The 59,282-nt window shown below is 43.2% G+C and overlaps 1 protein-coding gene and 2 long non-coding RNA genes across 4 annotated transcripts; 1 reads left to right on the forward strand and 2 right to left on the reverse strand.

The window, feature by feature from the left end:
- Positions 1–7,161: 7,161 nt before the first annotated feature.
- On the reverse strand, positions 7,162–29,572 carry LOC120733291 (protein NLRC3-like; the record flags this gene model as incomplete). Its single annotated transcript, XM_040031384.1, has 6 exons — positions 29,207–29,572; positions 26,496–26,597; positions 15,609–15,713; positions 15,472–15,539; positions 13,528–15,355; positions 7,162–7,231 (listed from the first exon to the last, which is right to left on the reverse strand). Coding segments are annotated over exons 1-6 (2,283 nt in total), but the record flags the coding sequence as incomplete, so codon positions are not given.
- A 2,584-nt stretch (positions 29,573–32,156) lies between these two features.
- On the forward strand, positions 32,157–36,125 carry LOC120733287. Of its 2 annotated transcripts, XR_005695777.1 has the most exons (3): positions 32,157–32,341; positions 32,418–32,476; positions 35,834–36,125. It is a non-coding gene; the product is annotated as an uncharacterized LOC120733287 (long non-coding RNA). The 2 variants fall into 2 exon arrangements; XR_005695776.1 differs by lacking the exons at positions 32,157–32,341; positions 32,418–32,476 and adding an exon at positions 33,503–33,822.
- A 19,915-nt stretch (positions 36,126–56,040) lies between these two features.
- On the reverse strand, positions 56,041–56,497 carry LOC120733290. Its single transcript, XR_005695780.1, has 3 exons — positions 56,414–56,497; positions 56,250–56,310; positions 56,041–56,129 (listed from the first exon to the last, which is right to left on the reverse strand). It is a non-coding gene; the product is annotated as an uncharacterized LOC120733290 (long non-coding RNA).
- Between the last annotated feature and the right edge of the window lie 2,785 nt (positions 56,498–59,282).

The raw sequence follows: 59,282 nt of genomic DNA on the forward strand, positions 1-59,282 counted from the left end.
GAATCCTGCAGCTTGTTGTTCCAGCTCAGGTCCAGCTGTCTCAGATGGGAGGGGTTGGACTTCAGTGCTGCTGCCAGATAATCACAGCTGATCTCTGACAAACCACAGCTCTCCAATCTGTATAAAGAATGAAAGATGTAAGTTTATTAGACAAAGTGTGAGCTTGAAATCATTCAGTGTTTCATCATCTGTTCAGAGCTGAAGAAGGTTCAGAATGTAGAAGTTTAGAAAATGGAAACTCCAAACAGCTGAAGCCAACAGGAAGCAGCTTCAAACAAACACAACAAGAGAAAAAACTCTGAATGTTTCACATTAAAGTCGTACATTTATCATAAAAACAGGACAAAGACTTGAAAAAGTCGTGTTTTTCCTTCCAGGAACCACAAGGCTTCACTTTTAAAGGTGAAGTGTGAAAGAAATGGACATATTTGAAGTCCAACACCTTTTTCCAGTCACATTATTAAAGCAGACAAACTACAAGCTCATTTTCATTCCAACAAGTCATCTTCTGACCTGGACTAACAACACTGGTCTCTATGTGCAGCTGGCTGTGAGACCAGTGCTCAGGGAGCGTCTACAAAGTGCAACACTGAAAGAACATCACACACTCATTTGCTTCCAGCACTTTCACACAAACATCTACTGTCATTATTGTCACCAAACTCTGTGGATCCTTTATTGCAAATTCAAATGGGATCAAATGGTCAGACAAAAGAGGCTTATGAGGAAATATGATGAAATGTTGTGTATTAGTAGCAAGTTATTGAATCATTTTCCTCAGAAACCAAACAAAATGATTGACAAACATGTTTTTACAAACTCAGTGTTGGACTTGGATCAGCAGGATAAGCTGATGTTTAAAGGCATTTGAGTCTCGCTGTATGAGAGTCCAGTTATTACTCAGTATTTATGGATGATGTTCTTTCAGTGTTGCACTTTGTAGACGCTCCCTGAGCCTCACAGCCAGCTGCACATGGACCAGCTGACATTACCCAGCATTAGAGGCGGCTGTAAAAAAATGGATTTTCCTATTTAAATGGTTTCAATTTGAATAAAACGATGTTGATTCATTCAATCCTGAATCGATTTTTAATATAAATGTATTTTGCCAGAATCTCAGGTTAAAGCTCCCAAAAGTATTTCAACAACAAGCAAACAGATAAAACAGTAAATGAGAGCAGCTAAACACACAAAGATGGAAACACAGAGCGTGGATCGTTCACTCGACGGCACGTACACGGACACGCCGTCGGGGCTGAAAGTGGACAGCTCACAGATCCTGAAGCTGCAGGTTTCATCTGTCTCCAACCAAAACTGACTGAACCAGCAGCAGAAGAAGATCCAAACTACGCTTTACGTTTGATGAACATCGTCATGAATTCTCTCTGACTTTGACGTTTACTTCCTGCACAGCTCTCTCTCTCTCAGTGTACTTCAAGAACAGTTTACCTTCAAAAATCTGTTTCCTGCATTATTCACTGCTTATTACGCACCAGTCTGCTGTTGTGTTCACTGCTGTCGGCCTCCGAAAACAAAGCCTCATTTCTGCTGTTCAATACTGAAGAAATGTAAACCTTTTAAAATGATGACAGATTACAAACTCTCAGCTGTGTCTGTAATCAAACCTCTGTAACTTTGCTTCCCTTCAGCAGCATCAGCTCATGTTCACATGTTGATTCATGGTTTGCTTCAGTTTTTGATCGACTGCAGAATATTTTGAAGGTTATCTGCTATAAAAAGCCAGAACAGGAAAATCTGCTTCATGTGTTTCTGTTTGATCCTCAGTGACTTTGACACAAAGGCCACAAAGAACACTACACAGTTAATCAGGGTCCCCTCTCTCTGAATCAGGAAAGGTGGGCAGGCCGCGTGTGGGCCGCGGGCCATACGTTGAGTCTCACTGTTTGAAATGTGAACATTGTTCTGCTGCAGTCAATGGACTAAACCAGAGAAGAAGAAAACAGACTTTACCATGAAGATCCTCAGTGTGGATCAGTATAATATCAGCCTGATGTCTGCAGTTTAGTGTCAGCACAACTTTCACATCATATTTATCTCAGCACAACTAAAACATGCTGACTGACCCCAGAGTTTCAAGTCCACATCCTGGACTCTCCAGAAAACCACACAGATGCTTCACTCCTGAATCCTGCAGCTTGTTGTTGGAGCTCAGCTCCAGCTCTCTCAGATGGGAGGGGTTGGACTTCAGTGCTGCTGCCAGATAATCACAGCTGATCTTTGACAAACCACAGTTCCTCAATCTGTATAAAGAATGAAAGATGTAAGTTAATTAGACAAAGTGTGAGCTTGAAATCATTCAGTGTTTCATCATCTGTTCAGAGCTGAAGAAGGTTCAGAATGTAGAAGTTTAGAAAATGGAAACTCCAAACAGCTGAAGCCAACAGGAAGCAGCTTCAAACAAACACAACAAGAGAAAAAACTCTGAATGTTTCACATTAAAGTCGTACATTTATCATAAAAACAGGACAAAGACTTGAAAAAGTCGTGTTTTTCCTTCCAGGAACCACAAATGGTTGATGGTTCTTTAGCCATCAGAATTGTTGTCTGAAGACCAACAAGGATACCCAATGGATTTACTTTGCCAAATGGATCATCGTGGCATTGCCGTATTGGTCCATTTGGTCGATCTTTGCTTTTATTATTTATTATATTTTATTTTCAGATGTTACAGACAGGACAGACATGAGTGAGAGATAGGAAAGGGAGAAAGGGAGAAAGAAAGAGGAAGGAAAGGAAAAACAGAAGGGGAGAGGGACAGTGAGAAAGGGGGGGGAGAAAAAAAATAAAAATCTCCTGGATCACCTGTTGAGAGAAGAATAGAAAACAAGCAAAAAAAGACAAAAAAAAAAAAAGAAACAAAGCAACATACTAAACACAACACCATCGCATTAATCTAGCTAAGTGTAAACAGCAGTAAATACTAAATATTCAATGTTGTTGTGCAGCACGCAGGACAGATGTGTTTTGAAGTAGCAGCCAAGAAAGGTGTAATTTGGGTCTACGAGCAGTGAACACCTGTGTGCATACCTGTGTGGATCAGCGCGCTTGTATTCCAAAGGTTTCTCCATGTAACGATCTGCTGTGTGGGGGGGCCACAGCCCCGTCCTCCAGGGTGTGAAGCAGGTATGGAGGAGATCAAAACTCCAGACATCCAGAGGCCCCCAGAACACAAGAGACCAAGGAAGACCAACAGAGGGGCAGCCGCGCCACTGTTCCAGTAAGAGCTGAGGAGAGTCCCAGATGAGGGCTCACTCAGCAACCGCGGAGCAGAAGCCAGGGGGAGTTGCAGTGACGCGCCCGTGAGCTCCGCCGGCCGCCAGCTGTGCCTGAGTGCCTCAGCCCCAGGCCGAGAGGCCGGGGGCACCCCACCTCCCGAAGGGGCCCGAGCGAGCCCCAGGCTCCAGGCCCCGATAAGCGGCTGCCAAGGAGTGAGCCAGTGTGTACCTGGACGCCCACCCCCAGACACAAAGAACCACCAACGCACCGACACCTGAGGGAGTCCGCCACCGGCAGGGGAAGTGGTGGTGGGTGGAGATAGGCCTCCAAACCTTGGAGGGCCTGAGGTGTCCCCAGAGAGGTGGCGTCTGATACCCAACCTGACATATAGACACAGACATACAGGCACACACAGATACAAACATCCATTCCCACCCTCATGCTCTCATATGCACTTACTCCACACTCAACCAACGTGGAAACAGACATAAAGAGACGCTGTACACACGATCACACTCCCCAAGCGTACTCTACAAACCGGGTCTAGGTACCCTTGCCCCTGGAGGGGGGAACTGCACCCAGACCCAGGTGGTGTTACCCTTTTCCCTGCGGTGGGGAGAGGCAGACCGCCCCGACTCCGTAGCAGCAGGGAGGCCCCACACTCCAGACCGCAGTCGGACGGCCAACTCCACCTAGCCCTCCCGCTCCAGCAGGCCGCAGAGAACGGGGGTGAGAGAAGACTCCAAACCTCCCTCCACCCGCTCATTGTAGTGTTGATGCATGTGTGTTCTAAGGTGCAATTAAAACTTCACTTTTAAAGGTGAAGTGTGAAAGAAATGGACATATTTGAAGTCCAACACCTTTTTCCAGTCACATTATTAAAGCAGACAAACTACAAGCTCATTTTCATTCCAACAAGTCATCTTCTGACCTGGACTAACAACACTGGTCTCTATGTGCAGCTGGCTGTGAGACCAGTGCTGAGGGAGCGTCTACAAAGTGCAACACTGAAAGAACATCACACACTCATTTGCTTCCAGCACTTTCACACAAACATCTACTGTCATTATTGTCACCAAACTCTGTGGATCCTTTAGTGCAAATTCAAATGGGATCAAATGGTCAGACAAAAGAGGATTATGAGGAAATATGATGAAATGTTGTGTATTAGCAGCAAGTTATTGAATCATTTTCCTCAGAAACCAAACAAAATGATTGACAAACATGTTTTTACAAACTCAGTGTTGGACTTGGATCAGCAGGATAAGCTGATGTTTAAAGGCATTTGAGTCTCGCTGTATGAGAGTCCAGTTATTACTCATATTTATGGATGATGTTCTTTCAGTGTTGCACTTTGTAGACGCTCCCTGAGCCTCACAGCCAGCTGCACATGGACCAGCTGACATTACCCAGCATTAGAGGCGGCTGTAAAAAAATGGATTTTCCTATTTAAATGGTTTTAATTTGAATAAAGCGATGTTGATTCATTCAATCCTGAATCGATTTTTAATATAAATGTATTTTGCCAGAATCTCAGGTTAAAGCTCCCAAAAGTATTTCAACAACAAGCAAACAGATAAAACAGTAAATGAGAGCAGCTAAACACACAAAGATGGAAACACAGAGCGTGGATCGTTCACTCGACGGCACGTACACGGACACGCCGTCGGGGCTGAAAGTGGACAGCTCACAGATCCTGAAGCTGCAGGTTTCATCTGTCTCCAACCAAAACTGACTGAACCAGCAGCAGAAGAAGATCCAAACTACGCTTTACGTTTGATGAACATCGTCATGAATTCTCTCTGACTTTGACCTTTACTTCCTGCACAGCTCTCTCTCTCTCAGTGTACTTCAAGAACAGTTTACCTTCAAAAATCTGTTTCCTGCATTATTCACTGCTTATTACGCACCAGTCTGCTGTTGTGTTCACTGCTGTCGGCCTCCCAAAACAAAGCCTCATTTCTGCTGTTCAATACTGAAGAAATGTAAACCTTTTAAAATGATGACAGATTACAAACTCTCAGCTGTGTCTGTAATCAAACCTCTGTAACTTTGCTTCCCTTCAGCAGCATCAGCTCATGTTCACATGTTGATTCATGGTTTGCTTCAGTTTTTGATGGACTGCAGAATATTTTGAAGGTTATCTGCTATAAAAAGCCAGAACAGGAAAATCTGCTTCATGTGTTTCTGTTTGATCCTCAGTGACTTTGACACAAAGGCCTCTGCTGTGATGATCACACCTCTGATCAAGTCTCACAGTGTCAGCTTTGTTTTTATACATATGGATATGTGCTGATAAATGATCAGAATTATAATATTTCCACTGTCTGCTCTGTGCCGTTGTCACGGTCTGGCTGGGGCAGCTGTCATCCCTGTTGGACAACGTGTCCCACCCCATGCAGCAGACTGTGACAGCACTGAGCAGCTCCTTCAGTGGGAGACTGCGGCACCCACGGTGTGGGACGGAGAGATTTCGCAGGTCTTTCCTCCCCACTGCTGTCAGACTCCACAACAAAGACTTTAACTGAACAAACACACACATCCACACATGTGCAATAACACTAAGTGCAATAATCTTTTCTGGCATCGTTGTATTTTTACTCAGTTGTATATAGCATTCGTATTCTATTTTTATCTTATTGTATATTTTTATTCTATTTTATTCTACTGTATATAGTATTTTATTTTATTCTATTCTGTACAGCTGTGTACTGTATTTATTCTTATTGTATTCTAATTTTTGCGTCATAACTTTTGCACTGTCCACTTCCTGCTGTGACAAAACAAATTTCCCACGTGTGGGACTAATAAAGGTTATCTTATCTTATCTTATCTTATGTGTTGCAGAGGAGGACTCAAACGCAGACCAAAACGTGATGTGGGTTAATAAAACAAGCCGTTTATTGAGGCCAGCAACGAGGGTACAAAATAATAGGGCATCGGTGAAAACTAAACAATAACTTATACTGGGTGAACTAAAACAAAACATGAAAAACCTTAACCACAGTGAACTGACAGAGAAACCTGGAGATGAGACATGGATGAGCAGACGACCTGACAACGAATGACTGAAAGCACACGGACTAAATAGACACAGGAGGATAATGAGGAATGTGGCAACACCTGGGGAACCAGCTGACACATGAACATAATGACGTCACAGTGGTAGAGTAAAACTGAACACGATGACCACAGAAACACCAGACCTCTTCACAATAAAACAGGAAACATAATGAGACGTAGACATGACAACCCGAACTTGACAAAGTAAGACACAGACACGAAACACATGAAGAGAAGGGGAGATTTAACATAGTTGGAAACACGAGGGGGAAAGAATAAGAACTAGAAACACTTAGGCATGATAACAAATGAACTAGAAAACCTGAAGGGCTTAAACTTAAACTATAAACATCAACATGAACTAAATCTCAAAACACTGGGTCATAAGACCCAGGATCGGGACAGCCGTGACCTTTGACCTGCTAAAGACAGTCAGCTGTGGATTATTCATTGTTGTGTCTGATACTTAGAACTGTGAGGAAGAACACTACACAGTTAATCAGGGTCCCCTCTCTCTGAATCAGGAAAGGTGGGCAGGCCGCGTGTGGGCCGCGGGCCATACGTTGAGTCTCACTGTTTGAAATGTGAACATTGTTCTGCTGCAGTCAATGGACTAAACCAGAGAAGAAGAAAACAGACTTTACCACGAAGATCCTCAGTGTGGATCAGTATAATATCAGCCTGATGTCTGCAGTTTAGTGTCAGCACAACTTTCACATCATATTCATCTCAGCACAACTAAAACATGCTGACTGACCTCAGAGTTTCAAGTCCACATCCTGGACTCTCCAGGAAACCACACAGATGCTTCACTCCTGGATCCTGCAGCTTGTTGGAGCTCAGGTCCAGCTCTCTCAGATGGGAGGGGTTGGACTTCAGCACTGCTGCCAGATAGTCACAGCTGATCTCTGACAAACCACAGTCCCTCAATCTGTATAAAGAATGAAAGATGTAAGTTTATTAGACAAAGTGTGAGCTTGAAATCATTCAGTGTTTCATCATCTGTTCAGAGCTGAAGAAGGTTCAGAATGTAGAAGTTTAGAAAATGGAAACTCCAAACAGCTGAAGCCAACAGGAAGCAGCTTCAAACAAACACAACAAGAGAAAAAAACTCTGAATGTTTCACATTAAAGTCGTACATTTCTCATTAAAACAGGACAAAGACTTGAAAAAGTCGTGTTTTTCCTTCCAGGAACCACAAGGCTTCACTTTTAAAGGTGAAGTGTGAAAGAAATGGACATATTTGAAGTCCAACACCTTTTTCCAGTCACATTATTAAAGCAGACAAACTACAAGCTCATTTTCATTCCAACAAGTCATCTTCTGACCTGGACTAACAACACTGGTCTCTATGTGCAGCTGGCTGTGAGACCAGTGCTCATGGAGCGTCTACAAAGTGCAACACTGAAAGAACATCACACACTCATTTGCTTCCATCATCCAACCTGAAGAGGAAACAGAGACGCCTCCCCTTCAAAGTAAAAGCTGCTCCTTTTGGACACAGTATCAAAGAAAGTCTACAGTATAACACAGAAAAGACAGAACAAAGTTTTGGTCGTTTTTAAATTGTGCAGAAATGAAACTACACTAAGCTCAATTATGTGACAGACATTTCATCCCATGTCAGTTTGGCCTCATCCTGGGCCGGATTATCCAGCACACACTCTGACCACAGGCCCAGGGGCCACGCACAGCTGGCTCCATCCAAGAGACAGGAAACAAACCAACACAATAATAAAAAGCACCATGTGATCTTCTTACATCTTCAAGACAAACATAGTAAAAACATGAGCATATTTGTTTCCTGATAAAATGATGTGACAGGTAGAACAGAGTAAAGTGGTGGTGTTACAGCCTTTCTCCCCTCTGCTGCCGAGGCTGTTAGTCTCTCCCAAACTCAGCTACAGGACTTCCAAATGAATGAAAGCAGCAGAAGTGGCTTTACAAATGAAAGAGGAAGAGGAGAAGAAGAGGAGAGGGAGGCCACCCTGACCATCACTCCAGCTGAAAACATCACACTTCCATTAAAGTTGGTGAGGAAATGTTGAGCAGGATGAGCTGCTGGCTAATCTGGAGGCTGTAGCAGCAGCTCACAGTCACAGTGGATTTCCACTCATGAAAAAGCTCTGGCTGCTTCATTTCTCATCTCATATCAGAGACTTTAATGCTTCACTGAAGCTGTACTGTGATGCTTCCATATCCCAGTGAGGCCTCCATAATGATTTCAGCTGTTCTGTACACACACTGTGTGCCCTGTATGGCTCAAAGTCTCTGCAGTCTGTTTTTATCTGCTATCATCAGATCTTCATCATCCTCACTCACATCCCTCACACACTCTACAGCCTCATCAGCACTGACTTTGGAAAGACAACATTTCTGAAAGCACTCAAACTTCTTCACATTTGTCTTCAGACACATCCTGAACATTTAGGAACTAAAGAAAGGTTCAAACATCAATCAAAGACCTGAAATAGGGGAGACCGGGGATAGTTGTAACGTGGGTCAGTTGTAACACTTCTTTTTTTTCTTTTTTTCTTTTTGGCCTGTCCCGTTTGGCTCTTTTGCCATCAGAATTGTTGTCTAAAGGCAAAGAAAGATGCCCAACGGATTTACTTTACCAAATTGATTGTGCAGCACATAAGATCAACAGAACACAGTGTGCTTTGAGGTAGGAGCCAAAAAGGGTGTAGTTTGTGGGTGTGATCACCCGTGTGTACACCTGTGAGCATGGACGCGCTTGTTTTTTTTAAAAGGTTCCTTCATGTAATGATCTGCTAGAGGGTGTGTGTGTGTGGGGGGGGGGGGGGGGGGGGGCACAGCCCCGTCCTCCAGGGCATGAAGCAGGTATGGAGGAGATCAAGACTCCAGACATCCAGAGGCCCCCAGAACACAAGAGACCAAGGAAGACCAATAGAGGGGCAGACATAAAGAGACGCTGTACACACGATCGCACTCCCCAAGCGTACTCTACAAACCGGGTCTAGGTACCCTTGCCCCTGGAGGGGGGAACTGCACCCAGACCCAGGTGGTATTACCCTTTTCCCTGCGGTGGGGGGAGGCAGACCGCCCCGACTCCGCAGCAGCAGGGAGGCCCCACACTCCAGACCGCAGTCGGACGGCCAACTCCTCGTCCTAGCCCCCCCGCTCCAGCAGGTCGCAGAGAACGGGGGTGAGAGAAGACTCCAAACCTCCCTCCACCCGCTCATTGTAGTGTTGATGCATGTGTGTTCTAAGGTGCATTTAAAACCCAGGAGGGCTTGGAGTTACCTGCCAGAGAGCAGCAGGTAAGCGCATGGTCCCTCCTGCTGGCCCTCAATGTCTACGTGTATTTAAAATTGAGAGGTGGGCAACGACGCCAGGGGTGGGGTGTACACCCTGATGGTACTTTGGATTCCGTGTATCGTGCCCACCCCCAAGATCCTATATGTATGTGTAATGAGAGTGTGAATAATGTGAATGTCTAAGTTGTGGGATAAAATTGAGGCAGAGGCAGCCAGAAGGGGACCGGGGGGGGGGGGGGGGGGGGGGGGGGGGATAGCCTCCTCTGCACCCTGGTGACATACCCCTACTCCAAGGTCCTGCATGTGTGGGTGGTTGTGGTGGAGCGGGAAGACGGAGGCAGCAGGAGATGGGGAGGGAAGGAAGGGAGGGGCAGGTGACCCCTCCCTGGGGCCAGCTCCCCCGCTGACCCCAGTAGGCACCCCCATACTCCGCGACCCGCCAGGGAAAGGGGGCCCAGGCCCATCCAGACCGGGGCCCAGTGCAGCAGCGCCTCCCGGCCCCACAGAGCCCGGGACAGTCCACCCAACCCCACCACAGAGAAAACTACACCCACCCCACCATCCACTCATCTTCCAGACTACATAAGACAATAAACACCCAGGCTGAGATCTTCCTCCACCTCTCCTGTATCTCCCCCTCCTGCAGAGGGAGCTCCTGAGGAGAGGAAAGCTCCTGCAAGATGTGACAATCTCCCCCACCAGTTGAAGAGCCCCCCAGGTGGCTCGATGCACCGGCGGCACCCTGCTCCAGGGGTGGGCCCCCATGCACCCACCCGCCCACAGCCCCGGCAACACACCAACCAGGACCCAAGCCCCCGAGGCCCGACCAGGGCCCCAGCCCAGAGACGGAGCGCCCCCAGAACCTCACGCCCATCCCGGACCCACCCAGGGGCAGCCAGGCTACCAGGTCAGTAACCCACGTCCGTCAGCACAGACCCTCCCCTAGCCCCGCTGCACGCAGCCGCGAGGAAACAGTCACCTGAGAGCCAACAGAGCCCCTAACCGGACATCAGTTGTAACACTTCTAATTTCTCCAATCAGGGCTAAGTTTCAAATGATGTGACTCATCCTGTGCATGCCCAATTCAGTTCTGCTATCACATGTGAAAAATCAGCACATTTTGTCAAACACAGACAATCTAACATGAAAAAAAGTAATTTGTATGCCAAAAAGTAAGTTTTTCTACTTTATTTCAATTTCTACTAGCATTATCTGCTTTGCAGTTAAACTGATAAAACTTAAATTATGTTATTTGTATGTCTATGGGGATATATTCTGTGTAGGTCTTTAGTGATAATGTTTTAGCTGTTGGCTGTAATGTTAGCTAGTTCGTGGCTATAGGAGTCTGGGTCAGTTGTAACAGCAACAGTCTGGGTTAGTTTTAACAATAATGCAGATGATACAACTTAGCACACTATTACTTTAACTTATATTAAACAAGTTTGTGAACGACATCAGCAGAGAGAGGTTCACTGGTCGCTTTTGTATATGCGGTTAATGCCATTGTCAACACAATTCCTCCACTGTTTGTGTTCCCACACATACATATGCAGACCTCTGTGTCAGAGATGGACCAGACCTGAAATATAGAAAAACTACAACAGCCGCAGTCAGTGAACTCACCTCAGAGTCTCCAGTCCACAGTTTGGACTCTCCAGTCCAGCACACAGAAGCTTCACACCTGAATCCTTGAGGTCATTATTTCCACTCATGTCCAGCTGTGTCAGATGGGAGGGGTTGGACTTCAGAGCTGAGGCCACAACTTCACAGTGAGACTCTGAGAGTCCGACACTGAGTCAGTCTGTGATGATAGAAAATATAAAATGTGTTATTATAAAAGCAGAAAATCTGCATTATAAACACAGACTGAATGTATATGAAGACAAAACAGAGTGAGGTCATAATCTGATGAATCTGCTCTTCACATCTGTGCTTCAGCTCCTCTTACTGTGTTTGACATGACACAACGATTGAGTCTCTCTCAGACCTGCAGACTTTTAATGAGAATCTTTGTTTGGCTTTAATCTGCAGATGAAGGAGGAAGATGGTGTCACATTTAGGCTTCCATAATGTCCACAGTCTGTCACTGAGATCTGATCCAGAGTCAGAGTGAAGACACACATTTGGACTGTTTCCTGTTTTGACTCCAGAACATTTTGAATGAGTTCAGCTCAGTGAAGAGTTCCAGCTGGAAAGATGATCTCTGTTTGCTACCTGCCGTCAGGTACGACTGTTCACGTCCACACGCAGGAAAAACCTGCTGACTGTTACCAAACGGAGCAGAAATCTCATCACTGGACAATAATGATGAATGAACTCAGAGCTGCTGATATCAGATCTGATTTCAGGGGAACTAAACACAGAAATGATTGGCTCATTTGAGCTTTCTGAGCCATTATCTGCTGCTGTGTCTGTCATGGCCTGGGTCTAGGGACCCAGGGCTCAGGCATTTTCAGTGTATGTTTATGTTTGTGTTTTCCGTGTGTTGTATTGGTTTGCTCTCCGTCTCTCCATGTGTCTCTGTGTGAGCTTCCGGAGGTGTGGGTTCGCTGAGGAGACTGCGAACCCGGAAGTGGTCTACTCGAGAGACAGCCGCACCTGCCGCTCGTGGTCCTCTGCCAGCTGCAGCAGATTACGCTCGTCTAGGAACGGCATTTAGGACTGCAGCTGAGCTGAGGCCGACGCTGGATCCTTGAGTCAGAACTCGTCAGTACTGCCGTGAGCTTTTACGTAACCTCCGAGGAAACAGATCCCCTGCTAACCCTCTGCCTTTTGTGTTACCAGGAATCGGGAGCGGAGTACGCCTCTAAAGTCACGGTGTGGGAATTTGAGTTTTTTGGAGTCGCCACCTTTCACTTCTCACGGACATCTGCACTGTGTGAGATTCAGGGAGAATCACCACGGGACCACAGTGCTGGGATTTTGTATATAGTTGTGTGTTTTTCACCTCCTGTAAATAAATCCACTGTCCTTCACTTAGAGTCTCGCGTTTGGGCCCTGCTTTCACTGTCACTCCACGGTCTGCCATCGCAGCCCGTGACAGTGTCGCTAGTTGGCAGAAAATGATTTGTATTCCTGTTCAGGGCTTCAGTGTTTATGAGTCCAGATCCAGGTGACAGCAAGTCAAAATGATGTTACCTGTCTGTGTCCAGCAGCAGCCTGTATTCACTTTGAATATTGTTATAACCTGACATGGATCAGTTTGTCTTTGATTGGTTTGTAAATGTCACTGTTTCCATTGGACCTGAGTGACGTACAAAGACAGAGAGGGAGAGAAAGGAGAGAGAGGATGGAGACAGCAAAGAGAGAGCAAACACAAACAGGTGAGAGTGGACAGGTGACCAAGGTCAGCAAACAATCAGAGAGCTTCTGTTTGACCCACAGTCACTGATGATGACTGCACATAACCAAGCAGTGTGTTACTCTGATATCAAATATGGATCCTGCTCTTATAATAATGATCATCAGATGATATTATTGTGTTATTTTGTAGCTGAATACGATGTTTGTGTGATTATCAGTGAAAGAAGCAGTGAGGAGGATGGAGAGAGAGAGAGGACAGAGGGTGAAGTTAGAAACACTAAAAGGATTTTTCATGGATTTCATGGATGATTTGAGTGATTTCCAGCAGGACATTTAAACATGTCAGTGGACGTCCTAAAGAACATATTCACTGATATGAAACGTGTCATTGAACAGGATTAATATCAGTGGAAACATGGTGGAAACAGCTGTGACTGCATGGATGTGACACACTTCAAATCTGTTCTCCACTCTTGGATTTGGGATCCATGGAGCTGCTGCTGAGTCTGTACAATAAAGGAATGGTGTGGAAGGTTGCAGCGTACGGACACAAACACTTTGTGGTTACAATCTGATTTTATTTTCAACATTAAACTACTAACCTACACTGATCAATGATGTTAATGATCACATCTGGACTCACCCAGCCTTTCTGCAGTTCCTCACAGCTGGAATCAGTCTCTGTCGTCCCCGCTCTGATGTTTTGTACTTCTGCAGGTCCAACTCATCCAGAACCTCCTCTGACATCTGCAGCATGAAGGCCAGAGCTGAGCACTGGATCTCAGAGAGTTCCTTCTCTGATCTGTTCTCTGACTTCAGGAACTCTTGGATCTCCTGAAATAATGAGAGGTGGTTCATCTCCATCAGACAGTGGAAGATGTTGATGCTTCTGTCAGGAGAGATTCCATCACTGTTCATCTCCTTCAGGTTGTTGATGACTCTCTGGATGGTTCCTGGACTGATCTCTGTCTGACCCAGCAGACCTACTAAGAGTCTCTGGTTGGACTCCAGACAGAGGCCATGAAGGAAGCGAACAAACAGGTCCAGGTGGCCATTTTTACTCTGGAGGGATTTCTCCATGGCTCTCCTCAGAAATACATCAAGTGATTGGAGATCTTTGTTATCAAAAACACTGGAAATCATCTTGGTCAAAGATTTTGGTTTTAGAAACATCTTCAGCACCTTTGTCTTCCTGTTGGTGTGACAGTGGAACATGTAGACTGCAGCCAGAAACTCCTGAATGCTCAGATGAACAAAGCAGTAGACTGGTTTCTGGAAGATCACACACTCTCTTTTGAAGATCTCTGTACAAACTCCTGAGTACACCGAGGCCTCTGTCACATCCAGACCACACTGCTCCAGGTCTTCTTGGTAGAACATGATGTTTCCTTTCTCCAGATGTTCAAACGCCAGCCTCCCCAGCTTCAGAAGAACTTTCCTGTCAGCCTCCGTCAGCTCCTGTGGACTCGTCTCACGTCCCTCATGGTACTTGTTCTTCTTCCTCTTTGTCTGAACCAGCAGGAAGTGTGAGTACATGTCAGTCAGGGTCTTGGGCAGCTCTCCTCTCTGCTCTGTAGTCAACATGTGCTCCAGAACTGTAGCAGTGATCCAGCAGAAGACTGGGATACTACACATGATGTGGAGGCTCCTGGATGTCTTCATGTGGGAGATGATTCTGCTGGACAGCTCTTCATCACTGAATCTCCTCCTGAAGTACTCCTCCTTCTGGGCGTCAGTGAAGCCTCGTACTTCTGTTAGCCTGTCAACACATGTAGGAGGGATCTGATTGGCTGCTGCGGGTCGGGAAGTTATCCAGACGAGAGCCGAGGGAAGCAGATTCCCCTGGATGAGGTTTGTCAGCAGCTGGCTGACTGATGACTTCTGTGTGACATCAGACAGCAGCTTCCTGTTGGTGAAATCCAATGAAAGTCTGCTTTCATCCAGGCCGTCAAAGATGAACAAAAGCTGAGAGACAGCCAGCTTCTCTGCTGTGACCTTCTGTAATGTTGGATGGAAAACATGGAGCAGCTCCAGAAGACTGTACTGCTCATCTCTGATCAGGTTCAGCTCCCTGAATGAAAGCAGAACCACCACACTGACATGTTGGTTCTCCAAGCCCTCTGCCCAGTCCAGAGTGAACTTCTGCACTGAGAAGGTTTTTCCAACACCAGCCACGCCGTTGGTCAGAACCACTCTGATGGGTCTCTGTTGGTCAGGTAAGGCTTTAAAGATGTCCTGGCACCTGATTGGAGCGTCATGGAGGGCGTCCATCTTGGAAGCTGTCTCCAGCTGCCTCACCTCATGTTGGGTATGAACCTCTTCACTCTGTCCCTCTGTGATGTAGAGCTCAGTGTAGATCCTGTTGAGGAGGGTTCTACTTCCTGTTTCATCACTTCCTTCAGTCACACGTTCACATCTCCTCCTCAGACTGATCTTATGTTCATCTAAAACCTCCTGCAGACCAACATCTGCTGAAAGAAAGAAAAACAATGAGACTAAAGAGAAAGAAAACTCTTCAATGTCTGAACAACACAAGAAGCCCAGTTTTCAGAAATGAGTCCATCAGCAGACAGATGTTCAGTCTTACTTTGTACACAGCTGCTCTGACTGGCTGTCTGCAGTCCAGCTCTGCTTCTGGATCTTTCTCCACACTGGGGACAGGAGGAGTCTCCTGATGAAGCAGACTGGTCCCAGTATGAGGAGATGCATTGTCTGCAGAACCAGTGTCCACAGCTGGTAGAGACTGGATCCTTCAGGACGTCCTGACACAAAGCACAGCAGGACAGCTGCTCCTCCTCACAAACACCACTCCTCTTCCTCCTCTTCTCTCTATGAACACATTTCTTTATCACTAAAACATTTACTGTCAGTGAAAAACATCCAGATGTGACCAAACTGCAGTTCCTCACAGTTCCTTTGATTTCATCAACACTAATGAGCTGCTCTTCCTGTCTGCCTGTCTCATTAAACACTGAGTGATGAATACAAACTCAACACTTCCTGCAGACTTCTGACTTCACAATAAAAGCTTTCCATCAGAGAAAGACAGTTATAACTTTCACTGTTTTACAGCCGCTGTGTGCAGATTATCTGGGTCAGTTCACTCTGAAGCAGCTTAGAAGTGTCCGTGTAGAGCCGTGGTCTGACACACAGAGACTTCTGATTTTCTCTATTTAAACAAACATGATGAAGATGAGCAGGTTTCTCTTCTAGTATAAACTCTGTGTCTCTCTGGCTGGCTCATGATGGCTTTTCAGGTTTTATGTTTTGCTCTCTCCTGCTAGCGTTTTGCCTGCCTGGGTGGAGCTTGTAATGGCCTCTCGCTCTTGGTCCACACAGTTATGATGATTACACCACCTGTTGCTGATTCACCTGGGCTTACCGGTAACCATTTAACGCTGCGGCATGGAGCAGTTTGTCGCTGGGACATTGACCCTCCTGTGTTCATGATCTCAGCTCTTTGCTAAGAAATCTCTCTCTAAATTCACCAGCTGGGTTAACTTTGAGTATATATTTCCCCGGACCTGGTTACAGACGCTTACCTGTGACTCCCGTGTGTGGCTGTGTGAGTGGAGAGCAGGACAAGAGTGACTGAAGAGGAGTGAGTGTGGACTCCCTTCCCTCTTTTCCCTGGAGCCCTGGACCCCCTCCCCAACTCACTGTACATATATAGAGCACTGTGGTTCACCCCTTGGTAAATAAACTGTCACCTTTTTGTTTGTCAGAACTCAGTCTGTGCTTGAGTTCCTCTGTTAGCCATGACATTTTGTTGGTTCTCTCTCTTCAGGTCCCTGTAAGTGTTTGATCTAAAACATTATATTTATTCTGCTTTGATTGTTTTGTGTGCTGAGGGACATTGTTGCATGATCCACTTTTTCTTATCACTCAAATATCCTGATACTTTCAGAAAGTTGGAGAGCTCTCCTGGCTTGCTTAGTCTTTGCTCTGTACTGCAGTACTTGCACTGGTTTCACTGGACAAGTCTGCATGTGAATCTACAACTTAGAGCTGGGCGATATAAGATTTTTTCATATCACGATATGTTTTTTTCATTTCAGGCGATAATGATATCTATCATGATATAAGCCAAATAACTATATTTGTAAGATTTAAATGTGCCGTTGCTCACAAGTAAAATGTGAAATAATCAGCAGCTTGTTTTTATTTAAATATTTATTTCCCATAATAAGTTCATCCATTAAGCAGACGCTAATGGATGGATGAAGTTCAACAGGGTAGATGTACTTAAGGAACATGAGACTTTTTCAGATAAATAAAGGCAAATATTGCAAACTACACAAAAGGCAGCCGCTAAAGCGTTTAAGTTTCAAAATAGAACAAACGAAACAGACTAAATTGTCAATTCCACTTAGAAACAAAATATTAATTCTAAAAATAAATCTTAGTTTGTTTTACAGAAGAACAGACAAAACTGACTAACTTTTGTCAATATCAAATAAACTGAGAACTAAAAGGAAATTCTCAATCTCTCCTTGTTGTATAGCTTAGCTTTTCAAACAGTTTTAACAGTTACTTTAGTCTGACAAAAGCTGAATGACGAATTAGCGCTTCCAGTCAGAGACTGAGGCTACGTCCACACGTACACGGGTATTTTTGAAAACGGAGATTTTCCGTTTTCGTTTTAAAAAATAATCCCGTCCACACATAAAGGCAGAAATGAAGGAAAACGCTGCTATGAACATGCCAAAGCAGCAGGTGGAGCTAGATTCCTAACCGTGCAGAAATGTTGGCCAATCAGAAGTCTAGAAGCCTCGGTGGGAAAAAGTACCGTAAACAAAGCTGGGGCATAGAAGCAGAACCGAGTCGTATGTGTGGACGGACAGTAACTGTGTGTATATGTAAGCATTTAAACACTGCAGAGAGTAGAATTAACAGTAACAGTATTGTAGAAATTCATTTCACCGAAACAATAACGTGGCGCACAGTGTGACGCATGCACCAGTTTATTGTATTTCCAGACTTGCTTTCGGCACAATTTATAGTGCACGCTACTCTGTTTTTCGTCAGACTTGAAATAGCCGAAATACCTTCACACTACGGAACTTCTGTGGCTCTTCCGTTCGACAATCTCTCCGGCATTGGAACCATCATCTGTTTTCTCTTCGGTCACGCTCGGTTGATTTTTCTAGTCGGCACACTCATTTCCTCCATTACCCGCTGGCTCCATTACCCGCTGGCTGCTTCCCAAACAAACACATGTGCGGCTTGGCACTTGTGCTGTACGTAACAAGTCACGCGACGTGACGCTGCGGTTGTGATTGGTTCGGCTCTGCGCTACTTAATTTGGATTGGCTGACCTTTTTTTTTTTTTTTCCTTTTTTTTTTTTTAAGAGGACAAGAGCGGCGAGGTCTATCGCGATAGTTTAATTTCTCTATCGAGTAAAAGTTATATCGCGATACATATCGTTATCGTTCTATCGCCCAGCTCTACTACAACTGATCTGACATTGTGGCACAAACACAGTAAACAAACACTACGAGCACCTAGTTTCATGTGCAGTGGCTTTCTTCTCATTCTGTTACTGAACACTGTATGAAAAGCCTCTCACTGCCAGCATCCTTCCAGCCCCACGACAACAAGACCAACTCACATCTTTACAACACCAAGAATTTTTCCCCTTTTCTTTGGAGAAACTGAGAAGCCAATAGGATTGTAGCTCAAACTGCCCACAGTCCTGCTTCATCACTGCTCACTCCTACCTGTGTTGGTGCTCAGTGGACAGTCATTAGGGTTGCCAACTCCCCTGGGTGGGTCCGGGATGGGCGTGAGGTTCTGGGGGCGCTCCGTCTCTGGGCTGGGGCCCTGGCCGGGCCTCGGGGGCTTGGGTCCTGGTTGGTGTGTTGCCGGGGTTGTGGGCGGGCGGGTGCATGGGGGCCCAGCCCTGGCGCGGGGTGCCGCCGGTGCATCGAGCCACCTGGGGGGCTCTTCAACTGGTGGGGGAGATTGTCACATCTTGCAGGAGCTTTCCTCTCTTCAGGAACTCTCTCTGCAGGAAGGGGAGATATAGGAGAGGTGGAGGAAGATCTCAGCCTGGGTGTCTATTGTCTTATGTAGTCTGGAAGATGAGTGGATGGTGGGGTGGGTGCAGTTTTCTCTGTGGTGGGGTTGGGTGGACTGTCCCGGGCTCTGTGGGGCCGGGAGGCGCTGCTGCACTAGTCCCCGGTCTGGATGGGCCTGGGCCCCCTTTCCCTGGCGGGTCGCGGAGTATGGGGGTGCCTACTGGGGTCAGCGGGGGAGCTGGCCCCAGGGAGGGGTCACTTGCCCCTCCCTTCTTTCCCTCCCCATCTCCAGCTGCCTCCCTCTTCCCGCTCCACCACAACCACCCACACATGCAGGGTCTTGGAGTAGGGGTATGTCACCAGGGTGCAGAGGAGGCTACCCCCCCCCCGTCCCCCCCCCCCGTCCCCTTCTGGCTGCCTCTGCCTCAATTTTATCCCACAACTTAGACATTCACATTACTCACACTCTCATTACACATACGTATACGATCTTGGGGGTGGGCACGATACACGGAATCCAGGTTACCATCAGGGTGTACACCTCACCCCTGGCGTCGTTGCCCACCTCTCAATTTTAAATACACGTAGACATTGAGGGCTAGCAGGAGGGACTATGCGCTTACCTGCTGCTCTCTGGCAGGTAGCTCCATGCCCTCCTGGGTTTTAAATGCACCTTAGAACACACATGCATCAACACTACAATGAGCGGGTGGAGGGAGGTTTGGAGTCTTCTCTCACCTCCGTTCTCTGCGACCTGCTGGAGCGGGGGGGCTAGGAGGAGGAGTTGGCCGTCCGACTGCGGTCTGGAGTGTGGGGCCTCCCTGCTGCTGCGGAGTCGGGGCGGTCTGCCTCTCCCCACCACGGGGAAAAGGGTAACACCACCTGGGTCTGGGTGCAGTTCCCCCCTCCAGGGGCAAGGGTACCTAGACCCGGTTCGTAGAGTACGCTTGGGGAGTGTGATCGTGTGTACAGCGTCTCTTTATATCTGTCTCCACGTTGGTTGAGTGTGAAGTGCATATGAGAGCATGAGGGTGGGAACGGATGTTTGTATCTGCGTGTGCCTGTATGTCTGTGTCTATACAGTGGGGCAAAAAAGTATTTAGTCAGCCACCGATTGTGCAAGTTCCCCCACCTAAAATGATGACAGAGGTCAGTAATTTGCACCAGAGGTACACTTCAACTGTGAGAGACAGAATGTGAAAAAAAAATCCATGAATTCACATGGTAGGATTTGTAAAGAATTTATTCGTAAATCAGGGTGGAAAATAAATATTTGGTCAATAACAAGAATACAACTCAATACTTTGTAACATAACCTTTGTTGGCAATAACAGAGGTCAAACGTTTACTATAGGTCTCTACCAGGTTTGCACACACAGTAGCTGGTATTTTGGCCCATTCCTCCATGCAGATCTTCTCGAGAGCAGTGATGTTTTGGGGCTGTCGCCGAGCAACACGGACTTTCAACTCCCGCCACAGATTTTCTATGGGGTTGAGGTCTGGAGACTGGCTCGGCCACTCCAGGACTTTCAAATGCTTCTTACGGAGCCACTCCTTTGTTGCCCGGGCGGTGTGTTTTGGATCATTGTCATGTTGGAAGACCCAGCCTCGTTTCATCTTCAAAGTTCTCACTGATGGAACGAGGTTTTGGCTCAAAATCTCACGATACATGGCCCCATTTATTCTGTCCTTAACACGGATCAGTCGTCCTGTCCCCATGATGTTTCCACCCCCATGCTTCACAGTAGGTATGGTGTTCTTGGGATGCAACTCAGTATTCTTCGTCCTCCAAACACGACGAGTTGAGTTTATACCAAAAAGTTCTACTTTGGTTTCATCTGACCACATGACATTCTCCCAATCCTCTGCTGTATCATCCATGTGCTCTCTGGCAAACTTCAGACGGGCCTGGACATGCACTGGCTTCAGCAGCGGAACATGTCTGGCACTGCAGGATTTGATTCCCTGCCGTTGTAGTGTGTTACTGATGGTGACCTTTGTTACTTTGGTCCCAGCTCTCTGCAGGTCATTCACCAGGTCCCCCCGTGTGGTTCTGGGATCTTTGCTCACCGTTCTCATGATCATTTTGACCCCACGGGATGAGATCTTGCGTGGAGCCCCAGATCGTGGGAGATTATCAGTGGTCTTGTATGTCTTCCATTGTCTGATGATTGCTCCCACAGTTGATTTTTTCACACCAAGCTGCTTGCCTATTGTAGATTCACTCTTCCCAGTCTGGTGCAGGTCTACAATACTTTTCCTGGTGTCCTTCGAAAGCTCTTTGGTCTTGGCCATGGCGGAGTTTGGAGTCTGACTGTTTGAGGCTGTGGACAGGTGTCTTTTATACAGATGATGAGTTCAAACAGGTGCCATTCATACAGGTAACGAGTGGTGGACAGAAAAGCGTCTTACAGAAGACGTTACAGGTCTGTGAGAGCCAGAGATTTTCCATGTTTGAGGTGACCAAATACTTATTTTCCACCCTAATTTACGAATAAATTCTTTACAAATCCTACCATGTGAATTCATGGATTTTTTTTTTCACATTCTGTCTCTCACAATTGAAGTGTACCTCTGGTGCAAATTACTGACCTCTGTCATCATTTTAAGTGGGGGAACTTGCATAATCGGTGGCTGACTAAATACTTTTTTGCCCCACTGTATGTCAGGTTGGGTATCAGACGCCACCTCTCTGGGGACATCTCAGGCCCTCCAAGGTTTGGAGGCCTATCTCCCCCCACCACCACTTCCCCTGCCAGTGGCGGACTCCCTCAGACACCGGTGCATTGGTGGTTCTTTGTGTCTGGGGGTGGGCGTCCAGGTACACGGGCGGCCGCTTATCGGGGCCTGGAGCCTGGGGCTCGCTCGGGCCACTTCGGAGGTGGGGTGCCCCCGGCCTCTCGGCCTGGGGCTCGGTCACTCAGGCACAGCTGGCTGCCGGCGGAGCACACGGGCGCGTCACTGCAACTCCCCCTGGCTTCTGCTCCGCGGCTGCTGGGTGAACCCTCATCTGGGACTCTCCTCAGCTCTTTCTGGGACAGTGGTGCAGCTGCCCCTCTGTTAGTCTTCCTTGGTCTCTTGTGTTCTGGGGGCCTCTGGATGTCTGGAGTTTTGATCTCCTCCATACCTGCTTCATGCCCTGGAGGACGGGGCTGTGGCCCCCCCCACACCCTCTAGCAGATCATTACATGAAGGAACCTTTTAAAAAAAACAAGCGCGTCCATGCTCACAGGTGTACACACGGGTGATCACACCCACAAACTACACCCCTTTTGGCTCCTACCTCAAAGCACACTGTGTTCTGTTGATTTTATGTGCTGCACAATAATGTTTAATATTTAGTATTTACTGTCATATTCCCATATATCATTGTGATGTTGTTTATTCTATTACTCTTGTTCTCTTCGGCTTGTTTTCTTTTTTCTTTCTCAACAGGTGATCCAGGTGATCAATATATGCATTTTTTTTTTCCTTTTTTTTTTTTTTTTTTTTTAGATTATTTATTTTTTTCCTGCCCATTCTGTTGGTTTTTGTTTCTTGCCCTTCTCCCCCGTCCCTCTTCCCAGCTGTTTCTCTTTCCCTCTTTCTTTCTCTCCTTCTTTCTCCAGTCAAGTCTGTCCCGTATAGAGGAAGTGAAAATAAAATAAACAATAAAAGGTGAATCAAATGGACCATTATGGCAAGGCCGGGATGGTCAATTTGGTAAAGTAAATCCGTTGGGCATCTTTCTTTGCCTTTAGACAATAATTCTGATGGCAAAAGAGCCGAACGGGACAGGCAAAAAAAAAAAAAAAAAAAAAAAAAAAAAAGGGTTGCCAACTCCCTGAAAAATAAATAAGGGACACCTCGTGGCCAGGGCCGGGCAACCTAGTTGTCTTCACCCTTCCCAGTGTGGTAGCTCTTTTTTTTGTGTGTGAAATTATTTTTTAACCATTTGACTTGAATTTGATTTAAGCAGATGCATATTCTTTGTGATATGACCATATGGGAAACAAATGATCATTTAGCCATTTATTTTTAGCTCAAAATGACAACATTAACACAGTAAAACAGGTCTCTTTCTTAAACAGAAGCCTGTCATGCTTAACTTTTGAGAATAAAAGTAAATCTTTCTTTAAAAGAACTCTGTCCTGCTTAACTTAAAATTATATAAATTAATAGAAAGCAATAGAACGAAAAATATTCTTGTAACAGTGCACATATAGTGCATTTAGTACAATTGGCTTCAGTTGAGGTATTATTTCAGCTTTTCTAATGCTAATCAGCTGTTCCTGTTTGTAAACCCGCTTGTTCCCATGATTACGCATCATAACTCATCATCATTATTCATCTATGTATTACTTTTATGTATTAGTCATCTATTTGTTGTAATCATCTATCCTTGCAGTTGTTTATTACACAAAATAAATTATATTATCACACTTCTGGCCACATAGCGCTGATATTCACTGCACATGCCCATTTTAACCTTAACCAGAGGGTTTAAAAAACAAACCAGTGTTTACATACCATATCTGCTTCTGCCGTGGCCTGGTGGACAAAAAATTGGTTAAGGGTTCCCTGAGCTTTCACGCCCCTCATGTTCTTCTTGTGCCGTGCCCACCATTAGAAGCATGCCTATGGAAAAAGTGCGCCGGCACACAGTGCAGTGCGCTTTATAGGTGTTATGGTGACCTTTTTCCAACCAGGTGTTTTCCTTTTCCCATTCCTCCCTGTACTTTTGCAGCCTTTTTTTCTTTCTCTGAGGGGAACAAACATTGCTGCTCTAATGCTGGGCGCACACTGTGCGATTTTTGGCCCATTTTGAGACGATTTTTGAGTCGTGCGACCGATTTGGTGATCGGCCCAATTTTGGCCTTCATCGTGCATCGTGTAGTATACGTGGGGTAACGAGAAGCGATTAACACCTCGAGCAGCTCCCGATCATCAATCGCTCGTGAGCCGCTCACACTGCTCACGCGCAAACACGTAAACGTCGGTGAAAAAGACGGAGCAGCACGGCTGTGCAGCGTGTGATCTGGACACAAGCGATGGAGGCACAACTTGTAGAACTTTGGAAAGCTCATCCGAGCCTTTTCGATGTGGCCTCACAAAATTATCACGACCACAACAACCGTGAAAATAGTTGGATTTACATCGCTGCTCATTCACAGCTGCCTGATTAATGTGTTTCATTAGCAATTTAGCAAAGTTGATGGTGGTGGTGTGTCTGTGTGAGTGAAAGACAGAGAGAGCGACAGATTTTCTGTTATAACCTTCATGTTATGGAGGCACAGTGTGAGCACTCAGGTCGCATCAGAGCATCGGGCGGTATAGTGTGAGACCTGCATCGTGACCTACCAACTTCTAACCCCTGCGAGTCAATCGTGCAGTTTGAGCAGGAGCTGAATAACGTGACTGAAAAAATCGCACAGTGTTTGCCCAGCTTTAGGTGTACTGTCGTCCGAGACTTGCACCGCAGTGTCGGCGTTTGTTTCCCTGTTGGCCATGCTTCTTGTTGTGGTCATTTGTTGTCTTCCGGTATTTTCTCCGCAAGCGACCTTTCCTCGACCAATGAGATGAGCGGTAATCTGAATTGTCATTCTCGAATTGTCATAAGTGTGCTGTCAGCTCATTGGTCACAAAGCAGGAGAGGGGCTGGGAATTATGTTTTCAAACAAAGCGTTAATTCCATAAACATTTATAGACTACTTTTGATTCTCACTGTATTACGGGACAAAGTGCGTCCCTTATTAGCTCAATACGGGACGTGTACTTTTGTTTCTAAATACGGGACGATTCCGTTTTTTAAGGGACGGTTGGCAACCCTAACAGTCATAGCCTGCTGCTAGCATGAATGCTAAACGTACTGCTGTGGATGATCAGCAGAAAAAGATGTTGTCAGTTTGACTGTTTGCTGTATTTAAAGTGTTTTTCTCAGTTCGTCTGTATTCAAAGTGCATTCGGGGCTTTAGCTGACAGCTCTTTGTGCTAACAAACTAAACTCTCTTAGTTTAAGCCAGCAGACTTTACCAAACACAAAGCCTGCTGCTGCCTCCATGGGTTAGCTTGTGTGACTGGTGTTTACAGCAATGAAATCTAAATCACACTAATGTGTCCTCCAAGGTGTTTGGTGGGAGCACTGAGTGAAACATAAGAGCTCTGGTTAAGCCTCATCAGCTGGATAGGCTGTCCACCCTAGTCCAGGCTTTAACTCAAATCTCTGATTGGCTTTCTAACAATTACCTTGTTAGAACAAGACAGAGACCATGATCATAGCTCCTCCTGATCTATATTCTAAAATCAGTCAAGTCGTTGCCCCTTTCTGTTCTTCTGCTAAGCCAAATATTCGAAATCTTGGAATAATATTTGACTCTTCTTTGGGCCTTGACTCACATGTAAAGTCTCTGTCTCGTTCCTGTTTCTTTCATTTAAGGAATATTTCTAAACTGCGACATATGGTCTCCTTAGCTGAACTGGAAAAAATTGTCCATGCATTTGTGTCATCGCGTTTAGATTATTGTAATTCCCTGTTTACCAGCTTGGATAAATCATCTCTTTCTCGCCTCCAAGCTGTACAAAACGCAGCAGCCAGTCTACTAACTCGCTCTACCCAGCGAGCTCACATCACTCCTATTTTATCTTCTTTACATTGGCTCCCAATAGATTTTAGAATTCGTTTTAAATGATTGTTTTAACGCACAGAGCACTAAATGGCCCCAGATTATTTATCCAAGCTTCTCACTAAATACACTGCTGCTCGCTGTCTCCGCTCACAGACTCAGAGTTTGTTGGTTGCTCCCAGAACACGTCTGAAGACGAAAGGGGGCGGAGCCTTTCAGTCTGTGGCACCAAGGCTGTGGAACAGTCTACCTCTACAACTACGTTTGGTTGACTCTGTGGGATCCTTTAAAAAACAGTTAAAAACTTTACTGTTTAAACAAGCTTTCTGTTGACCAATGCTGTTTACATTTTTATATTTTTAATTTACATTTAAACTCTATATTGTGTATATTGTGCATTTTGCTATTTATCGTACTGTTTATTTTAATCTCTGTGTGCAGCACTTTGTGACTACCTGTCTATGAAAAGCGCTTAATAAATAAACTTTACTTACTTACTTACTAAAATAACAAACAGAGCTGTGAGAGCAACTGAAGTGATAAAAATACTGTTTGAAGATAAAAAACACTTTGATGTTCTCTCGTCACCTAACAAAGTCCAAACCCTGTGAACTATTTTAGCTTTAATAATTGTGGATTCAGGTGTCCTGAACCCATCTTTGGACATTTGTAATTAAATATTTTAAAACTCCATCAGAGACTCCTGATGTGGCTGTTTGGAGAAGGAAAAGAGGGACAAAGTGGAGCGTCGAGCTGAGGCTTCATTCACTGCAAACCTACAGTTATGTTTCCTTATTTCTGCTGTTTGCATGTTCACAGCTGAAATAAAGCTGCCTCTTTGACTTCATCCTGTTGTGTTTGGGTCCAATCCTGCCTGCCACACAGCGCTACAGGACAAAGTCTAAGATTTTTATCTTTTTAATGAATCTTTGGTCATATTTATCCAGGAAAACACAAACATGTAAAGGAGTCATCACAGTTCTCTGACCTCGTTGGTCCAGGTTCAGCACTGAAGTCTGGAGGGTCATGTTTGGACCAGTCACTCCTCACAGACGGACAGCTGGATCCTGCAGACTGTGACCTCTGACCTCTGCAGACACAAACATGTTTTATTCAATGATCAATTCTCTGATAAAGTGATTGAAGCAGCTGTGGTCACACAGACTGCAGATAATGCAGCTGTTTCCTGTCAGTAACAGTCCTCTTAGATTAGAGTTCAGCTTTTTACAGGAAAACAAATGTCCCTGAATGCAACAGTGAGACACAGTCTGCCTGTGTGGCTGTGATAGCTGCCGTTAGGAGCGCTCATGTGTTTGCAGTTAGACGAGGAGATGTTACCATCATGGACACGTTAACAAATCCTGCAGCATCACGTGGCACAAACACTTTGTGTTCCTGTCATCTGCAAGCAACAGGAAGTTCATTAATAAAGGCGGGATGGAGACGTGACTGTGATAGTTCTCCTTCATCCAGCTGTTACACACATCTGGGCGCACACGACGAGCCTTTGTCTAATACAGCAGCTGCTCTCTGAACACTTTTCTGAAGAGGAGCTGCACAAACCTTTGTTTGCTTTCTAGAGCAGCGTATCAAAGTCAAACTACCCACTGCTAGCAGCTGTTTCTATCATAGTTTAGGATCCAGATGTGTGAGGTCTGAATTTACACCTCTGATTAAAATACATAGTTAAAAACAGCTAATTGAGTCCAAATGTGTCTTAAAACCAGATAAACTGACAGTTACAGCTGAGCCTGTGTGTCCTTGGAGACACTGCTCTGCTACAGAGATGCATTTTAGAAACCAGGAAACATCAAAATCATTTAAATCAGAGAGTTCTTGTTCCTAACAGCTCACCTCTCTGCAGCAGAGACAGGCTGGGATTTAAACTCAATGATAAAATCTTACGCCTAAATTAACTTTACTGTTAACCAGTTTTCATGTTTCTGTAATCCACCAGTGTGCTCATGCTTTTTTAAGTGAAAACATATTTTAATGATCAAATATAATTATGTTTGTTATTTGTGGAGTTTAAATGTCCTTGACAGAGACAGATGATGATCATTATCCTGCACTGTGGTCTCAGGTTTGGTCGAGCTAGCACAAAGAATGGCTATGTTGAACTTCCTCCTGGGATCTACACTAAGAAGTGAGTCCAACATTAGCAGGGTCTCTTTCCTTTATCTGGATTCACTTTAGCATTCACAGTCATGTGAAGCTTGTTATTAACTCGATAAGTCAACCCAGGGTTTCAGCTGAGCGCTCACATGAAACACATGGTGTTGGCAGCATCTGATCAATCATATTCATGGAGACGTGTATCAGCAACAGAGCAGCTGAGTCTGCAGAAGGAAGTCAAACTAAACCACAGGAACAATATGAGGAGATTACACACATAATAAAATACTAGCAGTAACACAGCTGCTGCAGACAAATCAGTCGTGTGATCGTGTGTGAGAGGCGAAGGACTGTAAAGGAGTTTGGTGTTAAAAGCTCTGTATGAATGTGGGAGACTTTGAAGGGCTTTAAAAAGGCCAATATGAAATAAAAGGCAGCAAAATTGCTGAGTGTGAAAATCACCAGACTTATCAGACCTCTGTGATTAAGACCTGTAAGAACACCTATTTGTACTTGTTGGCATTATATCAAACACACACGTATATTAAGCCTTTGTTTGAACTCTGGTTGAATTTTCTACCTACGGTGTGTGTGTGTGTGTGGATGTCTCGACCTCAATTGCACTCTGTCTCACCTCTCGCCTACTAAAGCTCACACCCAGACAGAGGCCACTCTCATATGTGTAACAATTTAACTGAAACTATATGTGTAATATATTGAATAAATGCTTTAATCAAATGCCACTACTCAAAGCTCAATAAAAAGGATATGAACGAATAAAAGATAATAATGAATACTTGTATCATATGTGTTTTGTAAGCGTGTAGGCAATCCTTCCATACCTCTAAGTCACTTTGCACAATAGATCGGCATCGCGACATCGCGCCAGACGAAGCTTCTGACCATCAATTATCAGACTGAGCTTAAACTCTTTAAAAGCACAAACTGCAAGATGTGTATAAAAATAGTTATAACTGCGCCTGGAATAAAGGTTAATATGGGATTATGATAACACCTGTAAAACAAGTTTTAATGTAATACCAACAGCATCAATAAATGCTTTGATGAAATGATGATTAATGCAATGGTAATGATAATGGTTATGACAGTAACAGTAACATATTTCCCTGATCTCCACACAATAAATGTAACAGCTTCATGAGACAGGAAGGAAAAAATGGAAATGTTAAATTAAAGACATGATGAACAATCTCATAAAAATAATGTACTTACTCTTTGTCACATAACAGTCTTTTGTTAAAGTTTTCAATAATACCCTTTGACATGTTGCTCTTTAAAACACACTTTTACTCCCTGACCTTTGACCCAGTGTGACATGTTGACTCACTACCTCAGACAGCTTAAAAATAGTCTTTTTGTTTTTTGGTGCTGCCTAAAAGAACCGTAAAATATCTGTCCTATATACAGTTATGTTCATATATTTTTGTGCTACATCAGGAAACTCAAAAACATAGTTTGTAATATTTTAATCCTTATTTTTAAAACTGTTTTTGTCATTTTTCTTCTCCCATTGCATCAAAAATCATTATTTACACTGAATAAATGAGTCAGCAGCTCTCTTACATTGTTGCTGCAGGTTCATTACTGAAGTGTGGAGGGTTTCCTTTGGACCCGTCACTCCTCACAGACACACAGCTGGATGCTGCAGATCCTGCTCCATCCTCTTCCTCCATCTTCTTGATGTCAGGGTGGAGTTAGTCTGAGAGGCAAACACACACACTCAGAGGTGCTGTTGTACTGGAAGCATCACACTGACGGGTTTCTAAAGTTCTCATTGATCATTTCATGGAGTTTCTGTGGTAAACACTGTCCTGTGACGTATGTGTTATGGTGAGGGTCATGAGGGCTAACCAGCCCCACTCCTTACTCCTCATATTTCAGCCTGAAGCACAATAACAGCCTAAACCTAACCAGGGCCCTATTTCAGGAAGCCGGTTTAGAAAACTCAGAGTGAAAAACGATACTCAGGGTTGAGTAACCCCAAACTGTCCAACTCGGAATATTCGGTTTCAGAAAGGCTGATAACAAGTAGTTCAGTCAACGCGGAGTTGCTTTAACCCCAAGTTAAGTGCGCGCACGAGGATACATAAAGCCCTGATTAGTGGAGCACAGATTAAGCGAGTCACCATGGAGACGGAGGGAAAGAAGGCGCGGTCAATGTATTTTACAGCGCTTGAGGCCGAAATTCTGATGGCAGCATATGCCGATAACATGCAAATTTTGCAGAAAAAAAGTAACACAGCCTCAGCTGCAAAAGAAAGGGAGCATGCATGGCAAAACATAGCCGACAGAGTCAATGCGTGAGTGTTAATTTAAACATTGATCTAGGGATTCCCACCCATTTAACACGTTATGTTATTATATTTTATTTTTTATTTTATACATTTTATTTTGTGATGTGATGTGAGCACAGGTGCAACCCAACAGGCCCCAAACGTTCCTGGCAGCAAGTAAAAATGAAATATAAAAATATAGTCCAAACAGGTAAGGTGTAATTGTATTATGAGCCATAGTGCTTGGTCTGTTTGTCCGATGTCAATCAATTGCAGTTAGAGGCTACATTAATTTTCTTTCTGTAAGCACTTATTGAAATTATCTGAGCACATTACAAGTAAATATTTGCTTACTCTGTATGATCAAATGTGACCCGTTATAGCCAACAGAAAAAAAGCGGAGGCCCGAAAAACAGGTGGGGGTCCTCCACCACCACCACTCACAGAGCCTGGCCACTTGGCTTCCACATTTGTGATAATGTTGGCAGCATCACATATGATCTTCACAGTGCAGAGAACACAAATTAGCATCCATTACTATAATGAAATAATTTGTTAGTTTGAAATGCTACAGGGAACTATGTACCTGTACATTAATGCTGTGGAAAGACTTCCTGTTCACATAGTCTCCTTCATTTACTGAAGGAGCAATGATTGGAATGTGAGTGCCATCTATACAGCCAATCACGCCTGGGAACCGTGAGAATAAATGTAAAATTTAAGTAGTAGTTCAAGTATCACCACATCATGAATTAAGTTTCGTTCATCCTGATACCTGCAATTTTGTGGAATCCCTCTTTGATAAATCTTGTGGGTCTATGACCGGGGAACACCACAGACGAGTGCAGGAAACGTTTCAGTGCAACTGTAACATTCCTGACTGCCCGACAGACGGTAGCCTTGGAAACGTGCTCAGCGTCACCAATATTATACAGAAAGCTCCCGTTTGCAAAAAACCGAAGTGCAATACAAATAATATGTACAGAACTGAGAGGATGTCCGCAATGTGTCACATGAGCAATATTAGGCCTGAGGATGTTATTCAAATAAATTATAGATTGTGCTGAAAAACGGTAACGTTCACACAGAAAATCATCAGGAAATGATAAAATGTCCAAACGCGCTCTAATCACTCTCTCCCGGTGGAGAGCTCTGCGGAGAATTTGGGCTTCAACATCTACTGGCTCTTCAAGGAAGGAGCACGCCATGTCTGACACTTCCTACAGTCAGGTTTCCGACACAGAGGCGGAGAACGTCAGGGTTAGTTGAAGTAAACCTGCTAGGGGGCAGGTTAGCTTCACGGAGTGTGTCATCATAGTAACTCACTCAGAATTAATCTAAACTCGCTTTGTGAAACCGAAAACCCAGAGTTTTCGTTAACTCAGGGTATACTTACTCAGAGTTTGCACTAAACCGGCTTCCTGAAACAGGGCCCTGAACCCTGAACAAACCCACCTGTTCTCTGATTGGATTGTTAAATTTGTGATTGACATGACACTGGCCAATCAGATGAAAGGCAGAAAAATAGGGTCGTACTTGTAACTTGAAACTTGAGTGCAGAGTTTCACACGTATTGCTTGGCTAAGTCCACACACAAATTATTTTTACACCTACAAATCCTGATTTACAAGTACAAAATATTTATGACCACAATTTGAGCCCATACATCCACAGACTGATGGAGGCAGGAGAAGCTGCCTACAGACATCAGTCAGTGGATCCACAGTAACATCGACTCTGAGTTCAGCTGCTGATCATCAACTGTTTCTGTCTCGTTCCCAGACTCTGATCTCACATAAAACGAAGCAGATTTATGCTGAAACTAAGCTGCACACAGCTGATGTCAGCCAGGAAAACAGTACAGACTGCTAACGTTACCTTAACTTCGAGACGATCAACTGCGCCACAACATTCACGAAAGCGGAAGTAAAAGCGACGGAAGGAAACGCCCAGAGAGGCGTTTGAGGGACGGTCAGAGTCAGGAACCTCAGAAACGCATCAGGCTGGAGTTTAATTCAGTTTTCATCTTTAGAAACATCTGGAAATAGTTATAAAAATGCTGCGTAATAAAGAAAAATAGTGTAGATTAGTTTGAGTTGTGTTTAGCTGAGCTGTGTCTTTAATCTGAAGTTCATTTTGTGGAGGAGCAGCAAGACTTTCAGTGTTACTCTCAGAGAAAGCCTCCCAAATATCTGTTGTCTTAATAGTGGAATTATCTGGAAAATGAACCAGTTCTTATGAGCTGCTTTTCTGTATGAGCAGTCAAAGCATTTTATACAGCGTGCTTCAATCACACAAGCACTTCTTTTTCTAACAATGACACTATGATGGATGCATCGGAGAGGAAGTCGGGGTTCCACATCTTGCCCAAGGATACCATGGCGTGCAGACTGGAGCAGCCAGGGATCAAACCTCCAACCTTCCAGTTAGTAATTCTACCTGCTGAGCTACAGTCTGTACTTCCTGAACATCACACCCTCCTTTTGTTTCTTTATTTCCAGTAGCAACCAGAACCATAATGAACCCTGACTCCCACAGACACTCAGGATCCACCTGCCCAGTAAGTCACCCGCTAACTGCAACTATCAGAGCCCTGACCTTCTGCAGAGACGAGTCACACTGAACACAGCAAGTGTCCCTGCTCTCAGATACAAAACCTGCCTTTAAAAGTTCAGAGTAATGAAATCAGCAGTTCTGGTTCTAGAATCTGTAGTCTCACACACATGTGCAGAGCACTTTTGTTGTTTTGGTTCACATCGGTTGATATTCTGCTGCAAACAACTAATGAGAACATTTTCTAAAAGCTTTGAGTGTCCATCAGGATCCTGTAGAAACAGCTTCTGGCTGCAGCCACTGTGGAGCTCCACAGTAACCGGAAACACGTGACCTCCACAGTAACCGGAAACACGTAACTTCAGTTAAATCGACTTTGACAGCGAAAACTAAATTGCGTTTTTGTTACTATTGATGCTGCTGAGAAATAAAAATGGTTTTAAGTGGGGGTTTTTTTTAACGCTCTGGGTTTGTTCATAAAAATTCACCATCCCCTAAATTGTTCGTGGCCAAAAGTGACACTTGCTGTTTCGCTGATTTTTTTTTTTTTTTACAGTACATCGTGTTGTGCGTTCTGATTGCTGTAGACCATTGTCAATCAATCTAGTCCAGTGTCTCCTGTACAGGAGCGGTCCCTAATAGGCCCACGGACCGGTCCCGGTTCGTGAGTCTTTTGGTATCGTTCCGCGAGAGTTGATCCTCCGGTGTGAAATGTATGGTTGTAGTTGTGTGTCTTATTTTGAAAGAACTATTTACGCGTTACCATAGCGACCAGAGAGCATTAAAAAGCAGAGAGGAGGACGTCACTGTCATTGTTGTTGGCGCACAGCTCAAGTCACGTTTATTATTATATTTACAAAACACCACAGTTTCTTTTTTTTATTCTTTTGTTGTATTTATCCGCGACACCTTAAAGGTCGTTCCCTGAAAATATTGTCTGACATTAAAGTGGTCTGTGGTGCAAAAAGGTTGGGGACTCCTGCTGTACAGTACAGAATGCGTTTAGCTGTCGAATTTACATAAATCTTCGATCGCTAGCAGTGTAACTCTGAAGTGCTGTACTGTATGTTTGTACGTTTTCTCCCAAACAAACACAACAATGCCGACGAAACGTTTTGCACCCTCAAATGCACCTTTAGGTTTCATTCCATGATACTGGACTTATGTTTCTACGAAGGTTTGAACTCTAAGAGTGTTTAACATGATAGTGATTTATTGATTCTAACCCTAAATCTATCCAGTAATGTCTGCACATATTTTCAGTACTGATTTTAAAGTGTTTTAATCCTTCTGTCACTCAGGGAACCCAATAAGGATTCAAATACTTCAAAAGTCAACCAATGACATTGATGTGTAAGACTATTTAATAATTATTTATTGTTTATATTTCATTTATTCATTCATTCTTTGCACTGTGATTTAACCCATCTTTGTGTAAAGCAGGGGTGTCAAACTCCAGGCCTTGAGAGCCAGCGTCCTGAAGCTTTTAAATGTATCTCTGCTGCAACACACCTGAATAAAATTATTAGGTCATTAGCATGACTCTACCCTACTCAAGTAAATTTAAATAAATGTAAGTACATACCACCAGGTAGCTCCACTCGTACCCAGTGTAACGGGAAGTGAGAGGGTTAGGTTTTGGCGCTTTGAATGTTCAGTTGTGTGATGCAGCGATTAACGTTTGAGTAAAATATTGGGCTCCCTCGTGTCTTCCCTACATTCCTCCACAATGTCCGTTTTTGCAAAAATGTACTTCTAGAAGTACTTTTATTGCACGATGTTCATTCACTCATGAGCTGCTGCAACATGAATCAAATGGCTGAACTGCCACCTTGGCGTGCAGTCAAGTTCTACAGTCTGCTAATGATCTAATAATAAGTATTAATATTCCTCACTCACCTTACTAAATGTTTGTGAACACAGCCAGAAACATTTGCATCACAAACACAGACTAGTGTTTATTAGCAGAAGCTTTTGGGTGGTTGCTCTCAAACCTGTGTACAAGTTTAAGCATTAATGGTCCCTTCACTGATTTCCAGGTATCCAATGTCAGGGCTAACAGATGGATTCAGACGCAGGCAGCGTTCTGGCAAGCAAAGGGTTGACAATTTATTAACACAGAAGGGAAACCACAGTGATGTGTATATACAGTGCATGGGGCAGGGCTTCAGGGCTCCAGGGGAAGGAATCCACACTCGCTCTCCACTCGGCCCAAACTCCGCCACTCCTCTTCTTACGCACACTCGCTTCTCCACAGCCACTCTCGCTCCAATTTCCACTTATGTTGACACACACAGGGATCACAGGTCAGGGTCCGCCACCAGTTCCGGGGAGATCTAAACACAAAGAGTCCAATTAGATCAATACGCCACACAACACTGAGAGAGTTTGTCTTAGGAGAGCTGAGAGCACGAACATGGGAGGTTCAACATTCCAGTGCCGAATACTCCGTGCCGCAGCGTTAAATAGGCAAGGGGGACGCCGCCTGATCAGCAACAGGTGTAGAAATCACCGCAGATACGTGGGCCAAGGGTGAGAGCCCACAATGAGCTCCACCCAGGGAAGCAGGAGAGAAAACAAAACAAACCTGTGGCCAACATGAGCGAGCCGGAGAGGCACAGGGACCATGACAGCCAATACCAAGTGCACAAGTTCACCCCAGATGGTTCCTCTTCTCTGTAACTTGGAGGATGTGGAGTAGGCTGTATTTTAATCAAAGACATATCAATCAATCAATCAATCAATCAATCAATCAATCAATCAATCAATAACCATGTCTAAAAACAACACAGGTTGACCAAAGTGCTGTACACAGTAAAAGAAAAAGTAAAAAGTAGAAACAAATACACACAATGAACAAAACAAAAAATAATCCCAAATTCCGTTTTTTTTTCTGAAGGGGTCAAACACTTTTATGCAAGAATGACAGCGAGGTGAAAAACCTTCACCCGCAAGAAAACTCCAGCTGTGACTCATAGTACGAACACACACCTCACAGTAACACACTTTAATTGTTTAATGTGAACTTTTTGCCAAGCTAGCTAATCCTGACCAACACACCAGACACAGAAGATAAAGGAACCATGTTTTACTGTTAGAGACAGAAAGGTTAAAACATTTTGGCAGAGGGCTAAAAGGGGCTAAAATTACCCAAAAACAAATTCCATTTGACCAAAAACACTTAATTTTTAAAAAATTAAGTATATAGTTATGAATAATGAACAAATAATTAACAAACTGGGGTTTATAAATCGTGTAACACATCCTTATGGTAAGAAATTTTACCTTAATGCGTTACATGTGTTAGAAGTCAATGTATCTTTAACAATATACTCCTTATTTTATATCTCCTGATCCTTCACAGAGCTGCATGAACCTGTTGTTGATGTCAGAGAGTCAAACTCTGCTGAAGAGTGGGTTGTTTCCTGTTCAGCCACTGGTCGACCTGCTCCCACTGTAACACTCAGTGTCTCACAACAACACCTCAGCTTCTCACAGTACAACACTGTCAGTGTGTCCAACACCAACGCTACATTCACTGTCACCACTACAGCTGTGCTCTCAGGTTCACGTAAACACAGCACACAGGTGGGATGTGCAGCACGAGTGCTCTCTGCTCCTCACAGAGAGGTGATGGAGACGATTCCTGAGGTCCAGCAGACGTCAGATTATCAGTGATGGTGAGAAACTGAGATGCAATAACAATGCATTGTGGTAGTATGCATTTTCTCTTTGATCAATAATTGATGTATTCATTTTGATCAGTGTCACATTTTTCCTGCTTTTTCAAGTTTCCTCCTGGATCATTGTATTAGCTGCAGTATTGGTGATGATGGTCTTTGTCAGTGTTGCTGCTCTGCAGCTACTCTTTAAAGAAAAAGACCAGATAACTTTCATTTTTCATTTCTTGTCATTTTTTTCTACACCAAAATCTATCCAATAATATCTGCATAACATTTTCTACTTGTGATTTAGTTATTAATTCTTTGCTTCATGATTCAATCGGTCTTTGTCTAGTATTAAATTTTATGTTTCCCATTTAATCCCACTGGCTTTAAAGTGTTTCACCAGATTTTTACGAAGTATTTCCAGTCTTTTGTTGTCTCTGTCCCAAATGTTCTGAAATGTGTTGCATGTATTAAAAGAAGTTGGACTACAAAAAATGTACTATGTACTTATAAACTTACATTTATGAAAGCTGAACAAACATTGATGTACTTGACTTTTGTAACAGTGAAAAGGCGATCTGTTTTTATTGATAAATATATATGTTTGCATTACTGTTATTTAGATTGCCATGTTAGAACGTAGCAAACAACATTGTTTGTTCCTCTATGGTTTCTTTATTTTTACAAATCTAAATGTTTTTTGTCAAAAGATTAATAATTTCATATTGAGGTCAGATGGTCAGCAGTTTTGATGTTTTTGCAGAGATTTTATTTTTTGCAAAATAGCACAAGTAAACATTAAAAGTAGTTCCTAAATCAAGGCATTTATTATTAAGGCGGCCATTATTATGGCCCTGTGTGGAAAAAGTGATTGCCCCCTAAACCTAATAACTGGTTGGGCCACCCTGAGTAGAAACATCTGCAATAAAGCGTTTGGGATAACTGGCAATGAGTCCTTTACGAGGTGGTGGAAGAATTTCTGCCCACTCATCTTTGCAAAATTGTTGTAATTCAGCCACACTGGAGGGTTTTTGAGTATGAACCACCTTTCCAAGGTCACAGCACCTCAATCAGATTCACGTATGAACTTTGGCTAAGCCATTCCAAAGTCTTTATTTTGTTTTACTTAAGCTGCTTAGAGGTGGACTTGTTGGTGTGCTTTGGATCAAGTGCACTTCAGCTTGTGGTCGTGAACAGATGGCCAGACATTCTCCTTCAGGATCCCAGAAACTGGATTCTGTTCATCTTGACGTTGCATCTCCAGACTGAGAGATCTCAATTACTTTGTTTCTTATTTGCTTCTGAATTTCCTTGGATTGCGCCATGATGTGTAGTTTTTGAGGATCTTTTGGTCTACTCTACTTTGTCAGACAGGTCCTGTTTAAGTGATTGATTCAGCACAGGTTTGGCAGTAATCGGGCCTGGCTATGACTATGGAAAAATTGTATATTTTCTATTGATAAATGCAAATATTTTATGTCTGTTATGTGCATTGCCGTGTGGAGAATATAAGGAAAAAAATTGTGTGGTTTACATTGTTTCTTCCTCTTAGATTTCTTGATTTTTTTTTAAAATTGCAATAACTTTATGTTAATTTCAGTGCACTTTCACATTTCTTTAAATTCAAACTACAGTCCTGTGAATAACTAGAAACACTTCTAGCAGCACAAATGTGAGGTAATTGTTTTCTGCTTGACTTTATCAGTCTCTCATATTGTTGTGGAGGAATGTTGGCCCACTCTTCATTACAACGTTGCTTCAGTTCTTTGAGCTTTGTGGGCATTTATTTAAGCACAGCTCTCTGAATGTCCCAGGTTGAGGTCTGCACTTTGACTGGACTTGCTTTTCAGCTATTCTGCTGTAGATTTGCTGCTGTGTTTGGGATCATTGTTCGACTGCAAGACCTAAACTTTACCTATTAAACAGTTAACTCTGTATTTTACACTTTATGTGAATATTGTTGCAGATTTCAATTATTAATGTTTTTATAACTTTGTTCTTTCTTATATTTAATATTATACAATATTTATACTTCATGTCTCTGTCTTCTTTTGAACACTCCAGCACAGCATCACTATAACTTTGTCCTCACTGACAATAAAGCTGTTTTATATATTTCATTGCAAATGTTTCAAGCAATTTGTAGCTGTATCTTAAGATATTTTGTTAATAATATAGTATTTTATATTGTTTTTTTCCCCATATTTGAGAAATATTTAACATGTAAAAGTCTGTTTATGTACAATTTGGTGATATTAGCCCTGATTATTGGAGGAACTTGTACATGAAGCAGATTTCTGAGACTTCAGATTTGAAGGTTGTTGTCATATAATCTAAATGATGGCAGATTAACGTTCCCTACCTCTGTCCTACAACCACAGGACTCCTTTGCATTCGACTGATAGAAATTTCAAGCTCAGTGTTAATGAAGATTTCAAAGGCCTTAGTGCAGGGGTAGGGAACGTCTAAAACCTGCAGGGACACCGGCCCTCGAGGCCTGGAGTTCCCTACCGCTGCCTTAGTGTGAAAGGAATGAAGCTGTAGCGCCTCCCAGTGGTTGAAAAGAGGTACACAAGAGGTTTTTGCAACCTGCTGTTTAATGAAGGTAATCAGCTGGGACAAAGGTACATTATGAGAATAATATCTCTGACAAACCTCTACCTCAATTAAAAGATGCATTTTGATTTACATGAATGCATTTCATCTTCTCTGCAAAGGCTACACAACCTTCTTTGCCATTTGAGTGTGTCCAGTCCAGCTGAAACCAGCTCATTACTGATGGCATGAAAACGATCTGTGAGGTAACATTTTTACTGTCATTCATTCCTGTTGAAAACTTGTCACGTGTTTGCTTAGGTTCTTCTCAATAATCCTCCCGTATCCTGTGTAAAAACTACCCGAGCTTAAAGTATACAGACTGCCGGGAGGGGCGAGACGGGAACTTTCATTGCATATATATATATATATTAAAATACAGATAGCAGCAGCCACGAAAACATAGGCAAGAGAGAGCATAGCAGTGTCGTAGATGTAGCCAAATAAGACAGATAAATTAAGATGGAAAATCCCCAAAACAAAACCCAATCTTTAGTGTGGGAGCATTTCCATGTCATTCCCAAAGGTGTAATTATTTTCAGCGACTGCAAACTGAACACAAACTTTTCATAACTGAGTTTGTTTCTTCAGTTGTATTTTGGTAATGCTGTTGTACAGCAGGGAAGCAAACACAAGTGCTAACGCTAACAACATCCAATCAGGATTTATTGGTTAGATCAAAGCTAACATCTGCATTACATGTGAGCACTACACATGTTATTTAACATATATAACGTATAAGATTTTTACATCTTTCTCTTTCCCTCGAGAAGAACTGCTAAAACTGTAGAAATAACATTACAGAAAAGCAGGACATGCTCAAGCAAAACATTATAGAAAGTCTGTCACGGTTCTGGCTCAGTTTGACCCAGTATTTTGAGTTGTCATGTTTTTGCAGGTTTAGTTTAGTTCCATGTGTCATTTTCTGTCTCTCTCTATGTCGAGTCTGCGTCTTAGTGTGATGGTTTCTTGTTCCTGTTTTATTGTGAAGGTCTGCGTCTCATGTGAGTGTGTTCAGTTTGACCTCTGTCTCGTCTTGGTGATTATTCCCAGCTGTGTCCACCACCTGTGTGTAATTCCCCTGTGTTTCTCTGTGTATTTAAGTCGTGTCCTCTGTCATTGTAGTTGCTGGTCCGTCTGTGTGTCCACCATGTCTCACCCGTGTGTTCTCCCTGCTGTCCATCTCCTCTGCTCGTTCTTGTCCAGGTTTGTGCTCTGTAGTTTAGTTGTTTCCAGTCTAGTTTACTTCGTGCTCCATTTGCTGTTTGTCCATATTTATTTTTGTGTTCAATAAACCACCTTCACTTCTCCACTACTGCCTGCGATTGGATCCTCATTTATTATTTTCACACGGCTCTCCTCACCCGCCGTGACAGTACGGACCAGCCAGATATGGATCCAGCGGCAGTCACCCCACCTAGGGAGCTTCAGGAGGCCGTTATCGACTCTGCTTCTAAATTGATTTACCAGCTGTTAGAGCATGAGGGAGAAGCGTCTCTTTACACTGTGGAAGCCAACCTACAACACCTTATTTCCAGTTACCCCTGGTTATTGGACTCACTGCATCCGCTCGTACAGAATTTTGTTCTTCACGAGCTTCACCTACACCCCCCCGCCGCTACCGCTCGCCTGCTCATGCAGTGATATCATCAGTGACAAGTCAGGTGATAGAGGCTAATGCAAAATGGTGTTTCAGTGAGGCAGAATTTATTATGACAATACATTTTTTTTAAATACTCAGTATGAATTAAACAGGTTAAAGGTCAATGCTCTGTTGTAATATAAAGACAAAATGATTGACAGCAGCCCAGCAATATCAGTAAAATGCAAATTAGCCACATGGTGCAATGTAAGGAGCTCTGTGATTGGTTAGGAAAGGACAGACTGGCCACCTCGATTTTTCTTCACTGCACATTGATCCATAGCTTTGCTCTGTAAAGGCTAACAAAGTGCTTTTGCTTTACAAAGACATTCAGCGTCGGTATTCACTCTTTTAAAATGCCACTGAACACTGGAGTGAAATGGAGCCCTGATCCTCAGAGTTTTATTGTTGCTAACATTTCTTATAGATAGCACAGATAGTGCCCCACTGCAGTAATCACTCATGTCTAGATATTCCTGTTAAAAAGGAGTTTTTCCTCCCCACTGTAACATGGCAAACATAGCAAACGGATAATCCAGCTGAAGCTTCAGACAGCCGTCAGACAGTGAAACACTGCCATCTGCTGGACTCGAATAACAAAGACGCTGCTTTGACGGGTGAGGGAGTTTCAACAAGTCTGCAACGACTCAAGCATCAAACTACAGAACTATTATAGCGGACATGGTGCTCTAATGACTGCTTCATTAACGCAGGTCAGAAAGGATCAAACATATCAATAAATTATAAAACACAAAACGTCTCTTATTGCCCAGGGCTCAGGAAGTGAGTGTGTTCCTTATAGCCTATTAAACCTTAGCAGGTTATTTTGATGTGTTACAGATGAAACAGCTATCCAGTAACATTCAGCTACAAAAACGCTTTTTTATAATTACTTTTTTACAGCTTCGCACTTTTACACAAGTTTTATCATCAGTGTCACAATGGCTGCTGCTAAAATTGAGTACAAGATATTTGTTGGCCTGATTAAAAGGTCTTGATGCGTGCTCAATCATCAGGGAAGTAAATCTCCAAAAATTGATTCTGTTCTTCTGGACGTAGCGTTTTCAGTCAGAGAAACCAGCCGACTGAAGGAACAATGGGCTGGGAGGTCAGTTCCTTAATCATGATTATGCAAATTCTCATGACCATTGATCAACAACCACTGATCAATGAGTACCATTCACAGAGAGTTGGAGAACGGCTGCAATCACAGCATTGTAAGATGGTGACAGATGTACCCTTAGGCCCCCTCCTTGATTCAGAGAGGGTCTTTCCCTTTTCACGTAAATGGCCTCCTTGACTCCGCCCTCAAACCAGCGTTCATTGCAGTTATTGTTGACAATCACATTGTATCGTGTAACCATCCAGCTCACATATTCAATGTAAATGATTTGTTGAACTCAAGACATGATGAATGTTCCTGCATTAAACCACATCCAGCCTAGTGTTCTCACTCTCCCTAAATGGATCTGTTACATTAGTGATATATGGGAGTTGTGTTTCAGTCTTTTCCACATGAGGACATTTACATTTAGTTTTTGCTTTACTGATGAGTGGCTGGTTAACCTGCAGTGGTTGAAGTATGTGTCGGTCGTCTGGAAGAGTAGGTGTAGAAGACGTCTTTAATGAATGTAATGCTCTGAAGGTGTCAGTGATTACTGTGAATTCATTATAAAAGTGGATTTCAGTGAATAAAGTGAATAAAGACAGGCCCTCATGGTGAAGCTCAGGTGTCCATAAAGTGTAACAGGAGAGCTTTGTCATACTTTCAGAGATTTTACATGAGCCAGTCTTTCAAAAATTACATAAATAAATAATTCATTCATTAATCCACAGGAAACACAATGCTCATATCTGAAAGTAAACTCTGATATATATCCCCGACTAGAGTTACTACTAAATAAAGGATCGCCCCAAAATGACTAAATATATAAAGACACTCTCCAGAAGAAGTTAAAGGGATTTTATTTATTGTACAAGCAATATCTTCATAAGAATTACAAATTCTGCAGACATGTTACCTTCTTACTGAACCTGAACAACTCACACACAGACGTGTCTGCTGCTTATCTTTGTTCAAACATGATGTTTTATCTTCTCTTCAAAACACATTACTCATCTTTCTGGCATCGTGTTACATGAAAACACCTGCATTCTACCTGTGTCATTGTACCACAAAGACAATGATTGCAACACTGTGCTTGCAAAATAGAAGAAATAAGACGACCAGCAAATACATAAAAGATGGTAAAAGTGATTCCATCTTTGTGTCTCCTCCCATTGCTTCCCCAGTCTGTCTAGTTCCCATATTCCCAGGACAGCGCTGGACAACAAGTGGGTATTCCAAGACTGAGAGACAGCCAGAGTTGGCAAAAGATCAGACATTCTCCACTTAAGTAGAAGTAAAAATACTATTGTTCCAGTGAAAGTTAAAGTACTGATTCAACTTCATTACTCAGCTAAAGCAAAAAAGTACAGGCTCGAAGCGCTTACAGAGAAAAGCATACAACAGAATACAACAGAATGCTGATGGCGGCAGTAACACACACTTGGAGGAGAGGCTCCAGCCGTCCATTCCAGCCCTATCCCTAACATTAACTCTAACCATAACTTTAACCTTAACCCTATCAGGTCTTGTTTTACAAAGCGATTCATGATTAGAACAAAAACCACATTTACACATACTGATGATTTGTCACATAGCATCGTTACCTGTTGGGATGAGAACGTGTTGTTTCCAGAGCACCACAAATTGGGGTGTCTGTAGCTCAGGTAGAGCAGGAAACCTACTAATCAGAAAGTTGCTGGTTCAATCCCCGCCTGCTCCAGCCTGCATGCCAAATATCCTTGGGCAAGACGCTACCCCAAGTTGCTCTCCGATGCATCCATCGGGAGGATGAATGCGTATTAATGTTAGATAGAAAGCACTTACAGAGAAAAGCATAGAAAAGTGAGTGCATGAATGAGGCAAGTTGTAGAGAGTAGAAACGTTTTATACAAGAACCAGTTCATTTACCGTTATATTTGAGTTTTATTTTCAGTTCTGTACTTTTTACATGTAAGATTGATTCATTAGATTGACTACATGTATTAGACCTAACTTGCTGACAGCAAATTTAAACAACCGTAATAATTTATTTTCAGCGTCTGAAATATTTATTTAGTTTGTTTTTTGTTTTCTTTTTGGCTCCTGATATTAGTCAACTACTATTTGTCAATGTTGAACTAATAATGAATCTAAGAAAAGCTATTTGTCACGGTTGGCCAGCGTCAACCGTGGGGATGTGAGGAAGGAGGAGCCAGGCACGGAGCTCTGAATGCAAGCAGTGCGTTTATTTACAGTGAATGGAAAATAACAATAAATCCGCAGTGCGTTCCCGACTCCCGTGAAATGTCCTCTTCCCAGTGCTAGTGTTCCTCGTCTCCGCTCCTCAGTGTCTGAGCACCCCGTGCTCGCTGCCCTCTCGTCTCCACGCTTCTCCTGGGGAGATAACAAACAGGCAGCCGTAAGACACATACAATGCGGCAAACTATCCGTACTGACTGGCCGAGAGACTAACGTGAAGTCACGCAATGATCCAGCGTCAGAGAGAGCGCCACCGCATTCTTAAGTAGCTCCTCCGACAAGGATTGATCAGCTGTGTGATGGTCTTCAAGTGTGGCCAACCACCTGGCAGGGCCACACCCACCAGGCCTGAAGGTGCCTGTAAACAGGTGCTCTCAGAAACTCCGGCATCCACACACAAACACAGATATACCTGCAAGCAGGGAGAACGAGGGACAGCACACCAAAAACACACATGTCCATAACTGCTGGGTCGTTTAGACTCCTGAGCTGTGCACGAGGGGTCGAACACCCACTGGAAGGCCGGGCACTCGTTTTCAACCGTAATATACCTGATGTGCTCAGGTAACCTGTAGCGCCATGAAACCTCTGTCACACCAGGGTGCATAAGAAATGATGCTTTAAGAGACTGATGGGATCGGGCAGCAGGGAAAACATCCACAAAATGCTACTTTCAGTTTGACTCCCTAAGACTACCTAAACTAAGTAGAGTCATTACATGCTTGTTAAAAGCAAACTCTCATATAGTTTTTAATGTGCTTCTTTCATTACAATGACTAGATAAAGAATGTGGCCCTGTCTCTATTTAACACTGGCTACCCCAAAATGTTTCCAAACCTACAACCGTAACTTTCACTGAGAGATTTTTAGATACGGTTATTGAAGCTGTGGGGTTAATTTTTTAAGTAACATGAGAGAGAGGCAGCAGCATACACACAGAGCATCAGTGATAGAAAGCTAGGCTAACATAGGGTAGCTACCTGTTCAAGGAGAAACATGTATAGGCCCATCTCAAGTGCCAGTGAACATCTAAATGATTCAGGGAAGACTTTGGAGAAAGTGCTGTGGGGAGATGAAACGAAATTCCAATTATGTGGCTTTAACTGACCTTTTGAAATAGGAGTGTGATGCAAAAAGTAGCATCCCCGCAGTCAAGCAGAGAGATGGAAACGTTATGATGTGGGCTACAGGACGACTTAGTCGGGGTTCCAAGCAGTCAGGAAATGTGACATCGTCAGACTGCAGGCCACGGATTGGCTTGTCAGTCGCGGCACTCAATGAGTCATGAGACGGTGTCTTTCACTAAAATCAAAACTGCAGTTTTTTTAAAACCCTGCAACAAGGCAAATAGCTGCACAACACCGTGGTTTCCAAGTGTGACAAAAAGCCACAGATGCATCATCGCTGCGACGTCTTCCTTTGTTGTGGCATTCGTGTTGCTCATGAATGCCACAACATGGACATCGGGCCGCTTTGCTGTAATGACCCCACGCACATTAGGTGGTACTTGATTGTAATGGAAAATGAGTCACAGCAAGCTGATCTGAGTATGTACTAATGGAGAAGTGCTATAAGATCACAGAGTGGTCTAGTCAGTCTCCAGACATCAGTACTGTAGAAAATCTGTGGAGGGAGCTGAAGTTTCAACTTTCCAAGTGGCAGTCAAGAAACTTACAGGATTTAGAGAGTTTCTGTAAGGAGCAGAGGGTTAATGTTTGTGTGTCCTCACTGTAAAGACTGCAGGTTACTGGAGCGTGTCGTGTCATGTTTCCTGTTGCTCTGAGGTGCATCCAAAAATACACAAATCATTTACCACTAATAATAACACCTCCCCCACTTAAGTGTGTTCAACAGGAAGCTAAAAGTTGTTAGCTGTTAAAGTGTTCAAAAAACAGCAGGAGCTCGGTGTGAGGCCACAGTGGGCCAAAAAACACAAGGTGACCTCCAGCGAGGACAAAATGTATCTGGACGTCTCTGTGAGCATCTGTCTCACTGTGTAAGTGTAGCACAGTGTCTGTGTGTGCATGACTGGGCAACAGAGACAGCACAACTGAAAGCCAGCACTCAGACGAGGACCCGGTGCATCGTCTGTCTCATCTCAGCCAGTTTACTTACAAACTCTTTAAGTTTGAATTTTAAAGCTGACAATGTGCACAGGGCAGTGATATTTAAAATGAAGGTAAACTATTCCAATCTCTGCAGCCCCAATTGTGTATCTCACACACACACACACACACACACAGTCCTGAATTCATTACTGAAGTCTCATCCACACGTTCAATGTGTACACAAAGGAATTCTTCGGCAGGAGGTGAAAGAAAATGGCCCACAAGTTAATCCAAAATGACGGTTTTATCAACAATGGCCACCAGCGGTGATTTTGGCACCTGTGACAAGGTTGAAAAGAACTGTGGATAATTTGGTCTCACAAAATGCAGCGCACACACACACACACACACACTAAGTTCTCCTCCTGCCTTCAGTCCAACCGTTGAGTGCGATGACAAATAGAGCCGCAGAATTTTGCTGCTGTGTAATTAAATTGAGACGTGGGGTCAAAATTCCCACCTAGATTGAGTGAGATGAAATAGAAATCGGCTCTCCTCTAACTGACTTTATAGAAATAATTACAGAAGCTGCATTTATAACTGTTATTAAATAACAGCAGCACACGAGAACTAAAGTGTAATCCCAGCACATTTCGCTTCGCTTGCACTGATTCTTTAGAGATGACGACCGTGGTGGGTAATTAAGGGCAAACAATATACAAGTGGCGTGAAAAATGGAGGCTGCATTACCTTTCCAAAGCTTCCTTTCCCGATGGCCCGCAGTATCTGGAAGTGGTCAAAGTTTACTGTGGAGAAAATGAGAAGCAGTTAGTGAGAACGTGTCAGTTTGAGCTGAGCTATAAAACAGGGAACATGACATGTACAGCACTGTGCAAAAGTCTTGAGCCATCCCTCATTTGCTTCCAGGGATCCGGACTTCCCTGTAATCTTTAAAGTGGTATTAAGGAATAGCTCTCCAGGCTTTTTAAAGTGTTTCTGATTTTTAATCCAGGGCTTGTATTTGACCACTTTTTGTCTGTTAAGACCCTTCACACTAATCTCTGAAACATTCAAACATAAACAGACACCTAAGTCACGGAAAGGACCAGAAAACTTAACAAAGAACCAATTTTAAATTGTATCTGTACACATTTACTTGCAGCCTATTGCAAAAAAAGAAAAGCCCACATCATTTGTTCTCACTTCTTTAGTTGAAGAATGCAGTTAATAACACCGTTAACACAGACTGACCTGGCAAAACACGAAAAAATAAGGGGGTGGTTCAAGACTTTTGCTCGGTACTGTATGAGAAATGGAAATGTGCACCTCACAATGTATCGCTGCACTTCGGCAGTACTGTGCAGATTAAAGCCTGTGCCAGCGATCTGTGTCAGCTGATCCCTGCGACCGTGCACTGAAGTTTTGGATAAAATAAACTAAGCTGAAACCATTAAATAACTAACCAGCGGTCTGTGTCAGCTGATCCCTGCGACCGTGCACTGAAGTTTTAGATCAAATAAACTAAGCTGAAACCATTAAATAACTAACCAGCCTGTGCCAGCGATCTGTGTCAGCTTATCGCTGCAACAGTGCACTAAGTTTTAGAGAAAATAAACTAAGCTGAAACCATTAAATAACTAACCAGCCTGTGCCAGTGATCTGTGTCAGCTGATCCCTGCAACTGTGCACTGAAGTTTTAGAGAAAATAAACTAAGCTGAAACCATTAAATAACTAACCAGCCTGTGCCAGCGATCTGTGTCAGCTGATCCCTGCAACTGTGCACTGAAGTTTTAGATAAAATAAACTAAGCTGAAACCATTAAATAACTAACCAGCCTGTGCCAGCGATCTGTGTCAGCTGATCCCTGCAACTGTGCACTGAAGTTTTAGAGAAAATAAACTAAGCTGAAACCATTAAATAACTAACCAGCCTGTGCCAGCGATCTGTGTCAGCTGATCCCTGCAACTGTGCACTGAAGTTTTACAGAAAATAAACTAAGCTGAAACCATTAAATAACTAACCAGCCTGTGCCAGCGATCTGTGTCAGCTGATCCCTGCAACCGTGCAGTGAAGTTTTACAGAAAATAAACTAAGCTGAAACCATTAAATAACTAACCAGCGGTCTGTGTCAGCTGATCCCTGCGACCGTGCACTGAAGTTTTAGATGAACTAAGCTGAAACCATTAAATAACTAACCAGCCTGTGCCAGCGATCTGTGTCAGCTGATCCCTGCGACCGTGCACTGAAGTTTTAGATGAACTAAGCTGAAACCACTAAATAACTAACCAGCCTGTGCCAGCGATCTGTGTCAGCTGATCCCTGCAACCGTGCACTGAAGTTTTACAGAAAATAAACTAAGCTGAAACCATTAAATAACTAACCAGCCTGTGCCAGCGATCTGTGTCAGCTGATCCCTGCAACCGTGCACTGAAGATTTAGATAAAATAAACTAAGCTGAAACCATTAAATAACTAACCAGCCTGTACCAGCGATCTGTGTCAGCTGATCCCTGCAACCGTGCACTGAAGTTTTACAGAAAATAAACTAAGCTGAAACCATTAAATAACTAACCAGCCTGTGCCAGCGATCTGTGTCAGCTGATCGCTGCAACCGTGCACTAAGTTTTACAGAAAATAAACTAAGCTGAAACCATTAAATAACTAACCAGCGGTCTGTGCCAGCGATCTGTGTCAGCTGATCGCTGCAACCGTGCACTGAAGATTTACAGAAAATAAACTAAGCTGAAACCATTAAAAAAATACGAAAGCACAAAAAGGAAGCTAAAGAGCTCCTCAAACACAAAGTGAAACTGGCCAAACAGCAGCTGAAAGAAACATTTAAAGATGCCGAGGAGCAGCTCAACAAAACCGTAAAAGAACTGAAGGCAAAAGAAAAGCAAGCCGAGGACAGGAGGGGATTCTGGAGCAGACTGCTGAGAAAGAACTGACCCAGCAGCATCAAGTTTGAGGAGATCAATAGTTTCTTCCCCCTCTCTCCACCTTTCTTTCACCCCATCCTTCTTCTTGGGACGTTTGTTTGTTTTTTAAAAACTCTAATCTAAATACATGTACTGAAATACACAAATAAAATTGCCATAACTTGACCTCATGTTGCCTGCTTCTTTTCTTGTGTGTCTGTGGATGTAAAACAGTAACACACTTTCTGCTCTGTGTCTTTAACTGTAAATAAATGCAATATGTTTTCATTTTAAAATGCAGTGCTAAAAACTTCTGCTCTAAATCTTTTTTTTTAGAAAAAAGCTTTTTTTTTGCCTGTTGTGGAAGTTTTCCATTTAAATAAAGCCTGCAGACGAGCGGTGAGCGGTAGCTAACATTCTTTAATCAAACACACAAAGAACAGACAAGCAAGCTTGATGAAGTCCCTGCATGACCGCGGGACAGACGGTCAGCAGAGTCTCCCTGAGCCTAGCATGGCTCTCAGTTAAATACCTTCTCCAGGAACAAAAGGCAGTACACAGCTGTTTCACACCTTAAGGTTCACACTCCCTTGCTACCTCCCAGAGTCCTCGAAGAGACAAAAGACTCTTCCTGTGGAGTTGTCTTCTTCCCCCAACTTCCTTACTACACCCCCACCATTTGTCTTACTGTATGAGTGTGAGACATGTTAAAATCCAGTGGCACCAAGGCATCATACAATAAAATAATGTGATTAATACATAAGTAAAAGAAATTCCTGTACAATCTCACCCTTTGATTCTTAAATCAAAGAATCACATTAATAGCAGAATTTCTTTCCTGACGTTCTGTTTATCACATCAACATTATTGTTCACTTAAAGGAGTTTCACACTGTGTATCCTCACTTCACTGTTCTCTCACCACCCTTTGTTCATCTTTAATCTTCTCCACAATCTAAGCTCTCACACACAAATGGCAACAACAATGATACAGAGGAAAGGCCTTCTCCAGAGTGTCAAAGTACTTTGCATGGCAAAGTGAAACAGCATGAGGTGGTCATTCCCAGTCACAGTCATGGCTCCTGGTGTCTGTGCCATTTACAGAGTCATAATTCCAACGCTGATCTCCCTCTGCGCTGTCACCTTTGGAGCTTGGCACGCTCTCTCCATTCCTCAGTTTCTGTGCCAACGCCGCGGACGATTTAAGGCAGAGCATGTCGTACACCTTAGTTGTCTTCCTCAACGCCGAATCTCTTTCACTTTATTTTAAGCTTTTGCTGTTCACAATCTCATGACAATCTCCTGGAAGCCCAGCGGTGCAGTCCACTGTCGTTTGTCAGTTGTCCTGGAGATGGTCCCTGCTTCTCACTGGTCCTCTTGAAGCCTTCTCTCCTGTTAATGGTCTGCATCTGCGCCTCAGTCAATCCTTCCATATCCCTCATGTCACGGTCTCTGCAATTTAAAAATGAAAGCTTCCCCGGACCAGTCCAGTCAGTCCCCATTTGTTATTTGCTGACAGTAGAACCTCTCGTGACGCAATAAGTTTCTACTGCCAGCAATGACGCCATTTCAAAAAAGAAAAAAACAATTTAGACTGGATTACCTCGCTGAATCCTTTTTGGCAGGGACTTGTTTACTGATTGTCCCAAATAAGTGGCTTTCTCCCGAGCCCATTTTATTTTGGAGAAGCTCACTTGCGATTGTTCAACATGTTGTGTAGCGCTTTCGATTCCGATCTTGCAGACCTGCTTTTAGAAGAGAAAATTGCCAAACACAAAATCTCAGTGCATTGTTAAAATCAAAAAATGTGAAGGCCTAGTTTTAGGGCTTGTCTAAGCGTACTCTCTTAGAATGATAGATCAAAACTGGCAGGTTCAAAGTGGTACCAAAAGAAAATGCATCAGCCAAGTAAATCCCCAAAACTTTCATCCACCAGTCACACCTCACACAACAGCAATATTCTATTAGATGATGAGTTTCTTCCCATGTAACCAGATGTGTGTCATGATAAGACCTCCCCCACACATCAGGAACAAGAAACTCAATAATCTATTAGTCTCCACTCATCTGACCCCCCTGCAGCATTCTGTTCACCCCTGCAATGATTCAATCATCCTTCCCCAAAAATAATACTAGTTCACTAGTCTGTGTATGACTTCTTAACCTGCTAAGTGAACCGGACAAGATGATGGTAACAGAAATGCTTAAAATGCTGTTTGATCTTCATGAGCTTCATTGCATGTGTGTTTGTGTTTGTACGATTAATGCATTTTTCTGTTTGTGTAATTTTTGTGTACCTCTCCTCTTTGCGGTGCTCCAGACACTTTTCAATTCTCCACGTAAGGCAGTCGTTTTTTCTTCCCAGTTTCCTAAACCCAAATTTCATTTCCCACACTAAAACAGCTTCCTCCATGTCCTCCCCTGCTCCTTCCACTGTGGTCTCATCTCATCTCCCCCCCTTGCAGCAGTCCAGTGAGAGTCAGTTGTCCTGTGTTTTCCACTGTCTCATCTTGCCATTTTCTCCAAAAGTGGCAAATGTCCAACTCAGGCAGTCTTTTCAAAGGTCCATTTACACACAGTGAAGTTGCAGCTCGTTGGAAATGCACATCCATCCATCCAGTCATGATGATGCCATTTTTCTCCTTGCTGCCGCTGTGTTGCACAGCTGCTGCTGGACCTTTTCTTCACTGCTCAGGATGCTGCTGTGAGCTCTTGAGATCCATTGTTGTTCTGGAACTGCATTTCTTGTCTTCAGGGAGAGATTCTTGGAGCTTGTGTTCTCAGGGTGACAAACACATGGAAGTTAAGCTGTAAAATAATTCAGCCAAAACCTGGCTTGAGTGTTTCTAATGGTGTTAACCTATAATTTTCTTCCGACTGCTGCACGTGGAAAATTGATCCAGGTCTGCTCTTCACCTGCAAGTGACACACTGAGACATTTTGATCATTCTTCTCATTCCTTAAACAACACATCTCCCCTCTCTGGTTCTGAACTCCCCTTTCTTAAAAACCCAGAGAGATTGTAGTTGCCCTACGCTGAAAAACACCAAACCCTCTTCCTATTTTATTGCTTATTTTTATCAACAATTCTGCTAATTTTGTGTGTGTGTGTCCACTCTAAGGGAGCTGGTGTACCACCTTCTTCCGCTAGTTGGAAACAACTTTTACACACATTTCTACACTCCTCTCTTTTTTTTTCTTTTCTTGTTTTTGTTCCCAAAAGCAAAAGCAAGCTTGATGAAGTCCCTGCATGACCGCGGGACAGACGGTCAGCAGAGTCTCCCTGAGCCTAGCATGGCTCTCAGTTAAATACCTTCTCCAGGAACAAAAGGCAGTACACAGCTGTTTCACACCTTAACACTAGAATTACTGAGCCTTTTTTTTCCCCTGGTGCGAGTCCCTACTACTAGATTTACTAGCCCTGCGCAAATTTGCGTAAATTCCACTGGCACTGCGTTGTCTTTACAGTCCCTGGCACAGCAGCTGCAGCAGCTTCAGCAGCCTGCGTCTGTGCTAATATTTCCTTGTGCTACATGAATCGGCAACGAAGTTCCTGAGCTAGAAGACTCAGAAACAATCTTCTTTTGCCTGTCCACCCTGTACATGCCTTGTACAAAATGTAGGCATTCACCGCCAACAGGTCCAGCATATTGTAGAAAACCGCTACTGACCACCTGCATGTTGCTGCTCTTATGGAATACATCCGCACAAGTTGAGTAAGTTCACGCCAGACTTTATTCACCGTGCCCCATAATGGCGTTTTGCGCTGCAGCAGTCTGTGCGACAGTGACAGTGAAGTAAAGAAATTGTCTGTTGTGACGTTTCTCCCATCATCCAAAAACGGCTCCATCAGTTTCATGACCACGTTCTTGATCCCAAATTTGTCTGGCTTGGTTGCGATATACTGTGTGAATGGACAACGAACCTTGGAAGGGAACAGCTGTTCATCTAGGTAATGTGTTCTCCTGGAGTGAAACTCTTAGCACAGTTCTTGTTGAAGCGTGTCCAGATGTCGGAGATCGCCGCAAATTTATCTGTTTTCACCCGTTCTGCCCGCGTGTCCCTGTCATCAAATCGAAGGTGTTGCATAATTGAAATGAATCTATCTCGGGGCATTGTCTCTTTGATTACTGGCACCAGAAATCTTTCTGACCAGCAATCCACAATGGCACCAACAGGACACATGATTGCTCTTACAAACAGGATTGAAATGAATGCCATCAGTTCATGAACTGACAAATTCCAGTCCGGCTCTATTCTGTGGGCTTGATGGACCGTACACTCCCTGATGGTCTGCAGCATTCCCACGTCTAACAGGCAAAGGAAGCTTTGGAGCACACTTGTAATTTTGCGCTGTCGGAAGATAAACAAATAGAGAATGGTAAATTCAAAGCGCGGAGAGGTTCTTCCTGCGTGGCAGTGATACGGAGGCCATCCTGATGTGCGTTCTCAGAAATGCGAACAAGAAATGATTCTCCCGTCTGGGTCGGTCTGCTTTTATGCACAGCACTGTGCTGTAGTCAAGCAATGCCACTCCCTCACATACACAGTGACAATGGAACAATGGAAGATCTGTGCTGAGAGTCAAGGAAGGTGTGAATGTGTGTCTTTTATATTTGCAGGTCAGTCAATGTGTGGGATATTTTGTATAGATACGGCAGGCATTTCTGAAAGTTGTAACACAGAGGTTTGGCCTGACTTGGATCTGAGCAACTCTGAGTGAGCAAATGCAAATGTGCCAGGCCTCAAGGATAATGGGTGGTTTGCACAACAAAAGCTGGAGGAGAAATGAGCTGACGACCTGTGAAAATCTCAGCAGGGGTGATTAACACCTCGGGACTTGCACCAGAAAATAAAAAAGCCAGTAATTCTAGGGGGTGTTGGGTTTAGGGAAGTTACGCAAATTTGCGCAGGTTTAGTAAATCTAGTTATAAATACGTGGTAGAAATCCCAAAAGGGTGATTCTGTTCACCTGGACGTAGCATTTTCAATGGGAGAAACGCCTCCTGAACTGAATTGTCTCAGTTGATGGCCATGCGGTTGGCCTCCTGAACTGTTTCTTTGGACTGTTTTTCCTCCTCTTCTGAGTTTTCCTTCCTGGAGCTCCAGCACCCACCCAGGTTTGGTGGAAATGTTCTAATTTTAAGAGTTTCATTGCAAAAGAATAAACTGCTGATGTCCGCAGAAGTTTTTAACTTTGGTTGAAAGGACAAACTATGAAAAATAATAGACCTTTGAGGATTTGAGCATATGGCAAACATTATGCAAAGTTCCTCTTAATTGTAAAACACAAATCTGAGGATGTTGGAAGACATGTGTGGTTCTCATCAGCTTTGTGGCATGTAGATGCTCCTTTTATTAATATTCCTAAGTCTGGAAGAATACTCATAAACACTGAGGTCCTGCTATGTGCCAATGTGTATCTGGGCCATTACTAAACAAAGATGTGAAGCAATGTTAATAATTGTTGGTAACTTTTTTTTCATTTCCAGGTTTCAGTTACTGCTGTTGATATGTTAAGAGTAAGAATAAGTTCAGATTCTCTTAAAGATAACAACACTAATATGTTAACAATTGTTGGACTTGTGGAGGTATTTTGAGAACCCTTATAAACATCTGAAGGAAAAATATTCTTTAATCATAGATGCAGACTCATGGAAAAAATATTGATTAATCATTTTATTTGATTTTGTAGAGTTGGAACAAACAGATTGGATTCTCAAAATCAGTCAGTTTCTTGGGGTCTGAAGCAACAACAGAACAGGGCTCTGAATTTTTGGAAGAAGCCCTTTTTTTTCTTCTTTTTCTTCTTTTTCTCTTTGATTTTAATGTTGTCAGATTTCTCTGAATTATTAGTAAAAGAGACAACTGGCTCAGACATGGATAGACATACAGAAGGGAGTTCCTCACTAGGAAGATCATCAGACGTTGCCAGACTTTCAGAAGCAGGCTCTTTAGTAGGAAGAACATCAGCCTTTGATGAACTTTCAATGAGAGGTTCTTTAGTAGGATGAACATCTGACTTTGGCAGACTTCCACGAGCGGGTTCTCCAGTGGGAAGAATATCAGCCATTGTTGAACTTTCAAAAAGAGGTTCGGAAGTAGGAAGAACATCTGACTTCAGAACACTTTCCCAAGCAGGTTCTTGAGGTTCTTTAGGAGGAACAACATCTGGCTTCAGCAGATTTTTACAAGCAGGCTCTTTAGTCGGAAGAACATCAGCCTTTGTTGAACTTTCAAAAGGAGGTTCGGAAGTAAGAAGAACATCTGACTTCAGAACACGTTCAGGAGCAGGTTCGTGTGGTTCTTTAGTAGGAAGAACACCTGACTTCAGAACACTTTCACAAGCAGGTTCTTGTGGTTCTTTAGTAGGGAGAATATCTGACTTCAGAACACGTTCACGATCAGGTCCTTTTGGTTCTTTAGTAGGAAGAACATCTGACTTCAGCAGATTTTCATGAGCAGGTTCTTTAGCTGGAAGAACATTGGCCTTTGTGGAACTTTCAAAAAGAGGTTCGGAAGTAAGAAGAACATCTGACTTCAGAACACGTTCACGATCAGGTCCTTTTGGTTCTTTAGTAGGAACAACATCTGACATCAGCAGATTTTCATGAGCAGATTCTTTAGCTGGAAGAACATCAGCCTTTGTTGAACTTTTAGAAGGAGGTTCGTGAGTGGAAAAAATATCAGCAATTCGTGAACTTTCAACTGGAGGTTGGGAAGTGGGAAGAACATCTGACTTCAGCAGACCTTCAGGATGAGGTTCTTTAGTTGGAAGAACATCAGACACTACTGGACTTTCACAAGGGGGCTGGAAGATCTGGCATATGCTCGTCTTTGCTACATCAGAAATTGCCCTGAGTAGTCCTGGTGCAAAGTTTGCAATGTGGCTCAGCAGAATCTTTTCTGAATATTTCTCTCTGACTTCAGACAGGATACTTTGCACCATGTCATCTCTGATGGACCTTGGGAAGATGGCCTGGTTTTCCATTGTTAGGAGAGATTTGGACACTCGATCCAAAGTGGCCTTTGTCACACTGGTGGAGAGGATGCTCAATTTTTGGGAGGACATGTTCAGTAGGGGGTAAGAAGGAAGCTTCCAGAAGACATGCAGGACACGGGGAACCACCTCTATCACCACGTCTGTTGCAGTGAACAGTTTGGAGGTTTGTGCGTCCTGCTGCCTCTCTTTAAGGGTGGTCAATGTACTTCCTGACATTGCTGAGGAGCTTAGGTGTTCTGCAGAATAAAGTTATAAGAATGATCTTTTACACCTATTTAAAAAAATAACAGAAATATTGAAATACTGTAGCTGGACTGTTAATGATTTTATGTCAGAGGTGACTCACTGAAATTTAGGAGGTATGGCCTCTGGAAATTCCAGCAGCATCCGGGCTTGAAACTCGATGTCCCTCATTTTATCTATTGTGTTCACTGCCCACACCTGAAACAGAAAGCATGTTTACATTGCACTTTTGTTGAGAGGTTATGTGATTGTAGTAAAAAAAAAAAAAAAAAAAAGATCTCCAAATGACTAAAACTCTTGTGAGTTTTCTAGTCTTACCAGTTTCAGAAGAGGTTTGGCTTCTGTTTCTTCCAAACCCTCCAATTCAAACTCCCAAAGTCTTCAAAAGAAAACAAAAGAGAGGTTTTCTCTCAGCATTTACACTTCAGCACAAACAGTTTCAGGTGTGAGGTGGATGGTCTGTAGGTGTCACAGTAACTCACTGCTCTCTGACTGTCTCTTTGCTCCTCTCCACCAAAAGATCTCCCATATCTTCTGCAGTGAGGCTTGATGGTATTTGGTTTCCCTCTGAAGTCTGAGGAATTCCGTCATCATTGCAATCTAAAAATAAAAGGAGACATTTAATCAGCATCACTCCCAGGTCTTCAGAAATCACCTGACATTTTATCTCAGTTTTGGTTTGGATGGATCTGGGTCTTACCTGAGCCCTGTAACCTGGTAGATACCAGCAGATCTCCACAGCTGTGTTATATATGGGTGTGTTGAACAGCACCTGTCAAAGAAATAAGAAATTACTCATTGTAACTTAAATTGATTCTCAGTTTGTCAGCTTTTTAAAACTACATCAAATTCTTCAAAAATGCAGTAAAAACAAAAAGTGTCACATACCCTGATGGGTTTGTAGATCCCTTTAGTGGCTTCCATTAAAACGCTGCTGTTCTATCACAGTTGGGGAAGAGAAACTTTCCAAAACTCTTCAAAACTCGTGTAAGATCAAATGTAGATATGAAAATACTCCTGACTTGATGGTTTTTCTTGCACAGATGAGCTCTTTCTCAAGTCTGATGCAGATTTAAAAATACACAATTCTAAAACAGTCACCATGGAAACATTTGATCCCTGCTTTATGTCATTAAATTAAAAGAAAACACTCTATTTTACACTACATTACACTATATGTTGTTCATTATATAAGTAAATAAGGGTAGGCTACAGCCGTCCTTAGGTCACTCCTGTGAAAAGATGCATACAAACTGGTGAATCAGAAAAGAAAGAAAGCCAACCTGCAGCATTATGTCCGTTTATGTTATTTCAATTCAATTCAGTTTTATTGATACAGCACCAAATCACAACAACAGTCGGCTCAAGGTGCTTTACTTTGTAAGGTAGACTCTAAAATAATATACACAAGGAGAAAAACCCAACAATCATATGACCCCCTATGAGCAAGCACTTTGGCGACAGTGGAAAAAAACTCCCTTTTAACAGGGAGGAAGCGCCGGCAGTAACAGGCTCAGTGAGGGGCGGCCATCTGCCAGGAGTGGTTGGGGTGAGAGAACGAAGATGGGACAAGAGGCATGCTGTGGAAGAGAGACAGAGATTAATAACAAGTGTGATTCAATGCAGAGAGGTCTATTAACACATAGTGAAGGAGAAAGTCTCTGTCTGCTTTTCCTAATGCTGAGGTGAGGAGGACTATTAGCCAATATAAAGGCGACACTGGCGACCCGAGTGTTGAAACAAATGGTTTGCACAAGAAGCGGTCACTGAGCGATCAAAGCTTATTTACCACACATAAAAAATCAAGGCAGAGTAGAAGCGGGTGGATCGATTTTTAATGAATTTTAAAATTATGTTTGTTTTTCTTATTCTTGAAAAAAAGATCATTTAGCCTCGCATTTGTTTCCCTTTTTATATACTACTACTTATGTGTTTTTTTCTTATTTATGTCTATATTGTTTTGTTAAACAGATGACAGTTTTCCCCTTTTTACTACTTTTTGAACTCTATGCTGATGTTTAAAGATTTTATTTTTACTAAATAATGTTTTTAGCAATTAGGTGAAAATAAATACCAGATGAAACGATATTCTCTTCTGTTATCTTTTATTATTTGTTACTTGAATCAGTATCCGCACTGCACACAATCAAAGTTATTTTCAAAACATGCAGAAACAGGTCTTATTTTGTTAACAAAATGACAAACCATTGCATCGTTACAAACAAGGTTATCACTGTACATATTAATTAGTCTTGAATAAGACGCTCCTTTTTGGACATGATATAGAAAAAACACACAGTGTTGTCCGCAGGTTACCGAAAAGTCCTTCTGAACCTGTCTCCCAGAATACAATATCCGAGCGGTGTTTTTAAAAGAAAAAGTTTTATCTCGGGTGAAAACGTATCAGGTGAGTTACCGAAGCTGTCAAAAAAGTACCCTTGCTTGTCTTTTGTGATATAGAACGCCAACCAGTGCTTCCCAGGTAAGTCTGATGGATCTGTATTCACAATGCCCATGCATGGATATCTGATGGGCTTTGTTGGCAGCTGGTCACATGCTAAGACGCCTAGAAGATGAGCCCTGTTACTAATCCTTTTAACAATGCTGGTTAGTTCTATTGTATTCATTTTGAATGTTTAGTAGTCGTCCAGCAGCACTTGTCTCATATTAGATATTTGGATGACTGAATCAAATACAGAGTAACACACCAGGTTCATTGTTCGGGGTAGCGGATTTCTGAAACGGGTTTCCAGCCTCACGTTCCCTGTTTGAACTAATGATACGTTCCCTGAATGTCCTTCATCAGCTTCCAGATTGAAACAGAATAATGTGTAGCCAAAGTCCTCACGTGTTATGGCCAATGGTCTATCCTTTAAATGTCTTCCAGTGGTTTGTATCAGCTGATAAAATTCTCTGGTGTAGTGTTTTCTCTGAAAATTTGGCTGGAATTGCTTGGCCGGATACGACTGTCCATCAGCGTATAAACACATGAATTCTATATCACAGTTTTAAAATTAAATGGATTACGTGTAAAAGAACTAGGATAAGCTTCGTTATCCACGAAGGCGATGAAGACAAATTTAGGCAAGCTGCCCATAAATAAATTAGTTGATATTCTTGCCCCAGCAGGTGTGGAGAAGGTCTTTAAAGAAACTCTGTCTACAGCATATTTTGCATTTGCATGATGCAGCGCCTTGCCGTGTGCCAGCCTGACACTTGGTGAGACACTGATTCTTTTCACAAATAAGCTGGCAGAGACGATTTTAACTTGATACGCGGTGTTAGCTCCAGTCATGAGAGCAAATTCGTCTTTAGAGCGCACAAATTTCAGCGACAGATCGATTCCATTAA

This window comes from Simochromis diagramma, unplaced genomic scaffold (genome assembly GCF_900408965.1).
Source record: "Simochromis diagramma unplaced genomic scaffold, fSimDia1.1 OVJJ01000435.1, whole genome shotgun sequence".
NCBI classification, from domain to species: domain Eukaryota; kingdom Metazoa; phylum Chordata; class Actinopteri; order Cichliformes; family Cichlidae; genus Simochromis; species Simochromis diagramma.